The 72,089-nt window shown below is 37.1% G+C and overlaps 3 protein-coding genes and 1 long non-coding RNA gene across 4 annotated transcripts; 2 read left to right on the top strand and 2 right to left on the bottom strand.

Moving 5' to 3' along the window:
- On the top strand, positions 4,277-13,082 carry LOC109229234 (coatomer subunit beta-1). Its single transcript, XM_019394607.1, has 6 exons — positions 4,277-4,446; positions 5,346-7,413; positions 8,707-9,216; positions 9,550-9,635; positions 11,178-11,421; positions 12,720-13,082. Exons 2-5 carry the CDS (start codon positions 5,365-5,367, stop codon positions 11,380-11,382), a joined length of 2,850 nt encoding a protein of 949 aa, XP_019250152.1. The 5' UTR covers positions 4,277-4,446; positions 5,346-5,364; the 3' UTR covers positions 11,383-11,421; positions 12,720-13,082.
- Positions 16,117-16,610, top strand: LOC109230114. Its single transcript, XM_019395643.1, has 2 exons — positions 16,117-16,391; positions 16,490-16,610. The coding sequence occupies exons 1-2, from the start codon at positions 16,117-16,119 to the stop codon at positions 16,608-16,610; spliced, it is 396 nt and encodes a 131-aa protein (XP_019251188.1).
- Positions 18,616-22,093, bottom strand: LOC109229233. Its single transcript, XR_002068525.1, has 2 exons — positions 21,684-22,093; positions 18,616-18,877 (listed from the first exon to the last, which is right to left on the bottom strand). It is a non-coding gene; the product is annotated as an uncharacterized LOC109229233 (long non-coding RNA).
- LOC109229232 (testis-expressed sequence 10 protein-like) lies at positions 22,481-61,033 on the bottom strand. The gene is made up of 21 exons (XM_019394606.1): positions 60,871-61,033; positions 60,720-60,792; positions 60,315-60,437; positions 59,409-59,578; positions 55,700-55,849; positions 54,106-54,255; positions 53,021-53,078; positions 49,192-49,511; positions 44,508-44,639; positions 40,654-40,800; positions 40,258-40,344; positions 33,696-33,818; positions 33,445-33,562; positions 33,217-33,342; positions 28,102-28,236; positions 25,667-25,815; positions 25,421-25,561; positions 24,741-25,064; positions 23,817-23,935; positions 23,248-23,345; positions 22,481-23,011 (listed from the first exon to the last, which is right to left on the bottom strand). The coding sequence occupies exons 1-19, from the start codon at positions 60,922-60,924 to the stop codon at positions 23,837-23,839; spliced, it is 2,679 nt and encodes an 892-aa protein (XP_019250151.1). The 5' UTR covers positions 60,925-61,033; the 3' UTR covers positions 22,481-23,011; positions 23,248-23,345; positions 23,817-23,836.

Here is a 72,089-nt window from a genome sequence, read left to right as displayed (position 1 = left end):
TCAAACAAAGCTTGGAGGATTCATTCGAAGTCACCCGATAGATGATCGAGGTAGGCCAATCCAACAATCCCAAGAGGAGGTCACGGACATGTGGATTAAGGCATATGGTAGTGTGCGTAATGGAAGAGTCTACGGACTTGGATCAGAGTTTAGTCTCGGTCGTCGTACTTCTGGATTGTCTAGTTCTTATTCATCCTCACATTGCTCGGTGGATCTGGATGAGTTTGAGCAATTGAATAGGAAGGTAGCGAAGATTACTGAGTTGTATCTTTAAGAAAGGGCTGCTAGGGAAGAAAAGGCAAAGCGGAGGGTGGAAGAAGACAAACGAAGAGTGGTAAAGGAAAGGCGAAGGGAGGAACAAATAAGGCAAAAGGATGATGCATTAAGACTTGTCACTAGTGATGTTAAAAGTCTCAAGTATCGGATAAACTCCCTCTTAACATCTGGTGTATTTGCTCTACCCCGTTCTCCAGTACCATCTATAACCAAGGAGTAGTTTCTTTTATTAGTTTGTCTTATATGGTACTTGGATGTTGAATATTGAGTGCTGGATTTTTTGAGTGTTTGTTCTACTCTCTATTTAGTTGGATCTGGTTTTTGAAATGGATTGAATTAGATGTTGTTCATAAAAAGAATTGAAATTGATGTTTAACTTGGTATTTGAATGCGCTTAACTGTATTTAGTCATGTATTGTTGGTTGTACTTTCTGTTTGGCAGATGGTGTAGTTCTAAAAACAAATTTGGCCAAGAAAATATTTTCCAGATTTCCCATGGATTTCCCACCGACTCCGTGGAAATTTTGTCTCACTAATTTTCGTGGCATGTTTCCCACTGCTTCCATGGGTAAAATCAAAATTATTTTTAATACTTCCCACAGATTCGGTGGGAAACTTAAAAAAATTAAATTATTATATTTTCTTATTTTTTTCACGACGGTCATGGGAAAATACACTATGTGACCCCACCAAGTTCACGTGAAACCCTTCCTGGAAAACTCCCTGGGAATTATCCACGAATATCCTGAGAAGCTATTTTTCTACCAGCCCTTCTCCCACTGAGCGCTCCTCTGGGAATGTTGTGGTAATATCTAAATTTCACATAGATTTCCCACTAATTCTTCTGTTGAAAAAGACTGTATTTCTAGTAGTGTCTTATTATATAAAATAAAAATATCCGGTTCTAGTTACATCCCCTAGAAAAGAACTGATGCCTAAAGAAAACCCAAGGAAGATTATTTTCTATCTACAACTAACTAAAAATAAAGAATATATTTTTGAATATTTTTTATTGGACCTTAATCCCTCAAGAAAGTTGTCCAAAAGATCCATAATCGGAAAAAGTCCATCATTTTTCTACTGTTTTAAAAAAATTTCCCTTTCAATTAGACTAACAAAACTATATAGAATATCGCTTAGTCGTCTCCTCACCCCACACTTAAAATTGTACATTATCCCCAATGCACATTTTAAATAACAAGAGGGTGAAAGAAATTCTCCGATAGGCCAAAGACCGAAGCATTAGCAACTCAGGGACACACAGACTTCTCCCGAGCATAGTCCTATGTGCGGATAACCCACACTTAGTTCCAACTATCTAGCTTGTTGTTACATCCTTCCAATGAATTTGCTTCCCATGTTCCTACACAATAAAAAAATAACACTACAAAAATAATACAATAAAAATTAATAAAACACAAATAAAATAAAATAAGCAGTAAAGTTGGGTTGCTAGTGCGTTAGTTAACGTCGTGGCACGATGTGAATCACTTTTAATTTGCCTCCACCTCGAGCTTATAAATTGGATCCCCAATTTAGACTCAAGCTTATGATTATGCTCTTGGGGTGGTGGAACAAATCCTTGCGAGCGAAAAACTAAATATCGCATTTCGCACATCTTGGACTTCAAACGAGGAATGTTATTTTGCCTAAATGGCATAAACAAATTTCAGAATGTATGGCTCGTCTACCTCTTCCATTGACTTCTCTTTTATACTAGTAAGGATACACTCTCATTTTATCGTCCAAACACAATTTGGATAAGTGTTTGGAATGAGGTCATACGTGCTCAAATACATTAATTTCAAGCTTATCAACATCCTCCAAACCAATGACACTACGGTCAACTGAATTTGTATCCTCAATGCACATGGTTGACTCTACTACCACTTCTTTAATATCAGCATCCTCAAATTCTTGTTGTCTAGGTTGTTGTTGCTCTACTCTTAATTCCTCCATTAGAGTATCAACTGCCGACTCTAATTCACACTGCTTTTGGCTACTATCCAGAATATTAGCTTGTTGAACATTCAAAAGCTTCCACCACTTGGCTCATTTGAGCCTTCAAATTGTGAATAGTTGTCTTTTACCTTTGTATCTGTAATTTTGTCTCATTATTTTGTTCCACAATGCATATTAACTTCATCTCCTTTAGGTCAGTATCCCCTGGTTCTTTGTTCCTATTAACTTCACAAGAAAAAATAGAACTATCAGAATAAGGGGTTGGGGGAGGATAAGAAATATAAGCGCTACCATAAAAGTGACCATTTTGACTACCACACATATCACACACATTCCACACAGAAGATTGAGTTGGTGCACAGAACTCGCTCTCGGGAATATTTTGATAATTTTTCCACGAGTAATTTCCTTCACATATGCATGAAGAAGATCAAAAGCAGAATTACCAACATCAAAACTCTCATAATTCCAAGATGCCATGTCTCTCAAATAACCTGTTAAAATTTTAAAAAAATAAATAAAAGAAAACAAAGTAAAACAAGAGTTCAAACTTGAAACCTAATAATATTTACAGCTACAACTACACCACTAGTTCGCCGGCAGCAACGCCAAAACTTGGTCATGCCCAACTATACTTTGTAAAAAGGACTAAGCGGTCACTGCAAATATAATCCGGTCTAAGAGTTCGGAGTTGAATCCCACATAGAACTAAGGTTTAGCTGCAACTATTCAATATCACTACAAAGACAAGCTCGAACAATTCTTAAGGTATAAAGATTGTGTATATTTTAAACAAATTAACTAATAAACACTAGAAAGCTGTAAAATTATTAACGAGGATGGAGTTGGAGACAATCTTAAGGAGGCCTAGAGTTATGATTTCCCAATTGTCGGAATCTTTCTCGCTACGTCTCCTATAATTCCGCCAAAGCATTCTCTATTGAACGTGATAACTTCAAGTGTCGTAATTTTCTCCCAAACAACTATAATAATTTACTAGATATATTATCCTGAACTACGCTAGCTGGCACTATCTTATTGCTCACTATGACCACGTCAAGACTTTGTTATTCCTAAACCTACCTTTAAACCTGCCGTATTGATTCCTCACATATGTTAGGAGTGACGTTGTTTAATAACCACCTAAATATGTACTCTTTTCCAAGCAATACATAATAAATAGGCACGGTTAATTGAGAGCTCTTCAATTAACTAAAATAAGCACGCAATTGAACATATGAAGTAATCTAAAGACTCAATTATGACAAAACATATCAAGAATTCATCCTACAAAAAGGGTCCACCAAACCTCTAGAAAGAAATGTAGCTACTCATAGTCATGCTAATATAGATTCGAAAGCATTCAAATACATATTAAAGAAGAACATAGAGAAAACTCTTGTGATTCCTTGCTTCCAAGTGTTCCCGCAACACTTTTGCCTCTTCAATAATGTCTCTCCTCTAAAAAATAGGTGTAGAACCCCTTTTATACATAATGGGGGCGTGTAGGGTCGAAACTATTAAGTCCTAGCCGAAATAGGAAAAGTTTCCTACTTTGGCGTTTTTAATCGTGCCTGGCGCAAAGCTGGGCACCCAACTCTGTGTAGTGCTGTCTTTTGCGTTTTGAACTATGCCTGGCTCAAATCTGGACGCCAAAAAACCACACTCCTCTAAATTCTTCCACTTTGACTTTAATTTATGCACAATCCTTCCATATCGCGTGCGATTAACCCCTACATATATAAACATTATCATTAAGCTTGAGTCACAAATATTAGACACTAAATTTAACGAGGTTGAGGCATAATGCTGGACAATTTACATAAAAAACATGAATTTTTAGCCAAACATCATTCTACCACTAACGAGTTAAAAGTCCATTTAGCTAACTAACTTAATTACTGAGATTCCGGGGGAAAAATTGATTGATTTCCTCAAATTTTACTGTTTGTCAAATTGAAACATGTTTTTTCTCTTTCATTTATTTATTATTAGAAAATTATTATATTACTTGGTTAAGTGCAGGCTCGTTACAGTACAGCTTAAGATTAAGAAAGAAAAAAGACCTTACAACTTGAGGAACAACACACACTAACTACTCTTCTCTCTCTTTCTTCGGATCTTGCAGATCTGAGTATAATAGACCCCTAGTACTCGTCCCTCGTCCACACCGAATTTCTCCTATTGAAGATTCATCCTCTCTGGCGAGTACGTTTTTGATCAATTTCTCTTCTGTGTACAATTGATTTTCATCCTAGTTCTGTCCTTTGCTCTATTTCTCTATCTGGCCCCTCTTTTATCTATGCCTTGCTTATTGGGTTGATTTCAAACTTTACGAATTATATGGTTTAGGGTTAAATGTCCTGTTTTTCATTAATGCTATGTTTTGATCAATTTTATGGATCTGAATTAGGTGGTTGAATCAGAAGTGAAGTGTGTCTTTTCATTATCCTTTTCCACTTATATGTAGTAGTAATTCGTGGACCAATTTTATACTCCTATTTATTTAAGCTTAATGATTTGAGGTTTATTTTTTTCCTTCAGTATCACATTTTTGTCTGTGTTTTCTTATCCAATACTGTAATTTAGTATTGATCTGCTCTTAAAATAATTGGATTTGGTATTAGGTTGTCTGTTCCTTATATGACTTTTGAATCAAACGTGCATTGATAGGAGTTTACTAATTATCTTGCATTTCATTTAGTGCCTTTTCTTCCCTTGATAGTTTTGTATTTTTGATCTCCTTGTAAATAGATGTATTTACAGAACTGATGTAGGATCAGAGATGGATGTAGGTTAATAGATACGGTTTCATTTGAATCTAATAACTTCAACTTAGGTCCTCTATATGTTAATAAATTATACATATAATAAATTTCGAACCCAGTGAATCAAATGGACTATGCTAGAATTTCGAACTCGAATCTATAAAGACCAAATCCTGAATCAGCATTTGTGTAGCATTAGTTGATCATATAACATGAATTGTAGTAATTTAACTAGTTCAATAGAAGAATTCTTTTCTTTGATCCTTGTGACTTTATTCCTTATTTTGAAACTAAAGATATTGTCAGGTCGAGATTTATGCCAAGCTATACTAATTTCAGGTAAAGTGAGCGGAATAAAATGGAGAAGTCCTGCTCTCTGCTGATACATTTTGACAAGGGTACACCAGCTCTTGCCAATGAGATCAAAGAAGCACTTGAAGGAAATGATGTCCCCGCCAAGATTGATGCTATGAAGAAAGCTGTAATGCTTTTATTAAATGGAGAAACCCTACCTCAGCTCTTTATTACTATTATTAGATATGTCTTGCCTTCTGAGGATCACACAATTCAAAAACTATTGCTTTTGTATTTGGAGATTATTGAGAAGACGGATTCTAAGGGGCGTGTGCTGCCTGAGATGATCCTAATCTGCCAGAACTTGAGGAATAATTTGCAGCATCCAAATGAGTACCTTCGTGGAGTTACTTTGAGATTTCTTTGCAGGCTGAATGAGGTTGATATAATTGAACCTCTAATTCCATCTATTATGAGCAACTTAGAGCATCGTCATCCATTTGTGCGGAGGAATGCAATTCTTGCTGTGATGTCTATTTACAAGCTCTCACAGGGTGAGCAGCTCCTGGTAGACGCACCAGAAAAGATCGAGAATGTTCTGACCACTGAGCAGGATCCATCGGCTAAGAGAAATGCATTTCTGATGCTCTTCCAATGTGCTCAGGAGCGTGCTATCAATTACCTCTTGACTCATGTTGATAGAGTCTCTGATTGGGGCGAGTTACTTCAGATGGTTGTATTGGATTTGATTCGAAAAGTTTGCAGGACAAACAAAGCGGAGAAAGGGAGGTATATCAAGATTATTATATCATTACTGACTGCCCCTTCTGCTGCTGTTACCTATGAATGTGCTGGGACTCTTGTTTCCTTGTCTTCTGCTCCAACTGCTATAAGAGCTGCAGCCAACACCTACTGTCAACTTCTTCAATCTCAGAGTGACAACAACGTTAAGCTTATTGTGCTCGATCGACTGAATGAATTGAAATCTTCCCATAAAGATATCATGGTTGATATGATAATGGATGTCCTTAGAGTACTTTCCAGCCCGAACCTTGACATCAGAAGAAAAACACTCGACATTGTTCTTGAATTGATCACTCCCAGGAATATCAATGAGGTTGTTCTCACACTGAAGAAAGAAGTTGTGAAAACTCAAAGCGGTGAGCTTGAGAAAAATGGCGAGTACCGCCAAATGCTCATCCAAGCCATTCATTCATGTGCCATAAAGTTTCCGGAAGTGGCAAGCACTGTAGTCCATCTTTTGATGGACTTCTTGGGAGATAACAATGTTGCTTCTGCAATTGATGTGGTTGTGTTTGTCCGGGAGATTATCGAAACAAACCCAAAATTAAGGGTTTCCATTGTGACAAGACTACTAGACACTTTCTACCAAATTCGAGCAGCACGAGTTTGTTCCTGTGCCCTTTGGATCATTGGAGAGTATTGTCTATCTCTCTCTGAAGTTGAGAGTGGCATTGCAACTATCAAGCAGTGTCTTGGAGACCTACCATTTTACTCAGTTTCTGAGGAAAGTGAAGCTACTGATTCTTCAAAAAAGACTCCGCAAGCAAACTCCATTACTACTGTGTCGTCTAGAAGACCAGCTATCCTTGCTGATGGAACATATGCTACTCAAAGTGCTGCCTCTGAAACTGTTTTCTCTCCTTCAACAGTTGTTCAAGGATCTTTAACCACTGGAAACCTGAGATCCCTTCTTCTCACTGGTGATTTCTTCCTGGGAGCAGTTGTTGCTTGTACACTGACTAAGCTCATTCTGAGGCTGGAAGAAGTTCAACCATCAAAAATTGAAGTGAACAAAGCAACGACAAATGCATTACTGATAATGGTCTCAATGCTACAGCTAGGGCAGTCTTCAGTTCTTCCTCACCCAATTGACAATGATTCTTATGACAGAATAGTTCTTTGCATAAGATTGCTCTGTAATACAGGTGACGAGGTTAGGCAGATCTGGTTGAGCTCTTGCCGAGAGAGTTTTGTTAAAATGCTTTCTGATAAACAGCTAAGAGAGACAGAGGAGATCAAAGCAAAGGCACAAACTTCTTTCTCCCAACCAGATGACCTCATTGATTTCTACCATTTGAAGAGTAGGAGGGTAAGACACTTCTACCTGAAACATTTTGTGGTTGGAGGTCTCAGGAGATTCTCTTTTCTAGTTCCGTGCTTATTGAAAATGTTAGTTATCAATTATCTAAGTTGCTTCGACATAGTAGTTTAGGTGCCGCACCCGTGTGCCGTGTCGACACGACACTAGTATGGGTGTGGGTATGGGATCCGTACCGGATCTGATCAAACAATTTTGGGTACTTTGACCACGATGGATGGAAAAATTCGAGACAAGATACAATTTGATTCCCGAAATCAGAATCAAAACTAGGGTAAATTTGAAGAAAATAGCATACCTTATCTAGAAGAATTCATTATGTTGGTGCTGGGACTGTAAATTTTTTGGTCCTAATCATGAGTGAAAATGATTGCAAAGTTATTTTGTTTGATGCTTTGTTGCTTAGGTGGGATGTGTCTTAATGTGATATTTCAATTTTACAATAGTGCAAATTGCAACCTGTACCTAATTTGCAAGGGTTTTGTGTTTTTTCTGTACCTTTTTCTTTTTGGAATTGTGAACATTATATCATAACTTAAAAAACATGGTGCAAAACCTGGACATTCTATAAGTGCCGTTACTTTTTGTAGAATAATGTAACTTGCCTTGCACATTACCTATCGGTATAAAGTAAGAAAATTTGAGCATTCACGTTAAATCTAATTTTTGAGTTCTCTGTTTTAGTTTATGTTAATTGACTGAATTTCACTTTTAATGCTTATGTAAGATCTCATTAGCAATTGATACCATATCATTTTTTCCTTTCTAGCTAATTGTGATACCATTATATAGAGAAAAGGTTACAAAGAACCGGATTTCTTTTTGCTGTTTCTTAAGTTTCTAATATCCAATTTTGAAAAATAACTACTTTTCCTTTAAGTTATAATTTCATTCTATATAACAAATAGAATAGAAAATGAATGTCATAAATATGGTTCTATAGACAAATAACTGTTATTACTATATTAAGAAGTCTTAAATTTGTATGCATATTAGAGGTTTGGGGTGCTTTTGTGTGCTAATTTTTGGGCTTCTTTCTCCAAAAATGATGAATGAATGAGAGTGGACTTCGCGCCTCAAAAAGGCTGATAATAAGGTCATGTGTAAACCACACGCCATTCCTTCCACTGTTGTCTTCAACATTCTCCTTAAAACACTAATTTTGTGCAGTAGTTTCTAAAACATGCAAGGGTTGTCTAGATAGTTCAATTTTTCCCCTTCTTGGTGCTCAGAATCAATGCAATAGTTCTTTCTCCATGTCCTAACTAAATATATGTACTCCAGGGCATGAGCCAGCTGGAGTTGGAAGATGCTGTCCAGGATGATTTGAAGCGTGCCACTGGAGAATTTGTCAAGGACGAAAATGATGCTAATAAGCTAAACCGGGTTCTGCAGCTCACGGGATTTAGTGATCCTGTTTACGCTGAAGCATTTGTGACAGTTCATCATTATGATATTGTCCTGGATGTCACTGTTATAAACCGAACCAAAGAGACACTTCAGAATTTATGTTTGGAATTGGCAACAATGGGTGATCTTAAGCTCGTTGAGCGTCCACAGAATTATACTCTAGCTCCTGAGTCAAGCAAGCAGATAAAAGCTAATATCAAGGTGTCTTCTACTGAGACTGGAGTAATTTTTGGTAACATTGTCTATGAGACTTCAAATGTGCTTGAGCGGACTGTTGTCGTGCTCAATGATATCCACATTGACATCATGGATTACATATCTCCTGCCGTTTGTAGTGATGCTGCTTTTAGAACTATGTGGGCTGAATTCGAGTGGGAAAACAAGGTAGAATGCCATTCTTTGATTGTTTAACAATCATTTGATTGTTATTTTTTTTGTTGTTGCTGCTTCTAACTTTCTTAACCTTTTGATATCATAAATAATCTGTTGCGTTATAGAAATAGAGACAAAGTCATTCTCTTTCGTTTTGATGAATTAAGTCCTGTGATTCCTGGTTTTTTTTTGGGTTACTTCAAAATGTGTGTACGACTGGGTTTACCAATTTTTTAAAGGAAATTATTACATGAATTATATTTAATTATATGCGCTGATGAATACCCCAGGCTGAAGTGATCTGATTAAAACCACGAGCACGTCAGCTAATATTGTACATTGCAGGTTGCTGTCAACACTGTAATTCAGGATGAAAAAGAATTTCTTGACCATATTATCAAATCAACCAACATGAAGTGCCTGACTGCACCGTAAGTTCTCTGGTCACACTGAATTAATTATGGAAGTTGATGCTTGATTATTTTATTTGCATTTTCTGATTTACGATTTTGTTATTATTGATATTAATACAATCTAGATTCTAGAGTATGGTGTTTCCTCTACAACAACTCAATGAAATCCCACAAGTGGGGTCTGGGGAGAGTAATGTGTATGCAGACTTTACTCCTACCCTGAGGAGGTAGAGAGGTTGTATTCGAAAGACCCTCGGCTCGAGAGGAAGAATAGAAACAAGTAAATATCAACAACAAGGCCAGGAAAATGATACCAACAATGAATGAACCGGAAAAACAGATGGAAGAAAGCAATAGTAATAGCAACAAGTAGTAACAACGACAAGGTACTAGAAAATCGAAGCGGCAGATAGTACTAAAAATAACCCTAACACTAGCACTCTGATAATCAATAACAAGGTACTAGCAAGCTAGCCCTAATAAACCCAGAACGGATTAGAAAAACACGCTACTTCTTCGGTAAGCTGAAGTCGCTCCATATCCTGCCTATCACCTCTCCCAATACATCTTAGGACGCCCTCTATCTACCTCTTCTCCTACTTGACAGCGCCAACCGTTCACACCTAGTTGTAGCCCAAAAAAAGAAGATCCAGAGTGATTCCTCACCTACCCTATTAGGGGTCCTCGCTGGGCATCTAGGCTTCTCCGTCTCACATGCCCGAACCATCTAAGCCTTGCTTCTCGCATCTTATCCTCCATGGGGGCCACGCCCATTTTCTCCCGAATATCTTTATTCCTAATCTTATCCATCCTAGTGTGCCGCACATCCATCGCAACATCCTCATTTCAGCTACGTTCATCTTCTGGATATGAGAGTTCTTGATTGGCTAGCATTCTGCCCCATAATTTATGATTTTGTTATTATCGATGTTAATACAATCTAGATTCTAGAGTATGGTGTTTCCTGTCATATATATAATTCTTCAGAGACAAGATTTTTGAACGCTATGGCAATGTTGCAAATTGTTGGAATAAGACTCAGGTATTTACTATCAGAAAATATAGAACTTTATTATCCGTGAGAATCAAATTTGTCTTAACTAAGAAATGAGAATCTTTTCCAAATTGGATTTGCACTAGTACTTCTAGTTGAGGGGAAATAGGTAGTTTCTTTTTCTATCATCTCGAGATCAGTTTCTTCTCTGTAACATTTTTTCATTTACTCTTGTTGGACGTACTTGAATTGCACAAAATTACGAAGATAGTCAAATTGATGTTTCCGGTTCACAATCACTAAGGTCATTTTTTGTTTTTCCACTCGCTGGATATGTTAGGCAGAGTATTAAATATATATCGCTCTGCACGTGTACGTGTGCGCATGTGTAATTCTATCAATATATACTGATAAATTCCTTTTAGGAGTTACCTGTCACTTGATTTGTCAAGAGAAAAGGAGTTACTTGTTCGTTGCTTAAGTCATTTGAGTCTTGTTTCTTTTGATGCATGGCTGCTGATGACAGTATAAAATTTTCATGTATCTGCTTTCTTACATAATTCCAGATCTGCTTTGGAAGATGAATGTGGGTTCCTTGCTGCTAATCTGTATGCGAAAAGTGCGTTTGGAGAGGATGCTTTGGTGAATCTGAGCATTGAAAAGCAATCAGATGGTAAGCTCAGCGGTTATATTCGCATAAGAAGCAAAACACAAGGAATTGCTCTTAGCTTGGGAGACAAGATAACACTCAAGCAGAAGGGAGGCAGTTGATCTTGCCAAGTTGATATTAGTCTCTCCTAGATAACGCCGGTATCCTACTCCCTGTCTTTAAAGAGATTCTACAGCTTAATTGTTTTTGCCTTGTATGTTTCCAGGGGATGATTAGTTTAGGTGGCTTTTCTTTTCTGCAGTTTCTGGACACACACAGAGACAGTCATTAGAATTGTGTTTTAGATATTACTCCCGGGGCGCCATTTTATGTGACAGCCTCAACTTTGGGGTAATCAGTATTGTTTATTCTATCAGTCTCAGTCCATCAGTCGAAGTAATTGGTTAACAATCTGTTGAACAAGTTAGGTTGGCTTGGAAAACATCACATTATTGTTAACTATTCAAGGAATTGGAGATCTTGTAAAATCTGTCTAGAATATATTACTTCCTCCGGTCCAAAATAAGTGTTTTAAGGTTTTGGCATGCTATTAAGAAAACCATTTAATAGCAATTTGGCTAATTACCCCAGCATTAATCATAAGGGTTATTTGGCTAATTACCTCTGTCTCCTCAGACTTTTTAGATCATTTATTGGAGTAAGGTAGATTTTAAGAAAAACAATTAATGCCTTCTTGGTTTTCTAAAGCGACTCCTATTTTGGGCCAACTTTACAGTTATTTTGTATGGGTGGGACTATTATTTACTGAATTTTTTCAAACAGCTCGAGACATTAAAAATGACGAGCACACTGGCACCAGAATACCGGAATATCAGATTAATTATATGTAAAATAATTATATACATGCATATAAATAAGTCTATATATGCATGTGTGTGTACGTATGTATGCAGTGGCATCGGCGATAGTTTTAAGCATTAATTACTAAACTACCTGTGAATGTGTGTCATCTTTTGTAGAAAACTTTGGGAGTTGGTGGGTGATCATGCGTATCATGATCATTTCACTAGGCACAAGTGCATGACATCTTGCTCTCTTAGCTGTTATGGGTTCTCTGCGTCAATTTTCCAGAGTGAAGAGTTTCCTAGTTCAACTTCTGCCCATCCTTTTGACATTCTAAATTGTTCAACTTGGAATGCCTGGATTATATCCTTTATTTATGGGTATAGCCATCAGTATTAGTCATCAATCAACATGGCAAAGCTTCTGAGAGTAGCCTTCAAAACCTTTGAGACCCATGTAGAGTTACCCTGAAGTAAAGTTGACTCCACTTCATTATGACATCCCCTTCATTTTTTGCAACTTAAATATGTGACAAGCAACTTTTTGTTTCCCTCTTTTCTTCATCTTCCAACTCCATCATAGGCTTCGGATCAGCTTTTGTCTTTTTATCTGGATGGCTTCTTTGAGTACAACTCATCAGTTTTCCCCGTTGCAGGTTGTTAGACATGAATCTGAGACTCCTTCACATGTCCGATTTGCAGCTTGGAGGAGTGCTGGGGTTATTGAGAAAATCTGTAGAAATTGTGGTGCTGCACTTATTTTTTAGGTTCAGACATGAGAAATTCGGGCATTTTACTCTTCTTTGAGGACATTTTTTGTAGAGAAATTGGAAGGGAGTACTGCTTTATCTTTCTGCTGTAAGTTAAATGAATTCATACCCCAGTCAGAATTTGGTCTAAGTCACTCTTTGCTTGTTACTTTCTTTACCCCTTATTCTTGATTTCCCTTGTTTGTAAAAGCAAAGGTCACCTCAATTTCAGGTGCCATATTATATTGGAATTTAGTTATTTCCCCAGCAGACTCCCCCTTCATCCTTTCTCCTTTCTCTTGTTTTGTTCCAATTTGTGCAAGTTGTGCTCAAATTCCACGCAGGACCTTATTTTTTATGTTTTGAGTGAGTCGATCACCGAGGGACTTGCTAATTCTATTGTTAAGGATAGTATAAAAACACGAAATCCAGGCGTTTGTTCAGCAAAGCGACCAGGGACAGTTGCTATAAAATGACTCGTTACTTGAGTTAATCTTGCTACTTGAATAGTCCTAGGAAAAATAAAATTCAGAACTTGCAAAAGCATAGAGAAACAGAGCGATGACGAGCGATGAACTTAGGCATTTTTGTGAAAACTGAAGTAGATTGGGCAATATTTATATAACTCATTGACAAATTAAGTATTGTAAAATTGTAGTGGCGCCCTATTTGGCCGCCCCCATTTAACCTGTACCCACTTTTTCATTTTTTTAAACTTGTATCCACTTTTTAAACATCTTTAGGCATTTTTCTCATCTTTCTTCTTCTTCTTCTTCTTCTTCTTCGGGTGATAGTGATTTTATATGGTGTTTGTGAACATATTTTAAGGTAGTTTATGATATTTTACAGTGGTGAGTTGTTGTGGCGCTTTATTTTATACTATTGCTTAGAGTTTCTTTTTCTTTTTTTTTTTTCTTAATTGCAAAATGAGTTCGTTAGATTTATTGTTGTTTTGACAAATTGATGATCTTGATGATATTTGGAGGTTATGTTTCAAATTTGATTAAATCATATATTGGATTGTTAAAATTCGAAGAGCAAATTTGCGTTTCTGGGTAATTTGCACTTCAGGCCTATTTGGTCTTAAGTGCATGAAAGCGTTGGTTGCACTTCAGACCTTCGGCATTAAGTGTATCTGAAGTGCAAGTTTTCACTTCAGACTTATTGGCCTTAAGTGTAGGAAAACGTTTGTTGCACTTTTGACTTTTTGGCCTTAAGTGCATCTGAAGTGCAATTTTTCACTTCAGACTTATTGGCCTTAAGTGCATGAAACCATTGGTTACACTTCAGATCTGTATGACCTTAAGTGCATCCTAAATGCAATTTTTCACTTCTGACTTATTGGCCTTAAGTTTAGGAAAACGTTTGTTGCACTTCAAACATCTAATGTGCAATTTTTCACTTCAGACTTATTGGCCTTAAGTTTAGGAAAACGTTTGTTGCACTTCAAACCTTTGGGCCTTAAATGCATCTAATGTGCAATTTAAGTGCATAAAATTGGTTACACTTCAGACCTATTTGGCCTTAAGTGCATCTGAAGTGCAATTTGTTTTATTTCAGACTTATTAGCCTTAAGTGTAGTAAAATATTTGTTGCACTACAGACCTTTTGGCATTAAGTGCATCTGAAGTGCAATTTTTCACTTCAGAACTATTAGCATGAAACCATTGGTTACACTTCAGACTTATTTGGCCTTAAGTGCATCTGAATTGCAATTTTTCACTCAGACTAATTTCATTTTAACTTCAGACCCGATAAGTCTGAAGTTGATCGTAAAGTAAGTATGCTTGCAATTTTTTTTGCGAAGTGGGTATGAGTTCAATTGTGACCCCAAAATCGGGTATAGATGCAAAAGCCCCTTAAGTATTGCACTTAGAGCCTGTTTGACCAAGCTTCTGGAAAGACAAAAGTACTTTTTTTTTTGTCAAAAGCCCCTTATATACAGTTTTTCTGCTTTTGGAGAGAAGCTACAAATTCTAGCTTCTTCGAAGAAATAGATGCAGAAGCAGAAGTAGAAAATTAATTTATTCAAAACAAAAATAACCTTACAAAATTTTTATATTTTTCAAATTATCCCTTATTAATTTAATTTTCTTTTTTCCTTTTCCTTTTGTTTTTTATTTACTATACCTTTTTTTTCCCTTTATATTTTAATTCTCTTTCACCTATTCGTAAGAGTGAATTTTAAATTTATATTGAATGATATATTTGATATATTCAAATTATCATATAAATAATAAGTAATACCAAATACTCAGTGTTGTTGCTTTGAAATAACTATATTTTATATTGATCGAAATTTTTAATTTATCTTTTTACTTTATGTTTGATATTTAAATTGAATTCTTTTATAATAAATATTTTTTTTAAAATAATATTAATTGCAAACTGAACCTTTACTGTCATTTTCGTAATTTTATACTTAAAAGTATTTTTTGAAAATATTGGCCAAACACGTTGAGCTTGCAAAAAGCACTATTAATTAGCCAAACACAAAATTACTGTTTTGCAAAAATACCTTTGCAAAAGCAATTTTGAATAAAAGTACTTTTCAAAATAAGCAGTTTTTGGTAGCTTCGTCAAACGGGCTCTTAGCCGCTCTTTACTCGATTGTTCTATTTTTTAATCACTAGTCTTAGGATACGCGCTTTGCGCATCTTCCCTAAGTTAATGAATAAATAATTTTAGAAAAAAAAAGGTAAAACATCAATTAAACGTTTAATGACAGAAGTATATTTTACAAGTAAAATAATTATACAAAATTGACTGATATACAATAGTTTATATATATAACTTGGGAGAAAAATATTTCTTGAATGGATCTGTGAAGTTGCTGTATTAAATCCAAATATGCATGTTCAATAAAGGGAATCTTACGGAAATATCAAAAATAAGTCCTAACTTACCAACCTCCAGCCATTAATCATAGACTTATCAAAACTAGCCAATCACATACAAAAATTAAAAACCCAAATAAATAAGGATTTTTTTTCTCCAAGAATGATACGCAAAGATCTCCCTTCGTATTTTTAAGCGTATCAACAACATTAGATGCAAGACGGAAAGAAAATTTCATGGATGAGTTAGCAAACAAGGTGTGAAATACAATTATATATATATATATACACACACATATAAGATTCCAAAAATCTAAGCAAAAAGAGCCTATTTCAATGTGTATGGTTGGAGGTGATTTGGACTGAATTGATATCAAAATTCGTAGTTAAAATCGAGTTTAAAAAATTCTTCCGGGACACATATATCACGCATGTATGTCACACACAGGTATACATGTGATACAAATATGATACTAATATCCACCACCGGCAAGCGACCGAGGAATGCGGATGGGTATAAATTATGGTACTCTGGAGGCTCGAAGGATAAGAACAGAGTAGATATTTTGGTGGACAAGGAACTTAGAGAGACGGTGGTAGAGGTTAGGCGAGTGAGCGATAGATTAATGGCTATTAAGTTAGTGGTTGGAGGGCTCACTCTGAATGTCATTAGCGCTTATGCTCCCCCAGCGGGCTTGGATGAGGAGGTTACGAGGCGTTTTAGGAGGGTTTGGATGAGGTGGTGCGTGGTACTCCGCCCATGGAGAGGTTATTTATAGGAGGGTATTTCAACGTGCATATCGGGATGTCTGCTAGTGGCTATGGCGAGGTTCATGGCAGCTTTGGCTTTGGGGATAAGAACGGATGTGTCACTTCTCTGTTGGATTTCGCTAAGGCTTTTGAGTTGGTGATTAAGGACTCTAGTATTTTGAAGAGGGAGGAGCATTTGGTTACTTTTTGAAGTACGGTGACTAAGACTCAGATTGATTATCTCCTCCTTAGGAGGTATGATAGAGGGTTGTGCAAGAATTGCAAAGTTATCCCGAGCGAGGCACTCGCGACTCAACATAGGCTCTTAGTGATGGACGTCGGCATCATGATAAAGAGGAAGAATAGCGTGGTTCGGGGTCGTACGAGGATTAGGTGGGGTGCCTTGATGAAGGATAAAGCTCAGGAGCTGGAGGGGAGGTTGTTGGCTATGGGGGCTTGGAGGACTAGTGGGGACACAAACAGTATGTGGACAATGACGGCAAACTGTATAATGGAGGTTGTGAGAGAGGTGTTAGGGGTCTCGAAGGGTTACTTGGGCGGTCACAGGGACGACTGGTGGTGGATTGCCGAGGTCCAGGGAAATGTGGAAGGAAAGAAAGCGGCGTACATGGAGGTTAGTGGAGAGTACAAACGAGGAGGAGAGGAGGATGAACAGATAAAGATATAAGACAGTTAGGAAGGTAGCGGAGTTAGCGGTCACGGAGGCTAAGACTGCAACGTTTAGTCGCTTGTACAAAGAACTGGGGACAAAGGCAGGGACAAGAAGTTATTCCGGCCGGCCAAGGCGAGAGAGAGGATGGCTCGTGATCTAAACCAAGTGAGGTGCTTCAAGGACGAGGAAGGAAGAGTGTTAATGGAAGACGCTCAAATTAAGTTGAGATGGCAAACTTACTTTCATAAACTGCTGAATGATGAAGGGGATAGGGACATTGTGCTAGGTGAATTGGAGCACTCTGAGACTCCCCGTGATTTTATTGCTTATTGTGTCTGTAGTATTGTGTCATTGTTATTGCTTTTCTTTCTATTTTCTGGTTGTTACGTTGCTGGTGTTATCTTTTTGGCTTCCTTTGTTGTTACTGCTCCACTGTCTCTTTCCATCTTCGTGAGCCGAGGTTCTATCGGAAACAACCTCTCTACTCCTCTGGAATAGGTGTAAGGTCTGCGTAAATACTACCCTCCCCATACCGCACTTGTGGGATTCCACTGGGTTGTTGTTGTTGTCATTGTTGTTGTTGATGTGATACACGGTGTGATACACATAATCTTTTTCCTTGTTCATGTTCTACTTCGAATTTACAATTCAAATCACCTCAAAACTCTAACAAATCTTCCCAAAACTGAGATTTAAACTCCTTAAGAAGTATCCAATTAATTCCAACAACACTCACTCAAAAGAAAGCAAAAATTTGACATTCTTTTGGATACAAATAACTAATTGGCTAATATTTTTGAATTGACTAATTTTTTTACTAACTTATTTATGAGATGACATAACTGGTAATTTTCCTTCAATAAAAAGAAAAATATTATAAGTAAATTTTCTAATTCATATAGTTTAAATTTTAATATCCTAAATATTAGGCCTTACTGTATAATATTTCATATAAGCAAGTTTTAATAAGCAAAGTTTTAGTTGAACTTAAAGTCCTAAATCTTAAAAAAAAATAAAAAAATTAATGACTATTTTGTCTAATATGAAATCTACTTTTAATAGTATTAGGGTGCGTGCTTTCCCTAACGCGCAAAGCAATTGTTGGTCTATATAGTATGCGCGTGTACTATTTTCGATAAAAATATATGTTTAAGAATAATACAACTAATATTCAAAACATATACTTGAGATAATTGACAGAACTTTTTTAACTATGGATTGAGAAATTACAATGTGATGCTTGATATATCTATAAATTCTCTTTCGCTAGTGCATGAAATTACTCGAACAATAAAAGGTTTAATTAGATTAAGACAACGACTTCAAAGAATATTTTTAATTACAGACAATCCAACTAATTATATATGTAGTATACTTCATTTATTTGCATTAAATTGATTGCTATTTGATTAGTCTAAAAGTGATGTAATTTATTTTCACGATTCCAATTTTCCTCCGTAAGATATCGTGATGACACCTAGTCTCTACAACTAGGTAAACCTAACAAACAATAATAACTAAACAGATATAATCAACAAGTTACTGAAAACAACTGAATAATAGATAAAAACCTTCCAAAAGCAGAATCTCACAATACGCACCCCAAAACTGGTGAAACTGAGTCATAAGCTCTATAGAATAATTCTAGAATATCTAATACATCACTCTCTGAAAGAAATACAACATGAAGTAAAATAGGGAAGGTGACTCCGCGGCTTGCGGATGTGGAGTAGGTGTACCTTAAAATCTCCCTACCAGCAGCTACAATAACCTCTGATGACCGGCACGAGCAGACGTACATGGATCTACACAAAAAAATATGCAGAAGCGTAGAATGAGTACACCACAACAGTACCCAATAAGTATCAGACCTAACCTCAGTAGAGTAGTACCGCGGCCAGGTCAAGACACCTACTAGTATATAAAATAGACAGTATAAAAATGTAATACGGATATGTAATGAAAAGTGAAGAAACAATTGATACGGAACATGATAGTAGCAAGAACTAGTACCGAAAATAAACAATAGAAATGGCATAAAAGAAGCAACTAAAGTGCTACAATGATCATGTACGAACAACAACTGCTAGAATAATAAGGAATGACACAACAAGATATATTTTCCACCAAAAACACCTTCAACATGAAACGAATAGCAAGAATCACAACGAGGTACCCCCTCGTATAATGAAACCAAAACTGAGGTACCGCCTCGTATAATCAAGAATCACAACCGAGGTACTGCCGTATTCACATTTCTCAATTGCAATTGCAATCTTTCTTTATACCGCCGCGTGAGCCTTACATTTGAAAATAGGGTTTGAAAACAGTTTTTCCGAAATATCTACACGCACTTTAGCCCACCTTATGATGCCGCGTGGCTTCACGTAGTTCCCCTTCAAGCAACACCCACATAAGTCCCACCTTATACTGCCGCATGCACATCAACCCCAAGCATTATACCGCTGCATGCGCGTCAATATCGTATCACAATAACAAATACATCTGGGAAGTCTCTCACTACCGGAACTGACTCAACGGTAGGAATATCAGCATTAACATCCCTCACAAAGGATACATAAACATCACACCCCTTCTCAACCATCCGCTGAGCGTTTAGAAATGAGATAACCCTGCTAGGAACATAATCTAATGCACCCCTCCACTCTAGCCGTGGTAATCCTGGCATAGCCAGCATCACAGTCTTGGCATGACAATCTAGAATAGCATGATAGGGCGACAACTAGTCCATGCACAAGATAATATCAAAGTCTACCATACTAATTAACAATATATCAACTCTGGTCTCAAAACCATCAATAACAACTAAATATGATCGATACACGCGGTTCACGACAATAGAATCCCCCACAGGTGTGGCCACATGAACAGGAGAACTCAAAGAATCACGAGATACATCCAAATATATAGCAAAGTAAGGTGACACATATGAATAAGTGGATCCCGGATCAAATAAGACTGGTTCATCTCTTTGGCAAACGGAACCATACCTGTAATGACTAAGAGGGTGTTTGGCTAAGCTTATAAGCTGGTCAAACTGGCTTATAAGCACTTTTTGGCTTATCTACGCGTTTGGTAAAATTAAAAGTGCTTATAAGTTAAGTGCTTATAAGCCAAAAATAAGCCAAAAGCCATAAGTTGGTCTCCCCCAACTTATCAAATTTCAGCTTATAAGCAGTTTAAGTTTGACCAAAATATTTACTATTCTATCCCTAAATACTTCTTTTTAAAACAAAACTCTTCGTATACCCAGTTCTTTAGCTGCATATTATTAATTTCAGCACTTTTATCCAAACACGTAACTGCTTATTTTTTAAATCAGCTTCAGCACTTAAAAGTGCTTTTCAGCACCTAATACTTATCAGCTACTCTAAATCAGCTAAGCCAAACGGGCTCTAAGTCTGAAGCAACTGCCTCTGTCCTACGCGGAGAAGCATAGAATTTGGCCTGGCCTCCCCTCTAGGGCGACCTCTACCTGCCTGTCCCCCACCCCTAGCTGGCTGTGCGGGTGGAGCGGCAACTGGGGCAGCAATCATGGCTTGAGAAGTCTGCGGACCTGACTGAATCCGTGGAGCTTGAGTAGTCTGGGAAGGTGCAACCTTCCTGAGTCCGGGGCAGTCTGTGATCATGTGGCGGGTATCGCCACACTCAAAGCAAGCTAATTCTGAGAATTGATAATCCACCAGAAGGAGCCCAAATTTACTCTTTTACCATTGGCAGGCAGTTAAAGACTCCAAAATTTGATTGAGTTGGTTTCAAATTTGAAGCATAAACATACATTAGAAGATTCAGCAAAAAGTCCATATAAACTGGGCAAGGCAAGACAAGCTAGAAATGTGCAATGATAGCTCTTATGCATGAGTAGAAACTCCTAAATTGAAATACTTGACAAAATCTTGAGATAAATCCACCTATAGCATAAACTCAGAAAACAATATAGGAATCTTATTACTACAATGTTTGATCATCTTCTGGAAACATTTGTTCATGGAAGGACTGAAGCAGATCGATATAATGTTTTACTGCCAACTCAAACTTTAAGCCTAAATGCCTATAGAGATGAGTGTTGGGAAATGCTATAAAAGAAGTTTGAGAGTAAAAATATGTGAAGAGTACAGTGGGATCAAGCAATCAAATAAACGATAAACAAGTAGGATATGTTTAAGATTAGACACTGTAACTGATGCAAAGAAGAGTGTGGACATACTAAAACTAAGAATAGAAATTTAGCAATCACTTGAAACCATAATTTCTCTATTTTATAGCACAAAAAAGGGGGACAAAAGAAATTTCAGATCCACATGACATGGTTGTGTAATAATGCTAAGGGATTTATGTAAAACATAAATCATTGTCGAAAGAATGAAGCATGTAAAAAATAATGTACAGCCCTCTTGTTTAAGTTACCTGTGCTTTTAAGAGAAAGATAAAATGAAAAAGGGAACTAATTTGAATGTAAGACATGCATTTACATCCACTGCATAATCACTTATTATTTCAAGTTGGCAAAACTTGTCACCTTTCCAAATGAATAAGAATGTAAATATACCATAAAGCAAAGTATTAATTTAATTATTTCTGAGAATTCACCTCTAAAGTAGCTTTTGGTGTCCACGAATGTATTAAAAAGGAGATCCAGGGGGAGGGCTACAACATAACAAGTTGGAGAGAAAATTGCACAGATATCTTCAACTCCACTGTTGTTAATAGTTTGGAAGAAGAGGAAAAAGTTGTCAAATATATGTATATATATGGGGAAAATTAAGTTTCAAAAGAAAGTTAAAGGCATTTCGAAATCATGACTCAAAAGTCCAAACCTATCTATATATTTTTGCAACAGTACATCTTAGGGTATGAGAAAATTTTCAGAAGCCGTGTTAACATGGCTGGGGGATTTCTGTGAAACATTAACCATATTTCCAAAAATCATGATCATGGCGCAAGGTTTCACACTACTAGTGTCAGTTGCGTGAGGCACATAGTAAAAAAAATCGGTTAGTGACAAATAATATAAAGGTGCAGAGAAGGCCTCTCCCCTTTAAAGGGACTTTAGCTCTGGTCGTTCTCCAGAGTTTGAGGCAGGTAGTTGCCTAGTTTTCATTAATTACATGTAAAGTACACTCACTAAAAAAGGTTTGTCAAATTGTTGCTTTATAATTATAAATATAGTAGAGCTCATTATAGTAGTACAGCTTGAAGAAATATGTTCCAGAGCAATTAGGTATTTTGTAGGATCAATTACCTTTGTGGCTTCATATCGCTGTCTTTTATGCCCTTTCCATAACTAAAAATGTACAAAACCACAGAAGTGGAGATAAAACGTAGGGTAGAGAACCTAATGAAAACCCTGTGAAGTTAAGGTGAGGTAAATGAAGTGAGAAAGAAAATGGAAAAACAACTAACGAACATAATACAAATACTACTCCTTAAATCAGTCTTCGAGTTGCTTTACATTCGAAAATAACTTGTTATTAGAATTCATTGCAAAACTCAGCTTGAAGGAAATGTTAGAGCCCTGACATATGCTGTTGGATCCTATACCTATATGCCTTCATTCTCTCTCTGCCTTTTCTCGTTATGGCAAGAACACAAAATTACAAATGTGACTATAAAATGTAGGGTGCTGACTGACTATTATGGAATACCCTACGAAATGAGACTCGATTGTAATTGTAACTTATCCAAAACCTGCAGATGGAAAAATCAAATTGCCAAATAGCATCCTAATCATTACTTGAGTTGACATCAGATTGAGTCACCGACAACACAGCTTACACTGTTGACTTAACAAGGCTTATGATGTTCACCGTTGACAGAGATGTCTCTTGAGTTCTTGCAACAGAACAGACTTGACACTTACGTTTCTCACAACTTACTGAATGCTGTTTATCTTCTGCCAAATGTGTCCCATAATTTCTCTGCATTCTCAAATCCACGATATATCAGAACGGAATAAAACTCAAGCGACAAATGCATATAATACTGCTTAATCAGCAGACAAAATAGTCTCAATATGACATGAAAATGCATGACGTAGTGTACAGCATACCATTGCCTAGGCAAATTTAGGCATTTGTATGAAAATTGATATGGATTACATATGATTCACGATCCATTGTTAGATTGAGAAATGTCTTAAAAATATCCAACTTACCCACTCTATTGGCAGACGTTAGCTTTTAGATGTCATCAAAGAAAATTGAATGACTATTGTGTTGCTGAACTCTTTCTTTACCATGAACTCCATTGAGTCTGCAGAAAGTAAAGATATCAATCGATGATCATCGAGGAAGTGAAAACATTCTGTCCTGTACTGCAGATTGTATTACTTTATTTAAAAAGAGACTTTTGACTGGTTTTTAGTAAATGCCCATGGAGGGTAAATAAACTATCTGTAAAATAGAACCACGCTATGCTGCATCCATATTCCCCATCCAATTGCAGAATATTGAAACTTTTGTCATCTTCAACATCTATCCTCTAACAAGTGCATGTAACAGCGAGGTTGGTACTGATCAATAATTCATAAAGCAGAAAAGCATACCTTAAACTATGAGCCTCATTTGTGGAAAAACATCACAAAGGTTTTAATAAACATGCTTAAGACTCTTGATTCGTGCAAGTCAAATTTTCTACTCTCATAATTGATGCTCTTAAGGGCCTTCTCAAGAACAAAATGGGTTGTACAAGCACACATTCTAGGTAGCAGAAAAGCAGACTTACCTCGAACTTGTTATTCCAGGTTAGTCGTATTCCAATGTGCTAATGGCTGCAACCAGTCTATCATAAGCACTTCGAATTTTATGTCTTTCTTCAATTGATATGGTAATATCCCCAGAAGACTGCAAACATAAAATTGATTACATGCAACGAACATCAAAATGAAGCCTAATGCTGGTCGAATTAACATAGAAACAGATTGCCTCTCTTTTTTCCTTGCCAAAACCAATACACAAAGTTCTGTTCATCAATCTTTTGGAATTAGTTCTTAGCATAACATATAGTAAGCACCATCGCACAAATACATAAAGTAAATGATCCTTTCTTCCCCCCCCCCCCCCCCCCCCGGGGCAACCTGAAAGAGAAATTTTTACTCTTTTGTTGAAGACATAATTAAGCAGATAAATATGCACTCCCTCTAACAGCTTAAGCATTTAGATGAGATGGTCACACAGTATTCATTGAATAGAGCAGGCAGATGTCCTGGATACGAGTCTTACCGTCACATATTATCAAAAAGAATTTCCATGTGCTTGGCCAATGAATAAGAATCAGGCTCGCATGTGAAGGGGCATGCTGATACATAATTATGCAGATAAAACTGTACTCTCTGAAATAGTTTAAGTTTTTAGATGAGATGGTCACGCACTATTTAACACTCATGAAAGCTTGAAGCAGCAGCACTAAAGGAACTCTCTTTTTAAAAGTTTCGGTTTATCAATTTATACGGTTTAACAGGGACAAGAGCTAGCAACACTTGCAGCTTTTGAAATTATTATGCATCCAAAAAAATTAATATAACCACGACTCTGGCAAAGTAAAACATAGGGACCAGTAACCTTCATAGTATAAATTACAAATGAGTTGTACTATATGCTAGCTTGGTTGAGAATTAGAAAGCTTTCACCTCAGAGTTTGAAGTCATACCTTTAGCGTAAGCATGCTTTGTAATATATTCGTAATCTCTGTCTTGCATGCCAGAAGAAGTTTCTGCATCTTAACATCCCCATGCATAAGCAAGAGAAGAGAGGCTATAGAAAGAATTCTGCTTGAATGATCCTTCACCAAAGCACCATCCTGATGAGGCAAAAGCGTTGAAACATTGGCACTGATGAATGATTCCATCACTTTCAATATCTGATTTAACAGTATGTTACTCCTATCAAGTAAGAAAAAACCAGGAAGGAGGTAATAATGCCTCGTCTGTCGAATCAATATCTTAGAAGACTCATTATCTTCCTCTGGAATGTGCTACATCAAAGTTAAAAATCAAACAAAAAGCCATGAGTTGAAGGTACTACAAGCAAATGAAATTAAGAGCGAAATCCCAGCAAGAATGCAAATTAAGAACAAGTTCCTACCAACAACACAAATCACAGCTCTGACAGCATGGGTTTTCCTTTCATTTTTGTGTTTTTTTTGGTTTGGGGGGGGGGGGGGGTAGGGAATCTCAATAAAGTCGAGTTAGAAGTTTTCATTCTTGTAAGCCACAATTCAATGGTAGAGAATTATCTAAGCACCATGAAAGATGAAGCAACAAGTAATCAGCTGATCTATAACAAACAGTTTATAAAGTTGCAGGAAACTAACCAGCAAAAAATACTTACAGTCATAACATCTAAGAAGTACTCCGGAAGGACATCGCTTAATCTATTTATTGTCTGCTCGGAAAGTCTTGTAGGTTTTGAATCCAGTGTGATAAGCAATCTTATAAAACCATATATGTTATCTACTGGTCGTTTGTGAGACTGCAGAACAAATAAAACCAAGAGCTCAGTGGCTGGAGAAATATTACGTTCAATTATCACAAAATGAAGCACTATCAATACAGTAACTCTTGCTGTTTAACTCACTATCTCATCAAGAACAACTTTTTCCAGCAACTGCAGAACGAGCACATCATCTCCAATCTGCGACAAACAAGAACAAACAACCCTAACAACTGATTTGAAGGTTCCACGATTTGACTTCCCTTCATGCTTCTTAGTAGGATAGATTTTCTCTGCAGAAAAGCATCCAGGTTCCTGATTTAATTTTTATAAACTATCGGTCATAGCAAAAGAACAAGTAATGTGATGTCTGAAAGAGAAAGTACTTTCGCATAAAAAAAGTGAAAGGGCTTCTTAGTTATACTCATATCTCAATACCTGCCAATTTCTTTGCAGTAATCCTTCTATCAGTTTCTCTTCTTATTGACTGTTAAATTGCTAATCAATAAACTAGGGAATCATTCTGTCTTTTAGTCCAATATAATTATCATTATATGCAATGTAACATACTGACCATAACATTTGCTCTATTTCTCTAAAAAGGGCCTAATTTGCCCCTCTACTTTCATTTATTGTTCAATCTTGTCCCCCGTTAAAACTTTCCGTTCAAATATACCCAGGCCATCCATCAAAGTTCTATATTTGCCCCTATTTTAACGGCAAGACACATGGCGCCTTCTGAGAGATTGGACCAACCCAACATTAAATTTAAAAAAAAACAATCCGACTCGTTACCCAAAACCCACCCAACCCTATTCCCCTGTTTCTATTAAACGCTGCACAATCATAAGCCCTAGCAGCATCCACGTCAGCATCAAAAGTTCCTAACCAAATCCTCGACCCTTTCTTATTAGGATCTCTTATCTCTGCTGCAAATTTACCCCATGGCCTTCTGCTTACTCCTTTGTAATTCTTCTTATTTTTGTAATTATTACTACTAGTGGGAATATACTGGGTTTGTTGTTGTTGTTCGTAATTATTACTACTTGTTGTATCTGTTGAAATAGTTGAGTGGAACTAACAGAGCTGTCGGAAGTTGGGCTGAGATTAGTGTCTGAGTTTGTTTTGAATCTGGGAATCACTGAAGTAATGGGAAATTGGTTTGTACGACGTGGGAGAATCTGAGAGTCAATGATTGGAAATAGAAAGCTCTGTTTTTGCTGAGGTGAAAACAGGGGAGATATGATTGGAAAAGCACTATATGGTTATCATTTATGCAAATTTGAATCTCTCCTCTGAGAGCTGTTGACATTGTTCTTGAATTATATGTAGAATTTTCACGTGCTAATTAATTGGTTTTGCTAGATTTTGAGGAGTTCCACTTCAATTTAAGATGGAGAATTTGGGGTTGTTTTCTGGGAACAAGCCTTTGAAGTCTAAGGAAGGTGAGTTTTGAATCCCATATTATACACAGTGGGGGCAACACCTTCTGATATGCGGTTCAGATGCGTTGCTTGGTTCATGGAATGTGAAAAAGGGTCCATTATTGAAGCCTTCTCACCAAGGGGAAAAACTGATATGGTCTGGAAGCATTGGGGTATGCCATAGGGGTTTAAGAAGAGTAAGAGGGGAATAGGGTCGCACAGACTATGGGTAACAAGTCGAGTTGGTTTTTTTTTTTAAATGTTGGGTTGGTTCAATTTCTCAGAAGGCGCCACGTGTCTTTGCCGTTAAAATAGGGCCAAATATAGAACAAGGGTATATCTGAACCGAAAGTATAATGGGGGTAGGATTGAACAATAAATGAAAGTAGAGGGGCAATCAGACCCTTTTCCGATAAATTTTGTTTATATATGATTCAGTTGTCAATAATTTAAATTAACCATTAGCTATAAACACCATAAGCGTCAACTACAAATCGCAAAATAATGTGGAGGAATATACCCCTTTTCATTCTTACAATCATCTTCAATAGCAAATTCAAAGATACTGTGTTAAAGATACATTTTATAATATCAAAGAAGGAATAGTTAATTTAGCAATTTTTGTCAAAACCTTAGTTATTATGCAGATCACATATAATGTCAAACATTAGGGGGAAATATAACATGGTACTTATAGAAACATTATTTACTGTAAAACTATTTAACAAAGGAAGCTAGGCTTGTCACTTCTATTGTTATATTAAACTAGAGGAGATGTATTGAAACAGGAAAGGCCTCTACACTTTAGTTTGGTTGCAAGCAAGAAAGAGAATGCTTCTTTTCCTACAACAGAGAAATCACATGTTCAATTGGTCCAACAGAATAAATCATTCCGGAAAAACTTGATTCCTTTAAGAACTTTGTGCTTCCATGCATAGTAAGGAGCACCAGTTAGATCAAACAGCACATCGGACTTTATTTTTGGCTCCACCAGATTTACACTAATAGAAACAACACAAAGACAAACACACACACACACACACACACACACATAAAACAATCAGAGATACACCTAACATGATTCCGAATTTGAAACAGCGGGGGGGCTGGTATATGTATGTACTTAAGTCTTAAAGTACTAGAATAGAGAAAAACCAGGATAAACTTGAAAGCGTGAAAGCAAAGTGATGAAGAAGCTAATATAATCTGCAATCTGGATATGGCCAGCTTTGTAGGATGAGTGCAGAACTTCTATGATTCGGAAAAGGATAAATGGTTCCAACTCGTGACCTGCATTAAAAGCACATAGACGAAATAATATCATGAGGATGACTGCTAGTACTCATACAAGAGAGAAAAAGCAAAATGATATCTATTTGTGCTTCCTCAATTATATCTTGACACAACATCTTTAGTAACTATGCTTTTAGATAAGTACTAAAGAGAAACTCCATTTATTTATTAAAGTTATATCATTTTCTCCTGATACAAGAGAACGTTTATTTAAGATTTGTTTGAACCAAATCAAACCATAAGGTCTTTCATTAGAAGTAGTTTAGAACCACCACGGCCTGAAAGAACATGGACCAAACTCTTATAAACTCAGGTCCAAATTTACAGTATACTGACACACTAACGCATTGGTAACACTCATGAAAATCCATTATAAGATTACGAGGAGATCAACGAAAACCTTTAAAAAAAAATCTTCTGGTTATATGCACTAACATACTCCATAAAAAAGGCTACAAATCGATGGCCATATTCTGGGGGAAGAAGATGAAACACACGATGACATAATACAATATTATCAACACTTGTGATGAGAACGTGGATTGGAGACAACGGTCGGTAGGAAATAGACAGATTAGGTTGACTGAAAAGGAATGCTTGAGCTTCCACTTGAAGATAAGAGATGGAAATAGTCGTGAAGAATTTATATTTTAATTTTTTTTAATTATGTTTAGCCGGTTCCCCGCACCCGTATCCATACTAGGATTCGTATCCCTGAATCTTCGAATTTACATCTCGAAGGATCCGACCTCTAGATCCGCACCCGTGTCCAAGCAACTTAGATCAAAATATTCAAGTGGAATCACACATATTTTTTGGCCAAATACACAGACGGCTCTTCATATTTTGCCCTTTTGACACCTCAACTGAGACTATCTCCTATTGCATACTTGATCTAAACTTAATTGTACCTATTAGACACAAACTATTGAGATGGCACAATGAATGTAACACACCTTTGAGAGCGTGAAAAGCCAAAAAAAATTATCTTTTTAATTTTCTTTCTTTCTTCTGCCTCTTTCTCTCTCCCGGCCACCACCTCCACCTTCCCCTTCCTCCTACTTTCTCCCGCCACCGCCAACTTGCCACCCATTAAACCTCTTTTGCTCCACCCATTTAAGTTAGTGAAAAATTCCATTTGTGCCGTTTCTCTCCACACAGCAACCCATTTCTTCTTCATCTACGAATCATCTACAAAGTACCACAAAATTTCAAACACCATAGCTAACTGCCATTGAAAAATCAGGCGCAGAGCTGACACCCTCATCACCAGCCACTAAACGAGTGTCATCTTCATATTTAGATCTAAATCCAACCCAGTGAGCAACTAATTCATTCTCAGATCCTTCAATTATATCTTTTCCATATCTCAAGTTCTTCGTTTCAGCTGTCGTAGGAGCCTAATTCAAAGTGGAAATTAATAAACTTGACAAAAATGATAAGAAAGAAATCAACACTCCTAGATTTGACAGTGAAAAGAAATAATGTTAAAGGAGTTTATGTATGCATACTGTGCAGTGGTAGTAATTAAGATGCCAACAATGGAGGCATGGAGTGATCCAGTTGCGCATTTTTTATTGAGAAGCAAGTTGCAGCTCTCTGTTTTCCGGTGTGAATGGACTTTGGCTGAGCAGAATTTTTCTTTTGGAGCTTGTGGGAGATAAAAATGGAGGGGTAAATCATCAATGGTAACCAACACGCAATCGGTGCAAGGTGGCGGTAGAGGCCTCTGTAGGGAAGATAGAAGAAAAAGAAAAAAAAGGAAAACAGAAAGAAAGAAAAAAAATATGAAGGGCCAACAAATAGAAGGGAGGGGTAAATCATCAATGGTAACCAACACGCAATCGGTGCAAGGTGGCGGTAGAGGCCTCTGTAGGGAAGATAGAAGAAAAAGAAAAAAAAGGAAAACAGAAAGAAAGAAAAAAGAATATGAAGGGCCGACAAATAGAAGGGAGGGGGAAAGGATGACAGACGGAGGGAAGGTCGGAAGGGACTATCAGATAATAATGTTCTTTTTTAGCTTAAAAGCCTTTTCTTTGTCTTTCTTTGTTTTTCTTCCCATTTGTCTCTCCGTTAAAAAAAATTTGTTGTGTTAATTTACACGTATCACCCATCGATTTGGGCATTTCCATGTCAGTGCGCTTGGAATCACGAGCTTCATTTTGAAGAGAGATTGAGACTAACTGTTCAATAGGCACAATCTGATCGAGTGTTGGATTGTCTAATAGGTACAAGGGTCAGTTGAGGTGTCAAAATGAAAATTGGCGCCAACTTTAAGGGGTTGTCTATGCATTAGCCAACACTTTAACTTCATCTCAACCAACTATCCATCCCTTCCTCTATCACCATTTCATCTACGTGTGCTGCTTCAAGCATTCGCCTTTAATGGGCCTTTTTTCTATTTTCTAGTTTCTAGTTCCCACCTCCATGCTCTTTTTTTTTAATCAGGTAAAGTAATATTTCGTTAATAGAAGCATCTAGAGGATGTAGAAACTGATCACAAAAGAGATAAATCTCCCTGCAGAACATACAATCATATCCACCTAACTACTCAGGGAGCTTACAAAATCAAGAAATAAAATAGGATAATCTACATCAAAATGGTTCCACCCAGCAAAAAGATTAAGCAAACATCTAAATTTCGGGATTTTTAGGGGAGTTGTTTTTCCATCAAAACATCTCTGAGTCCAATCCTTCCAAATACTCCAAATGATACATTGGTGGATCATTTTCCAGAACTTCTTGATAGATTCCCAACTCTTGCACTGTTCCAAATGACAAAATGTTTCTTTCAAGGTCCTTGGCATAACCCAAATTATACCAACAAGATTGTAGAACATATCCCATATATCTTTAACCACTGTAAAATGCAAAAATAGATGATCTGTACTCTCACATTCATTTTTACATAGATAACATCTATTGCACAAACGTACTCCTCATTAAATTTTCTTGTGTCAAGCAAGCTCTTAAAGCTGCCAGCCAACTGAAACAAGCTACATTAGTAGGTACATTAGTTCTCCAAATAAGTTTCCAGGGCCACTGTTTAACTAAGCAAAACAATGCAATATTTTTGTTTAGGACATATTTAAGTATATTAAAGTATGCTTTTGTTAACAACTTAAACTTTTAGATGAGATGCTCACATACTTCAAACAATTCAATATGCCATTGAAGCCTCTATCATCTTGGTAGAGACTCAAGTAGCTTCCACGACCGGCGGGCAGTACCTGCCAATGTGTGCCGCCCGCAAGCCCAATGTGTTCTTTTTTTATTCTTCTTTTTGGTGACTGCCTCCCACCATAGCTGGCTACCCCCTTTCCGTTCATCCTTCTTTGTCCAAAAACTAATGTAATTCTTATTTCATCATTGTCCTCTCACTATATATATTTGGATGTGGACATACACAAGGAATGTGTTTGTGTAGCGCGTATGATAAAGTTCCTTTTTCCTTGATACCCTCCTTGTTTCTCCCACCCCCAACCCACTTGCCATTTTTCTATACCCCTGATAATCAACTTAAATTCCCCATACTTTGATTGCTCTTTTGCATTCTTGATTTTCTTATTCTATAATTCCATCATTTTGTGTTGCCCATTTGGACATACTTTAGTGGATATTTGAGATGTTTGACCTTAATCTTAGTTTTCAAGATGTTCCAGTAAAATTCATCTCCCTTACAGGGAAAATGGCGTCAAAGAAGCTCAACGAACAATCACTCATCCAAATGGAGAATTCTAGGACCTCCAATTCCTCCATTATTAACATTGAAACGACCAGTACAGCTGGTGACGATGAATAATCATGCCTGGATCATTGTTGTGATGGCTATGCATTTGATATACTGAAAGCCGATAGGCAAGGGAGTGAAGGGACTGGGAATCGTGGTGGTTTGTTACAAAGGAGTTGTTTCCATTGGTGGGTGGAGAGACTGAGTTTCTGCAGCAGCAGTGGTTGGATCTCTCAGCTAATTACGATGCTTCCTACGAGCAGTGAGCACTATATCTCCGCAGCAGAGATTACAGGTGAAAGAAGTTCTCAATATCATGGAGTTTTTCATTCTATCGAAGGACTGGAACATAGAAATTCCACATCTAAGATTGTGGAAAACAAGTTTACTTGGAGGATTTAACATTGCATATGCTGCAGCTAGCGCATCTGACCGTGCTGCAATTAAATTCCAAGACTTGATGTAGATATCAATTTTACATCAGTGATTATGAAGATCTGCAGCAGATAAAGAACTTCACCAAAAAAAAGTTTGTGCACAGACTTCGTCGATAGAGCATTGATTTCTCCAGAGGAAGTTCGAATACAGGGGGAGTCACACTGCATAAATGTGGATGATGGGACGCATCGATGGGGCAGCTTCTTGGGAAGAAGTAATCTATCTTGGACTACTTGAGACTTGAGAATGAGATAGAAGCTGCAAGGCATATGACAAGGCTGCTATAAAATGCAAGGGGAGGGAGGCAGTCACCAGTGTTGAGCTAAGAACATAGGAAGGGATATTAAGTTGTGTTGCTGATATGGGAGCACGGGTCATAATCTTGATCTGAAATTGGGTTGACAATCAACATGGAAACACTAGCCAAATGGGAAAATCCCAGTGCCAGCATGGCTCAAATGGTATACCTAACCATACAAAGTCAATGAGAAGTTATTTTTTTTCTATTTAACATGGTACCAGAGTAGGCAAAATTCATGGATTCAAGTCTCACCGCCACCCATTATCAAAAAGATTTTCCGCGTGCTTGACCCACGAAAAAGAATCAGGCTCGCAAGTGAGGGGGCGTGTTGAAGAGATAATTATGTATAGTGTGCTCTCTCTAAGAGCTTAAACATATACTTTTAGATTAGATGGTCACACACTTCAAACAATTCACAATTTGAGCGCCAGTTAGTTCTGTAAAAGACCTTGGCATTTTCATCTAGTTATAAAGATAAAAATCAGTGATGTCGAGGAGTTAAACTTACATATGCAACATGAGACTAAAGGTTGAAGTAGCACAGTGTCCAAGAAAGAAAAGTAATATAGGCAGCATATTGAGAGCTCCTGAATATCTCTAGGAAGCCTCATGAACGGACCATAGCTTACAGTTCCTACAGTGCAAGAAAAAGGGTTAGCATGTGAGGAATTAATAATGTGAGATTAAGAAATATGAAAGAAATAAAATATGGAATATCAGAATGAATCTTAAGTACCATTGAGGCAGGTGCAGTAAAAATCTCGTATTATGTGCTGCATATTGTCATATTCTTTTGCCAGTGGACCATTCAAACTAGCAGCTTGTCCAAGACGAAGTTGAAGACGTAACACAGCCTACAAGAGGCAATTATGGGGGAGACAAAGATGATGGTTCAGCTAAATATGAAAACTTGTAGAGCAAATGGATATGCATATGCCATAAATTTCATCTAGAGTAAGACCAGTATGGTGGTAGCTAAGTAGGTACCTTTGCATGTAATGGGTGTTTATCACCTAAGAGGACTAACAGCTTTGGAAGCTCCCTTATCCATGCAGTTTGATGATTAAATATTTCAAGATCCTTAGGATCCAGATAAAGCCAATCCTGCTCCTACAATCACACGAAATTTGACATTAGATTCAACGAAGAAAGCATACAGGCACATCAACATTGTGCTAATTGCCTAGCAACAAAAGCTAATCCAGTTACTCATTCTGATGACTGCTAATACAGGGCTTTTCCTTCAATTAAACAAATAATAGCAACCAGACAAAAGGAGTTCGCCCTTCAATTAAAAACAAGGAGTCAGGGGCGTATCCACATTAAGAATTTTGGGGCCTGTGAACCCATCCTACTTACAAATAAAAATATATTTTAGAGTAAAATTTTCCATATTTTGCTATATAGGGCAGAAGGCACCCATGGTCAAATTTGACATTTGGTGCCTCAGTTTAACACCTATGGTCACATGTGCTATTAAGTTTTTTGCTCGGTTTTTCTTCTATTTTCCATTCTTTTTTTTTTCTTTTGCCTTTTCTTATTATTTTTACTGATTCTCTCCTTGATTGCATCCAAGCTGATTAATTCTTCAAGGCTTTATGGTATACAATAGCTTAAGAATTTAGAGATTAGCTATTGATTACTTCTAATTAAGATTTATTTTTATTTTAAACTACTTTTTTTTTTTAATAAGGTAAATTGTATTAATCAAAAGGGAGAGAACTCCCGTATACAAGAAGTATACCAAAAAGTAGAGAATTTACATCAGAACATGATTCTCTACAAAAGACGCCCAATCTTCTATACAAATAGGGGCTATATGAGTACACCAAAAAGCGATCAAAGATAAAAGACTATTCTTAAGATGTGAAAAAGGAGACTCAATCCCCTCAAAAGCTCTCTTATTTCTCTCCCCCCAAACTATCCACATGAGAGCTAAGGGGGCGAACTTCCACGCCTTTTGCTTTCTTCTTCTACGGAAACCGGCCCAGCTATATAGCATTTCCTTTACAGTGCTTGGCATCACCCATTGAACACCAAAAAGGTTCAGGGTCGCCCTCCACAAAGCCGAGGACACAGGGCAATGCAACAAAAGATGATCAACTTCTTCCCCTGAGCTTTTACACATATACCACCAACTAACAAGTGTAATTCCCCTCTTTTGCAGATTCTAAGCAGTCAAAATCACTCCCCTAGCCGCTAGCCATGCAAAAAAGCACACCTTCGTGGGCGCCTTAGGAATCCAGATCGAGGAGTATGGAAAAGAGGCATCCTCTCTCACCAATATACTCTGGTAAAAGGACTTTACGCCTATTGACAAGTATCGTTTCTGCCAGCCTGCTAATCTTTTTTCAACCCTTTTGATCACTGGATTCCAAACCGTAGTATCCTTATGCGAAGCGACCCAGGTAATTAGTGGGAAGGGAGCCCACCTTACATATGAGAACATAAGACAAAGCATCGATGTTAGCAACCTCACCCACCGGAAAAATCTCACACCTGCCGAGGTTGATTTTGAGACCTGATACTATCTGAAACCACTGCAAGACCTGCTTCAGGTAGGTCAACTGATCCATATCGGCAACACAGAAAACCAGGGTGTCATCCGCAAAAAGCAAATGAGAGACTCTTCGGGCACTGGGCACCCCGATTGGAGCTGAGAATCCTCTCGAGAAGCCTCCGCCCGCCGCTCGATCCATCATTTTACTCAAAGCATCCATCACTAGAATGAATAGCATGGGGGATAGGGGGTCTCCTTGCCTGAGACCGCTGGAGCTGCTAAAGAAACCACACGGGCTACCATTAACCAGGACAGAGAATCTGACTGAGGAAATGCAGAACTTGATCCATCCCCTCCATCTTGCCCCAAACCCCATCCGCATCATAATGAAATCCAGGAACTCCCAATTGACATGGTCGAAAGCCTTCTCAAGGTCCAACTTGCATAGTAAGCCGGGATCTCTATTTTTCCTTCTGGAGTCTACAAGTTCATTTGCCACCAAAGCGGCATCCAGGATCTGCCTACCTTCCACAAACGCATTTTGGGAGGACGAAACAGACACGTCAAAAACCTTCTTGAGTCTATTGGAAAGCACTTTACAAATAATCTTGTAAATGCTCCACACGAGACTTATAGGCCTGTAGTCACTGATAGAAAATGCACCTTTCTTAGGCACAATAGTAATAAAAGAAGCATTGATACTTCTCTCAAAAACACCATTCACATGGGAAGTATTCAATGGCTTCCATCAACTTCCCTTTGATGGTGTCCCAACAGAGCTGGAAGAAGGCCAAGGAGAAACCATCAGGGCCGGGGGCCTTATCACCAGCACAACTCGACACAGCCTCGTGCACCTCCTCCTCCTCGAAAGCCCTTTCTAGCCACTCACTGTCTCCCTCCCCTATGTGGTTGAACTCTATTCCCCCCAAAGTCAGCCTCCAACTAACTTCCTCTTTGTATAAGTTCTCATAAAACCCCACTATCGCCCCTTTTACCTCCTCCTCTCCCTCAATCCTCACCCCATCCACAACTAAGGACTCTATGAAGTTCCTCCTTCGATTTGCAACCGCCACCCTATGAAAAAATTTGGTATTCGAATCCCCTCCCTTTAACCATAGCGGCCTCGATTTTTGCCGCCAACTAGTCTCCGTAGCTATAGCTAACTCGACTATTTCCCTCTTAACCTCCCTCAATCTCTCTTTCTCAGATTCATCTAACTCCCTCGCCCCTTCCCCTCTCTCTAGGTCCCCTAATTCATGCATAAGCTCCCTCATTTTAACCTCTACCCTCCCAAAAACCTCCTTATTCCACCTAATAATATCTCCCTTGAGCAATTTAAGTTTCTTCGAAAGACGGAATGAAGGTGTCCCTGATACCCCATAGCTTGTCCACCATTCTTTCACATTGTCACCAAATCCTGGCACCTTCAACCACATGTTCTCGAATCGGAAGGGAGCACGAACCCCCCTCCCTCTGCATCCATCTAGCAAGACAGGCAAATGATCCGAAGTCAGCCTAGGTAAAGGAATCTGCAGCACATTCGGCACCAACTCATCCAAGGAGGGCGATATTAGAAATCTACCGAGTCTAGATCTTGAGTTGGAATCCTCCGTCCTGGCCCAAGTAAACCTTTCCCCGGACAGAGGAAGATCAATGAGAAAGTGATCATTGATGAAGTTAGAAAACTCCTCCATGGCCCTCGAAAACATACTACATCCTAATCTCTCCTCCGGGAATCTAATAGTGTTAAAGTCTCCCCCCAGAACCCATGGAATGTCCCATTCCCCCATCATATTGGCCAGTTCCTCCAAGAAAATCACCTTGGACCCTTCTCCTAACGGTCTGTACACCCCCCAAATCCCCACTCCACCCCACTCACTCTATCTTTGACAAGAGCTGCTAAAGAAAAAACTCCCTTCTTAATATCCTTTACCTCCAAGCTTCTATCATCCCAAATTAGAAGAATGCCACCGGCACTTCCCACTGCTGGAACCCGGTCATATTTTACCCAACTAACTCCCCAGACACTCCTCACAATCACATCCGACAAAACATCCATTTTTGTCTCCTGAAAGCAGACTAGGTTAGCACCCCACTCTCTAACTCCCACTTTGATGATGGCCCTTTTGTTTGAATCATTCATCCCCTCACATTCCATGAAAGAATCTTAACTTCCATAAGAAACAATATCCCCCTTCTCCCCACCCCCTCTAACCGAGCTCCCTTCCTCCTGTCACACACCCGGCCCCTTCTCTGGTACACCACTACAAACCCTAAATTATTTTGCTTAACACCTTGACCCAACTCCTTCCCTGCACCATCATAACAAGATTGTTGCTCAATCTCCCTCAACAGTTCTAACACCCTATCTTCCTTCCCTTCAAAAGAAACACCAAGAAACTTCCCAAAGTTTAATAGTTTATCCTCCATCCAGAAAGGCATATCCTTTTTTGTCAAAATCATAGGTGCACCCATGAGGAGTTCTTGATAATTTCTACCATGCATCTTCTATATGTATCCTTTCCTTGCCCCTACCGGAGGAATACAAGACCATAGCATTGCTAGCAATAGGAACATTAGGTGCCGAAAGGATCTCGCCATTTCCTTGAGGGGTATCAATCTCTGAAATTAGCACCCCGCTGCTACATGAATGACCAGGAACACCAGTAAAGTAGCAGGAAGGAGGAGAGCATGGAGCCCTTGGCGGCATCTTAACTGGAAATACTGGTCTGACACTAACATCAGATGGGGCATGCTCAACGATCTTCCCAGAAGAAGAAAAAGCTTGAAGTGTAGCCTCAACCCAACTAAGCCCAGGAGCAGATGAGGGGGCGATGGAGCTGGGTCCATCAGAGGCGGGAGGCCGTGGAATAACAGCACTATCTATAGCCGGTGCCGCCCCTGAAGCAGCGGCCATCGAAGAAGGGCGAAGGTCACTAGAGCTCGATGCAGAAATGCCACTGTGTGTAGCACCATTGGCAGAAGAAGGAAGAACGACTGTTTCCATATGCTTAGGAGCCTTAACAGACGCAACTTGAAATAATCTAGGCCCCATAGGATCAATTCTAATAGAATTGGGAAAAGTAACTGGGCCCATGTGAGAAGGCCTAAGCCTATACTTGCTGAAAACTTGCCTGGCCCTAGGATAATTAGAAGATGACCGGCCCATTCTAGCTTTTCAGCCCGCATCACTAACCCATTCACGTCTTTCCCTCCTGTTGAAATTTTGTCTTCTTCTCCCAAATTCAAACCTCTCGTCTCTTCTCGATCTAACATCTGATTCTGGCTTAGACCACTGATCCGGTGAGCCCTCCCCTCCCCTCAGAGACTTATTTCCCCTCCCCTCCCTTCTATTTGACCTTCCCTTTTCTTCTGCCACTATCACGGGCATAAAGATAGGGTAAAATTCAGGGCTCAGCCACACCCTATAACTCAGGTAGCCATCTTCCACCACAATGGAGACAGAGATTCTGCCCCCTTTCCTCACCACAATCCTCACTCGCGATAGATCATGTAGGCTGCAAGTGACATCAATAAAGCCCCCATTTTCCCCAAACTTCTTGAAGAGGTCAAGGCACCAAAGATGCACCGGGAGACCCACCATGTTGACTACCAATGTTTCGCCGGTGAAACGACGGTCGAGACACCCATCGTGCTCCACCCATCTGTCTAGATGTAAAAAGTTCTCATCAAACCATCTGTTTCCTCTAACAAGAATTTCTGAAGCTTGAGACTCGTCAAGAAATCGAAAGAGATATTTCGTATCCCCCAGTTGCGTTATTTTCAGCCCGTCATTGATATTCCATGCATCTGCAGCCCAATTCCTAACAGCCTCTGGAGAACCAACCCATTTGGAGAAATATCCAATCAGACAAGATTTCAAGAAACCCTTGCGCCTGAGAGTGTGCTCCTCAGACAGCAAGAAGTGGGGCTCCTGCCCTACGTCGAGCTTTCGATGACATCTTCCCTCAAGTTCTAGGGTTGACCAAGAGGCAGCTTTGATATAAGACATTTTTTTCAGTTTTCTAGATTCTAGAGAGAAGTATGAGTTTCTCTCTGAAGAGTCCACCATTTCTAAAAGTGGTCATCCCGAAGAGCTCGCGTTGAGGCTGACTGAAGAAGAAAATTTGAAATCAGGTCAGAAAAAACCTCCCCGTCGTCGGAAAATAGAGAAAGTCGTCGGATTTGGAGAAAGTTTGATGGGTAGGCTCGAAATAGCCTCTTGAACAGGCTGTCTAAAGGCGGCCGGTCGGGATCTGGCCGGAATATTCCTCACGCATCGGCGCATGGCGGAGTGGTCGCTGGAAGTGGGCTGCGCGTGAGGGCGCGTGGGTGGCCCTTGGTCGGAGGTTTTTGCTGGGTTTTGGTTGCGATGGGGGTGGCTATCTGCGGGTGGTGGTAGAACCCTAAGATTCATGGTACAGAGATGCCTCGGGAGTTGTGTCTGGGAGCATCTCTGTCAAAGCTGTCAAGATCGATATGAACTTTAAACTACTACATAAATTTTGTTAAACTATTAATTAATTAAAAAAATAAATAATTTATGCGAGTGTAAGATCTATTATAAGTTATACAAAGAAACTTGCTTAATTATTTTTATTCCAATTTCTCTTAGAACGAAATGCAGTTTTCTTTTTTGGTAAGCAATTCACTTAAAAGACGTAATCATATGCTCCAAAGCGTTTTGATCTTTTCGTGCTTCTTTTTATCCTAAAACTTGCATAGGTTTCTAATTTTAACGGCATTAATATTTGTACAAATTATAATTGATAATATTAATGAAAAATAAATTTAGTTTACTAAGATTATGGTTAATTATCTCTTTGAATAATGTTTTCTAAAAATAAAAATAAGTCATAAAATATCAAAAAAAAATTTACGTCACTCGCATTATGACAAGTATTAATTTTATGTCAAAATCATAGGTGCACCCATGATCTTAAAATACTGGATATGCCTCTGCAAGGAGTTATCATGAATAAAAATGTGAACACTCCAATGGCATGCTAGGAATATGAAAAATGTGCATTCATTTGATAGGAATCTTACAGGAAGTAGCATTTCCTCAATAGCAGAAAGGCAAACCAATTTCATTGAGGACTCTGGACTGCATTTCTGCAAAACTGTCGTGAAAGCCTGCAATCAAGTGAAAATTTTAATACTACTACAAAAACTGGCAGCATTTAACACATGAAAAACAAATCAAAAGGGGATCATAATTCTAGGGTCTAAATACAGATAATAATAGAGGACATGCCTACAGAATATAGAGATATCCCACATCATAATATTTTTTTCAATATCTCTAATATGTGATACTAAAACTGAAAATTACAGTTGTTTGAAATTTGACAAGACTGAACCATAAATCAAGAAAAACAAATTGAAGAAGTTACTACAGAGACACGTGAGTTGAAATATAGGTTTTCAGTTTATTGTGCAAACCTGAAGGATACGAGACTTCCAAGCACCATCATTGATCAAAGACTTCCAAGTACCAGACACTTGCATAATAAGTTTTGGGGTAAAAGCAACCAGTGGAACTAAATGCTTCTCATGATGAACTTTACCGGCCTCTCTGCCATTGCAAATCTGCAGCGTGGTAGGCATTCTATTACAGCACACCATCAGGATTTAGGGCTAAGACACACATACTCATCTAAAGAGACAACTTGAATAAACAGGAGAGAGAAAACTGGAAAAAAGTAAAGCATAAATTTTCAAAGATTCGAAGCTTTTTGGGGTAAAACCACTTAACTCCTAAAATCTAGCTTTGAGCTTTCTAAGAATTTATCTTTGAGCTTAATAAGTAGAGAAATGGCATAAGTTGCCCCTTAAACTTGTCCGGCAAAGTCATTTACACACTTTAGCTTTACGGGCGACCCATCACCCCACTATTCTTGTCTGAAGCGAATTTATTTACCGCCTAAAAGGTGACTAGGCAAAGAATGTGTCTTCACATTCCCATAGGCGCGTGAAAGAAAGAAACTGTGAAAAACTAACTAATCTGTACACGTGTCATACTTCAATTGAGTGTTGTTAGCTAATTATACTTAATTACTGATCCTTAATAATTTTGCATATTTTATTTTTTCTTATTCTTTACTCTCTTTTTTCTTTTGTCCTTTTCTTCTTTTTCTGTTCTCCTTAATCTTAAGGTCTCTGGTCCTCAATGGCGAAACCACCATAACTGTCCGACCAAGATTTGGCCGGTGTTTGGCCGGAAAATCATTGTCACCACCCGACCTCTTTCGCTCCCATTTTCATCATCTCCATCACCTCACATAAACCTCTCCATCAACTAAAATTCCAAACTCCACCAACAACCTACATTCTCATTTCCATCGTTGGCCCTTTCGCTGCCAGTCTCCCTCATTTCTCTCCATACCCAAATTCCAAAAATTACTGCAACATTCAACCTAAAAAGATTTAGCTAAAATATGCCATTCAAATCTGACATTTAATTCCAAAGACAATCTCCAAAGATTAATCATGGCATAGAACATGAGAAGCTATAAAGAACAATAACATGGCATTTTCCATTCTAATCACCAGCATATGAACTTTTTTTATAAAATCCAATAGGCTTGACAAATAGTTTACGGGTTCTTAATTAGATGTAGCTAATTTCCAAATTCTTCCATTATTTTTTATATTATTTCGAGTAGTCTACTCAAGGGGGGAACAAAAGCCGGGAGGAAGAAAAGAGGAAAAAAATGGGGTGGAGCGAGGGGAAGGGTTCATTCTAGTGAAAAAAAAATTAAAAAGGAAAAAATATGGTAACGACACGTGTAAGCGTGTGTAAAATACAGTTTTGATCGGATATGGTTGTGACATATTAGGGGGTAAATAAATTCGCTTCAAACAAGAATAGTGGGGTGATGGGTCGCCCGTAAAGTTAAAGTGAGTAAATTATTATGCCGGACAAGTTTAAGGGGCAACTTATGCCTTTTCTCTAATAAGTAAGCAATAATGATTAAAGTTCAGATTTTTATCTCAAGCTCTACCCATTGTGCATTAATTTTATGGCCAAAGCTAGTTTATTTATTCTTTCCTGTTGTGAAGGGCTATTGTCAGTGGATTTACCTGCATTACATTACTAAAGTGTTAGAAAAATGTGACTTAAGTATCATTAATTCATGTAAACATTTTATTCTTTCTTTTTGATAGACAGGGGCAAGTAAAACAAGCTCACTGAGTTCAGCAACGAAGGAGAACAGAGTGCAGACAACTTTTCACCACAGTCAGGAGGTAAGCTGCAAACCTAGCAAACATTGAAGAGACACTGACAATGATTGAACAATGTCGGGAACAATTTTTCTTAATTAGTTCCATCTAACATGCTCTTACAAAAATTGCTTCTGTAAAGGAAATGTTATATAGCTGGGCCGGTTTTCGTAGAAGAAGAAAGCAAAAGGCATGAAAGTTCGCCCCGTTAGCTCTCATCTGGATAGTTTTGGGGGGGAGAAATAGGAGAGCTTTTAAGGTGATTGAGTCTCCTTTTTCACATCTTAAGAATAGTCTTTTATCTTTGATCGTTTTTCGGTGCACTCATATAGCCCCTATTTGTATAGAAGAATAGAGAATCATGTTCTGATATAAATTCTCTACTTTTTGGTATACTTCCTGTATACGGGAGTTCTCTCCCTTTTGATTAATACAATTTACCTTATCAAAAAAAAAACAGAAATTGCTTCTAAGCTTGTTGAGTTTTTCCTGAAAGACCTAAAATTACACCTGTTAACCTTGAAGCAAGATATCTATCTATGGTTCTCTGCATACAGAGTAAAGGGCTTACTTATACGTATGTAAACACTCCTATTAGTCTCTAGAAACCAAACCACCCAGATCTTGATTGAGCATTAAAGGGAGCCACCACACTCAGCAAGATAAAAAGCTCCTACAATTTTTCTTACTCAAATGTGCATGTGTTCAAAAGTAAGAAGATTATTTAATATAATCTGAGCATATAAAAGAAGATCTTCTTCTACCATCTTCTTAATAATATAAAATTGAAAATGCCCTTTCTGATAGAAGGAAATATTTGTAATTTTAGGAAGTGAAAAACCGTTCTTGTACTCTGCTCTCAGCCAAGTTAAAGACATAGGGTGGGATGGATTTAAATACAGCTACTGGCAAACTGACATCTGGTCATATTAGTACATAACTTTGTTTACATATTGCAAAGAGCTGTTTCTGACTGCAAATAAATCGCTGTGAAGCCATAAAGTACTCCAACACGGAAATATTATGATTTTACAGGTTCGATTGGTTAAGTGATGCTTCACGATTTTATTTTATGAACTGCACTCAGTATCTCATCATTAAACATTCTGTTTATTTTACTCAATTACAATTATGGACGAGTCTTTATTCCTCGAGATGATATAGTTATGAAGTAACTTCAGTAAACGCACTCCCATTCCTCTGTTACTTTTGCACCTTTCACTGTCCAAATTCTTAATCTTTTACAGGTTCACAGCTTTTAATTACCAAGCTATCAATCAATCAGTGAGTCAATCCACTAGGCCTCAATTCCAAACTAATTGAGGTAGGCAATACGAATCCTTTATATATTCCACTCTACTCAGGCCCACTAATTCCAATATTGATAAAGTAATTGTCTTTAAAGCAATTTATAAATCATCTAAAAACTTTAAATCCCACACTTATACCCACCTGAACCTAATTTCAACGCAACAACAACTAAACCATAATCCCTACTAGTTCATGACATTCTTATGGATTCTTTGCTTCCCTTTTTTTTCCGGATATTTCTTTCTTTTTTTAAGCTAAGATTGTAGGTCTTTTATTATAGGTCCTTTGAAATAACCCCCTTCCATGTGAGTTTAGATCTACCTCATTCCCTTTTAATTTCCAAGCTATTATTCCCTCAATTTTCCTTTATGAAGCATATAATGCTTTGTTTTTCAGTTGACCTGAGCCAAAAAAATATTTCAGAAATATTACGTGATCTGTTTCCTGTATTTTTCTTCTGCTTCTTCTCATGTGTTTTGTCGGTCTTGATTCTCTTATCCCCTGCTGATCTGCCCTCTGTATCTGGGTTCTACGAGCTGTCCAAACTCTAACAGAACCTGGAACATCATTATCATTCAAATTATATCCTATATTAACCCCACATCAACACTATTGTCCTTTAGTTCTCTAATGTAACACCCAAGTTTTCTATTTCTTTAAACTAAATAACGGGCTTGCTTCTCAGTGATAGGCACAAAATATTACAACCAGCTGAACTTAATGTTTTTGTGCTGAATTTTTATAAATTCTACATCACAAACCTTTTCAGATAGAGAACTCTCGATGAACTCCAGAAATCTTTCCAACAATGCAGGAGATAATTTGGACCCATAACTTAGTTGCAAAAATATTTCTGTAATCGCAATATTCAGTGTGAAATATCGGTCACCGTCCTGCAATGTGCAAAAGGAAAAAGATAGAGCAATCAGAGAAAAATTACTTTCAATGAACAAAAGGACGAAAAGCAAAAGGAAATAAAGAAAGAAGAAAAGTTATTGCATCCATTACACAATGATGATGATTGCCGAGGATGCAGATGTATGAAAATTTAAGCAATAAATAAGGCTTTCAACAAGGTAACTCGTAATCTCCTTTACCTTTACTCTTGAAAAGATGTTTTGTTTAGAATAAGTTCAAGCATTCAAGACCTGTTTATAAAGACATAGATATTACCTATCAGGAGGAAATCCTCAATCACACAGCTCTATCTTACTACAATGCGGACAGTGGGAGAGAAGAAGGCAAGAAGCTCATATTTCAAGTTTGAAAATATGCGCCTCAAGGCAGATAGCTTTATGGAGATGGTAAAGCAACCATGGATTCTTACCTGTTCGATGGGAGACCTGATTTCATATTTGCTAATAAACCAGCATCTCTAAAGAGAGATATGAAAGAATGAAATATGGGAATCTGAAAATTGAAAGGGTAAGATACTCCGGAAGATCTTAGAAGTCAACAGAGAAGCAGAGGAAAGAGAAATGACTGAAGAAGAACTCATGCAAAGACTTGCTTAGAACTGGAATTACAAGAGATTGCTAGATGTGAAGAAATCTCCTGGAGACAAAAGTCAAGGTGCATGTGACTCAAGCAAGGGACAGAAACGCTAATACCCAAAGGAGATATAACATTGACAAGATTAAAAAAACCAAAGAAACAGGAGTCACAGAGGAGCAGCATGAGATAAAGTCATGTATCCTGGAATTCTATACAAATTTGCACAAAGAAATCGAGATACGGAGACTTTCTCGGGATCATAGCATCCAACAAATCATAGCATAGCAGAGCAATTGGATGCAAAGCCCTTGCGGAGAAAGAAGTAGCAGAGACAATAAAAGAATGTGCTGGCGACAAGGCCCTAAGCCATAATGATTTCTTTCTAACATTCTACCAAAGTGCTAGACAGTAATCAATGAAGATCTCATGAGTGCCATAAACAACTTTCATCAACATGAATCTTTTCAGAGGAGCCTAAAAGCCCCACACGTTGCTTGCTAAGGGACTAAAATATTTCAGACCAAACAGCATATTGGAGAGATTCTTTGAAAAAGGTGATAAAGGAGCTGGTGGCAGAGCCATAAATGGCATTCATCAACGGCAGACAAAAACGGGCACAATCCTAATTACAAATCACCTACTGGATACTAAGATAAAAAAGAGAATCAACGTACTCCTGCGCAAAATAGACCTGGAAAAAGCTTTTGACTCTGCAAATTGGGTTTTCTCCTCAACATGTTGAAACTGATAATACAGGATAAATGGATAAGTCGGATTGGGTTTCATACAACAACAGTCGGGTTCTCAGTCATCACTAAAGGGTCCCCAGAAGGTTTTTTCTCCTATGCATGGAGGATTGGAGCAAGGGGACCCTTGATCGCCTTTCTTATCATTATTGTTTAAGGAAGGATAAGGCGCAATGCTAAAGGCAAAACACTTGAACTGGATTAGTGGATTTTAAACAGCCATCAGGCCTCAGGCAACTCCCTCAATCATTGACATCAAGAAAACGAGACCATTTGAGGAACTTGAACCGATGTAACAGAAGGCAAAAAAGAGAAGTTACATTTACGCAATTTTCAGGTATATTCTGTTTAGCTTTCCAATTTTCTGTTGGGGGTTTATATGCCTATGAGTGTTTGTGTGCCTTTCTATCTTTATCAGTCCCTATTTTTGGAGTATTTTACAAGAGAACTTCTTTCGAAGATAACTTGTTATTCACCTAAGTGAATCAGAAAGATTATAAGGATCGAGTACATTCAGTTGTCCATTTCTTTGTCCATATGGAAGTGCCGAGCCAAATGAATACGGCTTTTGGAAAAGCAAATCAGTTGTTACCACCTTAGTCATAATTTTGCATATATAGTAATAGTAAGTGTCTCTGAACTTAGGGAAGGCAGAAAGTGTAGTTTTGGTTCAAACAGTAACATAGTTAATGCTTCATTACTTTTCTGTAAAAGCAAATCAGTTGTCACCACCTTAGTCATAATTTTGGATATACGGTTATCTAGCAACATGGCTTCAGAAAATTGTCTGTGAACTTATGGAAGGCAGGTGTAGTTAATGCTTTCATTAGTACCTTTTGAAGCTTTTACACATAAACCTAGGGAAACGTAACATACTGGAGCAAATTCTATTCATTCTGTTGCAATATTAGCAGACACTCTTGGTTGCAAGATAGGAACTCTACCGATCATGTATCTTAGATGCCCTATTGAAACCAGATTCGAAGCTACAGAGACATGGCAAGGCATTTTGGACACACATGAAAGAAGTTGTCAAATGGGAAGAAACAGTTCATATCTCTCGGGAAATAATGGTGTCAATCAACAGTATTCGAGATGTCCTTCGAACATACACCGTGACTCTTCACAGTTCCATCACCAGTGATGTAGAAGCTAGACAAAATCAAAAGGGACTCTCTTTGAGGGAAGGAGGCAACAGGAAAGGAAAGCTTTTCATTTCGAAAAATGGGAAACAGTTATTAAAAGCAAGGTAAATAGACCCATGGGAGTAATATATATAAAGCTACACAACAAGAGTTTGCTCCTCAATTTTGCATTGGAGATACAACCTCCCCAGAGATGCTCTTTGGAAGACACTGTTACTGAAAAGTATGGACAGCAACAGAACTAGTGTACTAAGGAAGTGAGCAGACCACACGGCAATGGATCCAGGAGGCATATCAGAGGTCTATAGAGTCTTTTTGCCAACAACATCATGATAACAGTTGGAGATGGCAGGAACACTTCTTTCTGGCACTGACAGGATACATGGATAGGACAATCACCTTTGGAGGAAGAACTCTATGATCTGTATAGCTCTGCTCAAGACCCACTAACCACAGTGGCTCGGTGCATGAGTTCTGTTTTAGATGAAACGAAATAGAGAGACTAACTCAACTCCTACAAGCACTGAACAGCTATCAAATGCAATACATCATGATGGATCTTTTGCACTGAACACATCAGAAGGATGGCATCTTCACAGCAAGTACCTGCTACAAGACTTTATCCCAGCTCAATAGAAAATTTCAGAGGTGGTGAATGAAGAAAATATGGAAGTAAAGCACCTTACAAGGTCTCTTACGTCGGTTGCACGATGGCACATGAAGCTGTATTCACTCAATCTAACCTCTAGCACAGAGGTTTAACCCTGAGCAATAGATGCTTCGGGTGTGAAAGAGACATAGAAGATGCGAATCACCTATTTCTACACTGTTGCAGTTGCAACAAAGCTATGGCAGATGCACCTCACTATTTTTGGAGTCAAATTGGTTATGCCAAGAACAACTAAAGAACTCCTTTTTGCTGGACTGGGAAAGGAACTAGGGAAGGAAAGAAGAAGTTTTGGAGAACTATTCCTATATGTATATGGTGGTCAATTTGGAAGGAAGATATCATAGAAGTTTGAGGGCAGAAAGGAAAACATCGACAAGCTAAAGTACAGTAGTCTTTCTTTTCTGGCCTTTTCGTGTAAGTTTCAAAATGAACATGATGTAGATAGTTTATTGGAATTCCTCCGTCAGCTCACTGATAAGACCAGCAAGGGGCTTGGTCGTTGTAAGGCTCCTGACTTACCCTGTTATGCAGCATCTTAGTGCAACTAACCAATACAAATCTTATTTACTTAACAAAAAATGTGATTTCTTTATATACAGTGTGTGCCACTGTAGCTTGCTGCTCTATAACAAACAGCAATACCACTAGCGACTAACGCTGAACAATGAGATGCATAGACATTGTTTTGCAAATAATAACCATCCCTTCAATTTATGTGTTGAGTAAGATCATTAGCATTCTGCTCTGTTTTTAATTTCCAAATAGACTTGTGATTTTTCTCATTTTGTGTTGAAGAAAAGAGTATAGAAGGAGTAACCATTCTGGCTAACCTAACAAAGCATTATAACATTTGAAAATTTCTAACGGAGTCAGATAGTGTTTTTCTATGAAGTACGGAGTCAGATAATGTTTTCAATCAGAAAAGAAGCATTCACAATGCTTCGCCTTTCTACCTGAATGTTCAGGCTAGAGCCACTATTACACTCTTTATTTTCCGTCAGCCACTATTACCTGGACACTTGTAATATTAGCCTAGCTAAAAGCAGTAGGAAAAGAAATACAAACACAGCCCAGCCAATGCCTGTGACAATTCAAGGGTAAAATTGAACCCTACGATTGGCAGCTAGAGAAGGTAAGGGAAAAGTACAAGGAAGGAAAATAGAAGAAAAAAAAATTGGTGGGTCCCACAAGAAGATTGGTACTCTCCACTTCCTTTCTTCTTTCTCTCGAAAACTTACAAGGGAAGGAAAGTGTACATTTCCCTTCCATTTCTTTCTTTCCCTTATTTCCAGGGGGGGGGGGGGGGGGAGGAAAGCTAGCGAGAAAAAAAAACAGAAAAAATAAACAGAGAGCGGCATGGATGAAGAAAAATAATTGAAGGAAACTGTACCTTCTCTGACAAGCAATGAACCGGACTCAAGGGGAACTCATCCCATAACTTTTTTAAATTCACTACTGAAATACTTTGGTCACATATGCTAAGGTTGTTTTTATGGTGAGGTGGCAGATTTTGGGAGTCTTGTTGATATTTGCCAGACGCATGAACAAAGAACCTCACCACAAGATCAATGCTTTGAAGTAAAGACAACATACAATCGAAGGATTGTGCATCTATCTGGGCTGTGGAGTGTATCAGTGGACTAAAGTCCTGGAAGCAGCTAACTAGAATGGGTAAGAGATCTGTCAACTTGTTGACAACACCAGAAAGACCTACAAAACAAATGACATCAGGATTCAGATTTAGCAATTCTCGACAAAAACAAAGCCAAATAAAGTCATAATGAATGCAGATGTTAACAGCCCCTCCTTCATCCTCACAGAACAATTTGATGAAATAGGCGGTCATCTTTTATCTTTTCTAAGAAAAAGAGTAACTTCACCAAAAAGAAGCGAAAAGGGAACAGAAAGTGAGCCCTTAACAGAAGAGAAAGGGAAATGAAAGCAAGAGATAACCAAAATTATCATTCATGAAGAATCCAATTCTCAACCAAGGTCTTCTATAATCTATACGTTCTGGACCTCCAATGCTCAGGGATCAGATCAGTGTGTTTAATAGCGATATACACAAAAAAGGGACAAGGCCCTTGGGGCATGAAATGAAGGACTAGATGTGAAGCACACTATTTACAGAAAATCAAAAAATACCAAACATATGTGAATTTATTACTATGATAATCAAATTGCAATTAAAGTAACTCATTGCGACATCCAATATACAATAATGCCAATGTCAATCCAACTCTTCGAAGTTAAGATTCAAAGAGCTGATCACTTTTTGTTTGGATCACTTTACAGCCATTGTTTGAAGTGCACACTTCTCTATAGTGCATGACTTCATATATGAAGCAATAACCCTCGCTGTGCAAGCGACGAAACGATGGCTTTTAATAACACCGGTTTAGATATACTGAATCTTTTCCCTAACTGCATTTCTTGTCTCAAGCTGTTTATCAAAGGTGAAAGGCATTGCTAAATTTGGAACTCACAAGTCAATCTCTTTAATCTCTTACCATTGCTTTTAAAAGGACAAACATGCTTAACCAGACTGCCGAGTCATGTGACTACTATACCCAATCATATAAAGCATAGAGTTAACTCCATATTCTTTTGCCTCCTACCTCCCAAAAGAATAGCCCTGGTAATTGATTCACAAAGTACATGATGTAGCTAAAAAAGGCAGTTCAGACAAGATAAGCAATGTGTGTTGGTTTAGTTGTGTTAAAATATTCTTAGTTATACAATGTGTAGCATCTAGTCAAGTAAGGGGCCGTTTGGTTCAAAATAAGGTTATCCCAGGATTATAATCCTGGGATTATAACCAGGATTATAATCCCACCTTCTATATAGGATAGATAATACCAAGATTTTGATATAAAATTTATACCAGTATTAACTAATACCAATAACCAAACAGTGGGTAGACGCAATCTGAAATTCAATACCGGGACCTAATCCCGTAACTAAACGACCCTTAAGAGTTTCAAACTGTTCCTGACCTAGCATCAGAGCTCCCAACAATTGTCCTTTTAAGTTGGTAGTAGGCCGATGCCAGCTTATGCTCAAGGTTTTATCACTTTGCTCTCCCTATACAAGTCAGGCACTGAAAAAGAGCTTATGACTTCGTAGTTGCAATTAGTTCAACTAGCACAGGAGTATGGAAGGCAGTTAGAAGGTAAGCAGTATTTCAACATTGACTTGGGTGATGGGAAAACGCTGAGATTTTGGGAGAAGTCATGGTTGGGACATGGCCTTTAATATAATAGTTCTAAACTTAAACAGAATTGCTACTCAACAGGATGTTACTGTTGCACAGTATAGGAAGAGGGTTGATTTGAATCTCAAATTTGGCCAATGTCGGGACTGGGAGATAGATGATGTGGCAAACTGCTAGGAATGCTGGAATTGAGTGGAGTGGAAAGAAGCAAAGGAAGATTAACTAATCTGGAGGGGCAACTGTACAGGAAGTTGTCCATCAAGTGGATACAATCTCTTCAGAACAAGGAGCCAGCAAGAAACTGAAAGCAGAAAAGCCTTGCTTATCTGTTTGCACAGGTTACTAACCAATAAAAGTGTCTTGTAGATAACCAATAAAAGTATGTTGTTTTGGCTGCATAGCCCTACATGATAGTCAAGCCTGATGCAAGATCAGAAAAGGAACTACTATATGTCGCATATGCTATGTGTACTATGCAGATATGGAAGACTCATGAGTTTGTAAAAAGAAATCCCTTATGGGGGTCTAGCGGATCGTACCAGGCAATATGAAGGAAGCAGTAATGAGGTGGAAAGCAGTGAAGATAAAGAAGTTCAAGAAAGTTTGGATCACTGGTGCATTTGCTGGAGCATCGGGAGAGAAAGATCAGAGACGCTTTGAAGGAAGGGCCACTCCATTACATTTTCTGAGAGCCAATTGTTTGAAATATTTTAGCTTTTCCGCATAAATGGGATCTATTGAATGATGAAGAGGATACTAAAGAACTTATCAGCTCCTTTACCTGCAGACTCGTAAAAGGGAGACTGGAATTTATGCAGTAAATAGAGCAACTGGTTGATTCAAGTACAAATGAAACCTTTTGCTTACCTTTAAAAGAAAAAGAAAAAAAGAAAAAATCTACAGAACCAGATCAATTTATTTATGCTGCAAAAATCTGTGCCGCAAAAAAAGCTTAAACGACTCTTGTCCAGAAGCAAAGTATCTTAATAGCAACCACAGTTACCTACGGTCCAGCTGACACTACTAGTTTTTACCGTATTCATTACATCCAAAAACATAGCATATGTTGAGTGCTTTGATCACACATTGCTACTATACCAATAAGATCGTTCTAATATAAGAGTCTATGGGCCTAGAAAATCATTAAACTAGAACGCTAGAACTCAGGACTCAGGAACAACATCCAAGCATTACTAAAACGATAACAATTGCCTTACAATAATATTTAGAACTTCTTTAAATGACTGTCTATCATCAATTCCTTAGGATTGCTAAATCATGGGACCCCTAACAAAAACTAGTTCCCTTTTTAATGTTTCTCCTAAGAAGGATTTCCAGCTTTTCAGAAAAAATTTGTACATGTAGTTGCCAAGTCCATTAATCTTGGGGAAGTTAAGCTTTTCAACATCTCCATGGTGGGTTATTTTTCGCTTATACCATAGGGAGGAGAGTTAATATTTTTATTTTTATTCTTTTGATACTGAGAAATCTTCGAGTACCAGGTGGCACAAAGTTTGAAACTCAGTGGATATGGATCTACTACTCTACCCTTCTCGACTTAAATATCAAGCGTTTGTCTATTGCGGGATTCAAACTCATGACGTGTGTCTAATTCAGAAAACCCGCATTGCGCTCTTACAACTAGACCAAAGCCCTTGGGTCTAGGGAATGGAGTTAATATTTGGAGCATGCTTTGCTTGTTTAGGTAAATGTGGGGAACAATAACCCCCACAATTGATACCATGTTTATTAGATGTTTAACACGATTGAGGAGATCATCAAAGCTTTCTTGGACCAGGTATTATGTGATTGTGCATCTAGAAGATAAAGTTGTTACCAATAGCCTAATGGTTGGTAGAAATACTTAAAGGTTCATCAAAGTATAAGTTGCAATTAAGTACACAAGAAGTATATTTATATCCAATGCAAGGATTTATCATAAGCAGCCCTGATCTTTGAAATGAAAGCAGCAGATCTGGAAGTTCAATTCAAGGCAAATTCTTACCAGTAGATTTATTGGAGACATCAAGGTCAAAAGCATGCAAGCTAGCCCGAGCTGCATCCTATACAAATGAAAGAGTAAGCGCCGAATGGAAGAAGCTTACAAGGAAAGTAACTGGAAGCACAGTACAGAAACAAGTTTAGCAGTAATTCAGGGCAAATTGCAGTATATCAACTACAAGTTAACAGAACAATCTAACCATCCCACCCCTAAGAAAGAAGGAAATACCGACAAAAAATGTAACATGCACGCCAAAGGAAGGTAACTACAAGGGTCCACTTTTGCATGATATTTGGAACGGGAAAACTTACTCCATAGGCAGAGGGTTTTTTCTGAATCTGCAGGAGTACAAATACAAGGATAGGCCACTCATCAATCTTATATTTTATACCATGATGGCAAGTAAGAACATCCATTCCAAATGTTACAGTATTCTTTCCAATTTATTAGGGTCATTGCACAGCTGTATTCCAATTTATTCTACATCAGGTCCCCCATTTTAGCATAATTTAATTTGGAGGCTAAACAAGAAGTCATGTTGTAGCATCTTATACTGGCTAAGCTTTTCAATGAGATTATGGCGGTTAGGAGCTCTACTGTACACAAAGTGTTCGGACATTACTGTACAAGGAGGCAACACCTTGGTGCCCACTACATATTTTCACCTATAAAACAGAACAAAGACGGTAAGTTCTCCCCTCTTCTCTGTTTTCAAGCATCATCCCAGTGATTATTTAAAGGAAGGTCAAGTTACTGACTTGGACAATTAGCTAAATCCTCCATAGAACTTACTCATGGGTTCTTAGAAAAGTACAAAACATGCATTTGTTTGTCAAGGAAAATAAAATCTAACAGAAACTGAATAGGATATAAGACATAAGTATGTATTATAGCGCCATTAGAGACAGAGACGTCAATTCTGCTAAGTTATTGCAAATTTATATATTGCAGACATTCTTGAGTACCAAAACAAATTATTTCCTATGATTAACATACAAAAAAAAAATTCCTGCAATTAACATAGAACCATAAAACTTCAGAAAAGTATGCACTCGAGCATGCTGATGGCATAATTAACAAGATAGTACATTGTCGCTTAAGGAGTTGCCTTCTTTCTGATTACTGCATGGTAACAGTGACAAGCAGCGAACCAACCCAGCAAGAGCATTCTTTAGCCTGCCCTTGTCTTGCAAGTAAAATTTGTTCTTCTGCAGAATGTCCTCATAGTTCTGGAGAATCTGTACAAAACAAGAGGCTTTTTTAGAAAAAACTCCATCACGACATTGAAGACAATAAACCATAACAGAATAAACAGAAATGAAATAGAATACACTGACACATAAAAATCTTACATCAGATAAAATGGTGCATGAAGAAAATAAAATCAGCACTACACAGCAATAGCAATTTCATCATTTTGAAGGCAATGGGTTGAGAAAAACACAAGGAAAACTCTTCTTCTCTGATAAGTAACCTAAATATAATTCATTTATTATCAATCTAATAAGTGACCTAACTATAATTTATTTATTTTTTGATAACCCAGGAATCGCCGAGTGCCAGTGGTGCACGGTCTAAACTCAGTGGATAATGGGCCCATGACCGAGCCCTAGTAAGAGCGCAGCTTATAATATGTGGGTTAAAACACAGTACCAAGGTTCGTAATAGCGCAGCTTGTGATGTAAATACATTCTAACAATATTTTCCTTGACTGATACATTCTAAGTATAATTCTATTGCGCACATTCTCAAAGTTTACATTCCAAACTATATTGTCCGGACTCTTCATTTTAGTTGCCGCACCCTTGTCGACACGACACTGGTACGGGTAAGTGTATGGGATTCGTACAGGGTGTGGTCAATCGAGAGCGAGCACTTTAACCACTATCCATGGAAAATTTGACGAAAAATGAAAAAATGAAAGATTGAATTTTAGTTGCTGCCTACTAGAGCCTATAGCTTGAGAAATTCTCAAAAAAGATTGAATTATTGGTTGCACTTCATTACCTATAAGTTTACCACATAATATCTCTCATAACTTTGGATATTTGTATATATCTATTTTTAGAATTTTGAATTACTTTTAGCTGAATCCCCACCCGTACACTGGATCCATACCCCAGAATCTTAAAATTTAGATTATGAACGATCTGACCTCTAGATTCCCATCCGGAGCGGATACCAGCACCCAAATCCGAGCAATATACTGGACTTGCATTTTCTAGAATGTATCGGTCAATGAATATAGATAAAGTTACTTTTTGTTTGTTTGTTGAAGACATAATTAAGTAAATAAAAGTGTGTTCTCTCTAATAGCTTAAGCTTTTAGATGAAATGGTCGCACAATTAAACATGGTATCCGAGCAAGCAGAGGTCCTGGGTTCGAGTCTCACCGCCACCCAATATCAAAAAGAATTTCCACATGCTTGGCTCATCAAAAAGAATCAAGCCCGTACGTGAGGGGGCGTGTTGAAGACATAATTAAGTAAATAAAAGTATGCTCTCTCTAACGGCTTAAGCTTTTAGATGAGATAGTCACACAATTCAACATTGTTCTTTCTGATAAATCAAAATATAGTTAGAGAATTACCGTCAACAACTTAAAACAATGCCAAATTAAAAATCAAGTTAAAACCTGGAGCAATGTAAAAACTTTCCACATGTAAAAATCTATTTATTTACCTTTTCAGCGTAAAATAAAAAGGATGATGGAAAATACTGGATCAAGAGGTCAAAAAATTTGAAAGCCATCAGCCGCACTTCAATAGCCATGTTTGTCATTGCATTAAATATATATGTCATCATCAAGGAATTAATTGGTCCCTTATTATCCTGCAACACAAACGAATAGCGTTAGCCCCCTCTTTTATAGGTGAAACATAGTACAAAGTCCTGCAGAATTTGAACAACCAACATTATAATCACAGACAGAAGAATAGAAAAATAAAGCCATCAGCTCCCCAAATATTAAGAGAATATAAGACGATATAGCAAAATCACAAGCAGGAACAAGGCATGCAAAGGGAGGTTTAACTTGATCTGAAAACGCAAGACTAACAAGCAGGAACGGAACTAACAGTAAAAACCGAAAGCAATTGAAACAAACTCTATCTTTTCTTAGGAATGAATATATTAGGGACAAAGTGGGTGTGGCTAAAAGTTGAGGGAATCAAGGCTGAGATGGTTTGGTCATGTAAAGAGGATAGACGCTAATGCCGCGGTTAGGAGGTGCGAGATATTGCCCATGGCGAGTCAAAGGAGGGGTAGAGGGAGGCCTAAGAAGAATTGGGGTGAGGTGATTAGGCAGGACATGGCTCTGCTCCAACTTATCGAGCACATGACCCTCAATACGAAGGTGTGGAGGTCGAAAATTAGGGTGGTGGATTGATAGACAGTCTAAGAGTTTTGCCTTGTCTTACCCGTAGTAGTACTAGTCGAGTACCTTCCTATTCCTAGTCCCTTGTTTCTATACGGTATGTTAGTATTAACAGTAGGATTGGCACTATTCTTGTAGTTTCATATCCTTGGATCTCTGTCATTATTTGTTGTATTATTTGCTTACACTATCTTATTACATTGTTGTTGCTATTGTTTCTCTATTGCTCCATCTTTTTACGTTCTTGAGTCGAGGGTCTTTCGGAAACAGCCTCTCTACCTTCATAGATAGGAGTAAGGTCTGCGTACACACTACCCTCCCCAGACCCCACTTCTAGGATTCCACTGGGTTGTTGTTGTTGTTGTTGTTCACTCGTGGATACCAAATCACGAGCAGAGGAAATATACATTTTGTATTGCTTCATTGAAAGGAACCTAGTGACCAAACAACAAGCAAGATGGTAACCTCGCCTTATCAGACTTTGTAAGAGTCTGACTAACCAAACAACCAAATAGAACGTAACCATTATTCTTCCAACTAGTTTTAGTGTGTAGTGTCTATCGATTAAATATATATATATATATATATATATATATATATATATTGACGTTAAAATAAAAATAATATTTGTTTAAACGATAAAAATATTTTTTATCACACTAAAATAGTAATTGTATTCAATATCTCCTGAATATGCATAGATGATGAATTTAGTTAAATTAGTTATACATTATTTCGTAGTTATACATATCTTATAATATGATATACAAATATGTTAAATTGTGTCTCACTTGAAATCTCTTTATGAATACATTTTGTCTTCTATTATTTTGTCCTTATTTCTTAAAGTTTGCATTTCAACATTTTGTTTTATATTCTTATTTCTTTTTATCACCGATGGTCTTTTTATGGAAAAAAAATATGTACTCTAAGATTTGTGTAAACTTGAAAAGTAATTTTACCTATTCGACAAATTTGGAAAGGAATAAAATTGAATTATTTCGCTAGTTAGTTAATTCAACTCCGGGAAAAAATAATTCAAATACTTAATTATCTTTTTAATCACTAAAGAAAATAATCTATTTTTTAATGATTCAAATTATTAATATTAACTCATATCATATTAAATATTTAATTATAACTATATTTTTATCCACAAAAACTCTTTTATCAAATGATAAAATTGAACTTTTGCATTTTATGTTTGTCGTACTGTTAGTAAATTACTTTTGTAAATTACTTTTTTTCTCTCTTTATCTTGCTATTATTAAATATTTTCATAATTATTTTTTCTAATTATATTTTAAAATCTATATTAATATTCATATCTAAGCAAATTATTGATCAGAGAATAAAATTAATACTCAGTGGACCAATCACACATAGACTACTCACAACATTTATAGGTTAATTACTGACTTGCATAAAGAACAAAGCAAAATGCTTCTAGTTTCTTCAATCTTTTCTTTATTTTATTTTGTTTACATTATAATTGTTCACCTAAAATTTAGCACAATTATATAATCTCTTTTGAGCTTAAAAAGGTTCAACTGTAAAAATTCATACGCATAAAGATTTGGTATTATTTAATCATACTTCAATTGTAAAATTTATATAAGGAAAAATTTAATAATTTTAAAGTCCTAAATATAAGGACTTCTTACTTAATTCAAATAAGGAAAGATTTAATAAGTATTAAATCTAATTTAATTTCAGACTCCTAAATATTATCTAGGAGAATAATCAAATGACTATTTTGTCTAGTGTGAACTTTATTTCAAAAGGGTAAAAAAGACGAACGACATTTTGCTAAGGTCTTCGTACATAGATGACCAAATTCCTGTAGGGACTTCTCACATATTGAATCTTTATGTGGTAAGCCTCAACCCCCCTTCTCCTTTTTCCATTTGAGATAAAAAGAAAACTGTCTAGGAAGTTATACGTGAAGGCCAGGTAGTATGAAAAAAGCATCATACACTCGTTGCCCAACTCCAGTCGGAGATTTTCCCTGAGAGTTCTGATATAGATCTCTCCGATTATAGTCTATGGTACGACGACTCTGGAAGCTAGTTTTCTGAGAAATCGAACGCAGATGCTACTCCTTCACATAGATCACAAATTCTCTTTCAGCTAAACCATTGTTTATCAATACTTTGGGGTACAGGGTGCTGTTGAGTACAAGAATGACTCTAAGCCCTAACTACTTGCTTGTTTCCTGGTAAGGACAGCAGACATAAAGTGTACTTTTGGTATTTTTACTAGGACAACATGAAGTAAGCATCACTTGATCAAACTTCAAAAGAATATCCTGATGTTATTACCCACGACTTTGAGAAGAGACTAAGAAAAAGTTTCAGCAAAAGAATGAGAAGATATACTGATTTACACCAAAATATGTGACTGAGATGCTGGTCCATCTTCGTATCATATGTACCTCACCAACCATTCCAAGCTCTTTATGCATTCAGGTAAATCGTCGTCTTTCATTTTGGCCATTGACGAAATTATAGAGAACTACAGTAAAGGACAGCTCTTGAAACAAGCAAAAATTGTGTTACGAAATGCTAAGCACTACAAGCCTGCCTATGATTTATAAGAGGAACAAAATAGTTAGAGGAAACTCGATGTATATGAGAACCTGAGTCTTGAGAAATGGGGTACATGAGTTCTCGATAGATGACCATTTGACGTACACCAGCTATGATTTGTCAATTTGACGATCTGACCAGATCATTGAAGCATGTTTCTTCCACTTAAGAGTTAAAAAGGTGCGGGGTTGGGGGAACTAGTTGTTAAGTGTCACCAAAAAAACCACTTAAAATAAGTAAAATAAGTGCAGCAAGAAAAACAGCAGTCACTTAAGTGGATTATAGCGCACGGCAAGTTGGCAACTACTTCAGGTAATGAATACGTGCTCTGGGAAGTATTGTAGTATAGATAGCAAATGCACTTTTACTCATAGAAACCATGTCAGGTGCTAAAGAGAGGACTGGAAGAAAATGGTTTAGAAACTACCTCTTTACAGCCAGGAAAAATAACTGACTTGAGAAGCTGATAGAGTGTTTCACGGACCAATTTATCATCGTCACTGATACGTTCACGTAGTTTCTCAATAACAGCAAGCTTATGCAGTTTCAATTCAGCAGGGAATTTAAGAAGAACATCTCTAATTCCAATTAAAGCATCTGGAAGTCAAAAGAAATTGAGCATGGTTAACTACCACATTATGCCATTGACTATAAAGATGAGAAATAAGGCCGAAACGCAATAGAATAGGATAGCAAATGCTTTGCAATCTCAAAACACTTGCCCTACTATATATAGGATGTTTTGTAAGAAACCTAATCTTTTTTTAAATCAAAGGAACAAAATGAATTAAAGAAGAAACACAAAGTAAACTTAAACTAGTGAAACACTAGCTCTAACAAATGACAAAATTTCATCTTCTATAATCATAACACTGTCACTTGTGTTCTTTTGCTTCATTTTTGGTGAAACATGGCTGATGTAAATACTTCTTACCCTAGCGCCTTGTTGGATGTTATTAGCTCGTTACATGACCTGTAAATTCCCGGCATCTTCTTATTTTATTATTTTGATAACAATGGTATCTAGGCCAGCTTATATGCACCTTGACTTTCCCACCATCATCCAGTTGCTGGTTTCTTATATAAATGTTACTCTTTTATCAATTAAAAAAAAAACACTGCCACTTGAATTTCTAATAGAAACCCCAAAAAAACGAAAAGAGAAAAAGCAAAAAGAAGAAAATATAGAGAATGCAAGTGCCAAATGTATACAAAACATATATGTAGCAAATAGATATAACATTACATGATGCAGTTTATGTTTTATTTTTATTTTTTTTAAACTTTTTGCCCTTTACCTTAACAGACTGCCCAAAAATGTACAAGTTAGTACCTTTACGAACTTTAGCATTGTGATGACTTGTCTGCTGAAGAAGCTCTTTCAACGTTAAACCTTTCTTGCTCACAGCTAAACCAGCCTTCTCTGAAGCTACACTTTGCTCAGGTAGAATAATTGCTGCAATTAATTAAGTCATTAATATAAAAACATACTTTAATCCGTCAATCTTCCTCAACAGCATAGACACCTTTATATTACACCATTTTGATCAAAATTTACATCACTAAATGGAAACCAAAATGGTTCAAGGCATTAACTTAATACAAAAAAAAATGGCTGTTACTGTCCCAAAAAAAAAGGAGTCATCTATTTACCACTTTTTACCCTGTTACAAGAATAGAAATCGTATATACACACATAGGCAAAATATAACTAACCAAGTTCACCATTTTTCTTTACCTTTGGATTTGATTTCAGTGTTAGTAGCATTCTGGGCCGGAGGCAATTTTCTTCCAATTTTCCTTTTTATTTTCTGCAGACAAATTCTTAAGCATGTTAAAAGGAAAAAGAAACAGAAATTCATCGAAAAATTATTGAATGAAATTTTTACTTTGAAATCAACACCACGCTTTTGCTTCTTCTGAGCTTTAGACTTGTTGACCATTGTTTGGAAGCACGATGAAGGTGGTGGGTGTGTTTGAAGTAGGTAGGGTTTTTGAGCTTAAGGTTTTGCGCGAAGGAGGAAGAAAAGAGAGCATATTAATTAATTGCATACAAAGCCCGTTTTATAATTTTAAAACATCACTCAACAACTACACATTGCTTTTGTCATTTCAACTAATTTTACACACACTCCCGTTTGGACATATAATTTTTCCTTTTTTCCAAATATTGCTTTGAACCAATTTTTTCAATTTCACTTGAAAATGTTCAAATTTAAAAAACTGGGTCTTACCTTCAATTGAAAATGCATTTTCACTAGTTTTTAATTTTTTAAATTTATCATATACTTTTAAAATTTATAAAATAACCTCATTAATTATTAACCTACAACTATCCACATGTTTCCCCTCGACGATCAGATGAAGCTATTGCAACATATAATGAACCATTTTCTTGTGACGACTACCATGTTGGTACTGGGCCTGTGAATATGAATACAAGTACTGGTAATAGCAGTGGGAAGCGGACTATGTTAGAAAATGTGATATTGATTTTGCATATTCTGTATATTGAATTAAAGTAGGATATGAGAACAGTTAAACAGTAGCATGTTTGATTGTTTATTTCAAGTAGGATAATTAAATTGGGGCGATTTTGATGTTTTTTACATGGGGTATAAATCATATTTCATTCTTTTACAAAAAAAGACATCCAAATATGTTGCAAAAATTATAATCAAACACAACTTCATCTTCAATTCAAATTTTAGTGAAATTCCAAATTTAAAAATTTATTTTGGAATTCATGTCCAAACGCCTACTAAATTTTAAATCACATTGCGAGATTTAGGAAAAAAGCATTAAAGATATTCGACCTTCAAGTCAATAAAGCAATATGAAAGTTGAAAGTAACCTTCAACAATGAATATTACGATAAAAGATGGACTTCCTAAGTGCCATTTTCATTCCTAAAAAAATGTAGTATTTCACTTTAATTTATTTTGATAAATTTAATTCATGGTAAAATTACGCTGTTGACATAATTTTATATTATATATCCAAAATAATATAGTGAATCTTTTATTTTTATGCATTGCCTTGATGCTGGGGATGGAAAATTGAAGAAGGTGGTGTGTTAATGAGAATAGTTAAAATGTTGGGGCTCCTAGAATTATTAAAAATAAAGAAGAAAAACCAAAATTTAAAGGATTTTATGCGTTAACATTTATATATATCTATATCTATCTATATCTATATCTATATATATCTATACTATATTAAAAGTACGAAGGTCCTTAGCCAAATGTCGGTCACCTTTTCTACCCTTTAAAAATAGAGTTCACTTTGGGCAAAATAGTCCTTCTAACTAATTTTCAAATATTTAGAAATAGTCATTTAATTAATTTCCTTATATCTAGGAATAGTCATTTAATTATTTTCCTAATATTTAGGAATAGTCATTCAATTTTACTAGAAATCTTTCCTTATTTAAAATATATATGAACTCTTAATATTTAAGACTTTAAAAGTAATAAAAGTTTTACCTTATTTAAATTATTTCCTCATTTAAATTAACTTACTTTTCTATATTGAGATAATNATACAAACGCCATTAGTTATGTATTTTATTTTGAATTTAGTTTTGAAATAATTAATTTTCAAATTTTAGAAAAGAATTCTTTGATTTTAATTGTTGTTGTCTTTTATACTTCGTGTGTATTCTGACTCATGATTACCTTTAATTATTAATATAACTATGAAACTCGTGACAAATATCAATAATAATAGTAAGATTCTCATGACAAAACCATCCAAATAATAAAAGAACTCATATTTCAGCGATATTATTCGTGAATTAAGAGAGATAATATCCAATTAATTGAATTCAAATACCATCACTAAATATTATGAATGAAAGTTGAAGTCAAATACCGTCACTTAATATTATCAATGAATAGCTTTTAATTAGTTAACTATTATTCACTTTTATAATTAAAAATATTAAAATTGTATATGCAGATAAAAATAAATATTGCAAACACTATTATAATGATTTATCTTAACGCACATTACATGAAATGTTAATGGACATTTATACCTTTTCAGAATTATACCTTTTGATAATTATATTACACATGATACCTTCATGTTGGTTAAGATAATAATAATAATAATTTTTTACCTTAATTTTTATGATAATTATTTTTATTTTTTTGAAACACGTGTAGTTGGGTTTAAATTGTTCGTATGATAGTTAAACCTTATAATAAGATGGAACTTATATTATGTACTTGAGCAAATAGAATTTATGTTTTTTAAGGCCATGAAGAATATAATACTATTACAGGATATATTTGAATGCGAGTTAACATATTATTCTATCATGTCGAGCAACTAAAGCAAACGCACAATTCATATACCAAAATCATGATAAGACATTAGAATAACTTTATGTGATTTAAGTAATTTTTTCTTTATTAAGTTGGCTATATATTATCAATAGCTATTGTTTTTGTTTTTTTTTTGAAATTATTTTATAACTCAATTACATAGGTTAATAATATTTGCGTAATCTTAAAAAACTTATACTCACTGATATGAAGTACACGCGCAACGCGCGTACACTAAAACTAGTCATTATAAAAGCACGAATGTTCTATGCTAAATGTCGAACGACAAAAATATCCCTAAAATATTGATTGACTTTTATACCCTTAATTATTTACATTAGTGTTTACAGAAAATCGTATGAAAATGACAAAACTAGAAATACTACACACTAGGATAGGTACTTGTAATAGAATCGATCGCAAATCAAGATCTCTTCAGCGGCGGTGATTTATTACAACACTAAGTGCACAAAATTTGGTGGATTTGAATGTTCTATTGTATGCAAAATATTAATTAATATTTGAAGAGATTTAACTTCCGCTTTTTATACATAGTATCTTTATTTTCCATGCAGAATCCCAAATTAATATATATTTATATTATAAATTTCCTACCTAATTCAATAAGAAAAGATTAATAATCAAAATTTTAGTTGATTATAAAATTGTAAATATTAAAAAATAACTTAAATGGCTAATTTATTCTATTATATGCAAAATATTAATTGATTTTTGAAGAGATTTGACTTCCGTTTTCTATACATTGTATTTTTATTTTCCATACATAATCCCAAACTAATATATATATAAAAAAAAACTAATATATATTTATATTATAAACTTCCTACCTAATTCAATAAGAAAACTAGAAAATATTAGTAATCAAAATTTTAGTTGATTATAAAACTTTAAATATTAAAACAATAAATTAAATGATAATTTTATTCGATGCAAAATTTATTTTTAAAAGGCAAAAAAGATAAACAATATTATATTTCATTAAAGGCCTTCATGCTTTTAATATACTGTATCTATCTATATTTATCTATCTATCTATCTATCTATCTATATCTATCTATCTATATTATTATAAAAGCACGAATGTTTCATGCTAAATGTTGAACGACAAAAGTAACCTTAAAATATTAATCAACTTTTATACTCTTATATTTTGTTAAAAAGATAGTTCCATATTGAATAAATAATAATATCTAATTAATTTGCCTAATATTTAGGAATCTAATACCAACTAATGATAGAATTTCTCAATGTACGTTACCTCCTGCCATCATCCACATTAGAGGCGCACTCGGGATTTAAATCTTATGGGTTCAACTTTTAAGGTTTTTAGCATTGAACCCATTATATTTTTAAAGTTATTGGTTCATATCCGCTACTTTTGTAATTTTAATGAATTTTTACATATAAATTTTTACTCCGCATCGAAAGTTATGGGTTCAGTTGAACCCGTTAGTTGTTCACTACATCCGCCTCTGATCCACATCTCCTACACAATTATACCAACAATCTCCTATATTATTCTTTTATTAAATGACCAAATATTAAAACTTTGAGTTGGACAATATCAATCAAACCATGCTCACTATGATTATTTTTTAAAATTTAATTTGAAACTCTTTCATAAATAATTGACTGAAAAATCTCGTGCAACGCACGAACGTAGAAACTAGTTGAAGTGAAAAACACACATTTGGCCAGTCAATGTAAGGTATTCACGAGACAATTTTGGCAAGAAAAATCATTAGCCAAAATTAAAGTGTCTATTTAACATTTGGTATCAACTTTAATAGATGTAGCCCAATGAACAAGGGTGTTTAAATTTTTATCCCACATTTCATATAACATACTCCTTTCCCAAAGTTTGGCATGTTGGAGTTTATATTTTAATTAAAATTTAAATAAATTCTTTTTGTCTTTGCCTCGATGCATAGTAGTTACAATGAAAAGCTCTCTTTATCACAAGTATTTTATGATACAGAGAACAAAATCGCGTACAGAGAATGTCACGATCCAATTCCCATATCCGGTCGTGATGGCGCCTCTCGTGAAGACAAGGCCATCCAACTAACCCAAATCCTTTCACTAACAATTATTAAACATAAATTAATAGAAGATACAACTTAAGGACATTAGAAACTGTTAATTACTACCCGACCGGGGTGTCACAAGTCACGAGCATCTAAGGAAACCTTAACACAACCACAGGCCAATAAATATATAAAAGTAAAATTTCTGGAAAACAAAAGACAACATCCGGTGCCGCGAACGCTGGCGGTCACCTTGCTCAGCTACAATAACAATACCTTCAATCCGCTAATAACCGGCTACCGGGCGAAAGTGAGTACTTCCAACTCAGTGAGTAATAAACATATATAATGTCTGAAAGTAAGAAATTCCGAAATATTACAATATAAAGCTATAATCAGCGATTCAGCACATAAAACGGTGGAACAACAACAATACCAGGACAAGTAAGACAAATAGGTATAAATGCATGAAGGCAATGCAATGCGCATGACCGCAGCGGCGCGCAACCCGATCCATTTGGGTACCCGCGCTCACTGTGGGGGTTCAGACTCCGTAGGGGCTCCTACAGCCCAAGCGCAATATCATCGTAGCATTCGCTGCGGCGTGCAGCCCGATCCACACTCAGTCCAAATATATATATGCATGCAAGCCACTCGGGCACAGTCAAATTGTTCATTTTTAGTTTCAATTATTAGGAATTATAGAGCTAAGTGTTTAAACCTTTATTTATTTACTAAACATTTCAAGGCAGTGTCTAACTCAGGACTGATATCATGAAATATGCTAAGCATCATGGAAGCAGTGATAAGGGATCCCTGAAGGATGCAAATGATAGGCACAAAGCCCCAAACATATTCATAAAATCCAAGTAGGATGATTACCAAACAATTTCTAGTCAAGAACACAGTACGAACATCAATCGGAACGGACTAGGTCACAATCCCCGGTCACAATCGACCCCGCACTCGTCATAGAGTACGTGTCTCGCCTCAATATAGCGTCACAATGTGATATACCGGGGTTTCAAACCCTCAGGTCATCATCTACATCTATTACTCACCTCAAGCCGGCCACAAGTCTAGCTCCTATGCCTTTGCCTTTTGAATCAACCTCTTCGTACGCCGAATCTGATTAAAACCACAACGAATACATTATAATAGGCTAAAGAAACATAACCCAATCGAAAAGACTCGAAAAATACCAAAATTTACTAAGTTGGCAAAACCCGAGCCCCGGGCTCACTTCTCGAAAAATTACGAAATTCACATCACCGGATTCCTCGTCTCGCCACGAGTCCATACATATAAAATTCACCAAAATCGGAGTCCATTTGACCACTCAAATCCCTAGTTTAACTTTCTTAAGTTTCAAGCCCTAACCTCCATTTTTACCCTTTAATTCCTTGGGTTTTCAGTGTTAATCCATGTTTATACACAATAATATCATAATCTAAGTCCAAGAATCCATACCTGATGATAGCCCTCGAAACCCTCTTCAAAAATCGCCCAAAATCTCCTTAGTCCGAAGTCCAAAATGTTTCTTCTCTTTCAAAATTGTGAAAACACTGTTCACTTAAAACCAGCCAGGTCTCCGCTTCTGCGGTTAGGATACCGCACCTGCGGTTCCCGCTTCTGCGTCAAAATAACCGCTTCTGCGGTCTAACTTAAAATCCCCAGGACCGCTTCTGCGGTCGCAAACCGCTCCTGCGATGTCCGCTTTTGCGGACTGCCTCTCGTTTCTGTGGAAATTTCCAAGCCCTCAAGGACCGCTTGTGCGATCGCTCACCCGCTTCTGCGGTCCGTTTCCGCAGAAGCGGAAATATCAGATGACAGCAGCAACAGACCTGAAGCGAACTTTAAAAACTCTCGTTTAATCACTTGAATTCACCCCGAGGCCCCCGGGACCTCAACCAAAAACACCAACAAATCCTAATACCTTATTCAAACTTGTTCCAATCCTCAAAACACTTCAAACAACGCTAAAACCATCAAATCACATCGGATTCAAGCCTAAGTTTCTTAAAAACTTCCGAATTACGCATTATCAAAAACCCAACCAAACGACGTCCGAATGACCTGAAATTTTGCACACACGTCGCAAATCACATATCGAAGCTACATCAACTCTCGGAATTCCATTCCGATCCTCGGATCAAATTCTCACCCATCCACCGGAATTCGCCAAAATACTAACCTCTCCAATTCAAGCCTAATTCTACACCAGGCCTCCAAAATCAATTCCGATCGCACTCCCAAGTCACAAATCATCCCCCGAAGCTAACCGAATCACCGGAAATCACATCCGAGCCTTCTAACTCATAAGTCAACGTCCGGTTGACCTTCCAACTTAAGCCTTCCTTAAAGAGACTAAGTGTCTCATTTCCTATCCAAACCAATTCAATTCAACTATAACTCACTCGTTGTTGATAATGAAACTTGAAGAAGCAGTAAATGGGGGAAACGGGGCTGTAATACATAAGACGACGGGTCGGGTCGCCACAGAGAACAAAATCGCGTAGCAGATCAACTAGCAAAGGCAGGCAAATATTTTGCAACCACATCTGAGCCATGTGTTTACACAGCAGTTCTAGTTTTTGTGAAGGAACTTTTTGAAGATAATAGGAAGCACCTTTTGGAATTAGTACTAAGGCAGGAACCTGTTTCATGTAATACTAACTACAATGCAAACAATGATATGTACGTTAATAGTAGTAGCAGTAGTACTGTATCATGCTCTAGTAATAGCCTAGTACCATATTATACTAGTTTAACCTGTAATAGTAGACTATAATTACGTATTTTAGTCGCTTATTACACTCAAATTTACTTCACTTTAATTGAGTTTGAGCTTTAATCGCTAGTGTCTTGCACTAATTGTGTGTTTTATGCCTTGTAGGAGTGATTCCAAGCTATGTAGAAGTTATGGAATGAATTCAAGTGATTTGGAGCTTTGAAGTCTGAGTAAAAGCCCAAGGAATTAAGCCGGGATCGTATTCGGGGATCAACGGATGATAGAGCAACAAAACGAAGAATCGAGTAGGCATATTGTGCAATGTCCAGTAAAATGCACATAACTTTTCGCTTAGAGCCCCATTTGGGCTCCACAATATATGGCTGGAAAGACAACTCAAAGGACTACAACTTTTATGTTTTATATTTTTTCAAATTCCAAACGAAACAGGGTGGAAAACGCGGTCGAAATCGCGACCGCGGACCTGACGCGGACTGAGGCAGTACACTGGGAAAGTACCGCGCCCAGACCGTGGCCGCGGACGTCCAGGCCTGGAAACTTGTCCTTTTTCGCGTAGGAGAAGGTATAATTGTTTGGTTCCGACCCTACTTGGTATATATACATGAAAAAACGGTATTTTGAGGGGAGGAGACCAATTTTTGATACAGATTCAACCTAAGGAGGCAGAGACACAATAGGAGCAAGGCGGGGAATTCTTCTACGAGTTTTTCCTTCCTCTTCCTATTTTTCATTGTTGGTTATGACTTTTAGTATTGTAGTTTTACATACTATTATGAATAGCTAATTGTTATCTAGGGTTTTGATAGAACCTTTTGTAGAATAAATTCTTGTTATATTTTTATATAATTGAGCCGTAGTATTTTCTCTATTTGTTCAACTATATTATTCTTGTGGTTGATTGAAAGGCCCTCAATTATCTGTGCCTATTTAGTATGTATTACTCGGGAGAGAGTTCATATTTAGGTAGTTGTTGAACAACATCACTCCCGACATATATGAGGAATCAATAACCAAGGGTTTAAAGGTGGGATTAGGGATAACGAAACCTTGGGCGATCTAAGTGAGTTGTAATTAAAGCCAGCTAGCGTAACTCGGGAAAGTATGTCTAATAAATTGTCGTAATTACTCGGGAGAGAATTATAACACGCAGAGCGCTCATGATCGGTAGAGAATACTTAGGCGAAATTATAGAAGACATAGCGGGAAGGATTCCGACAATTGGGAAAATCATAACTCTAGACCTCCTTAATCTTTTCTCCAACCTGTAGTATCTTTAGTGTTAATTTACTATTTTAATTTGTTAGTTAATTAGTTAAACACAAGAATCTTAATATCTATAAGTTAGGAACTGTTCAAGCTTGTCTTCTTGGTGATAGTGAACATCTGTAGCTAGGGCTTAGTTCTTTGTGGGATTCGACTCCGGACTTGTAAACCGGATTATATTTGCAACGATCGCTTAGTCCTTTTTATAAGGCATAGTTGGGCGTGATCAGAAACCAAGGGGCAAGGGGCATACACCTTCCCCATGTGATGAGGTGGATAGAACGGTAGAAGATGGAAATTCTGGTTCCAGACTGGACTCATTGGACTCACTGGGTATTGGCATGGAGATTGTGTTGAGGAGGATGCCTAGTGCTCTAACAGGAGTGGACTTTGTGTCGTGTACCATTGATTTTGAGTGTAGGATTTCGTTCCTAACCTCATTCCCTCTATCACTATTTCCGCTAGGTGTGTAGGGTTCTGGACTAGTAACACAACCTCCTGGTTGTTCAACTCTGTGGTGAAGACTAGTGGATAACCCTGCAGTCCCATCTCTAACCAAGATTGGAGAGGTTGATCCATGGACATCTGATGAGATGTGTAGATCATTGGTGTTGAGATGTGAGGAAGTTATGGTCCCTGCATTGTTAACCTTGGTAGATGAAAGAAGTGATTGTTTGCCTGCATATTCTCTCTGAAGGATGAGGTTTGATTGCTGTTCGTGAAGAAAGTTCTCTTCATGTTGTGTGTTTTCAGAAGAGCTAGGTAGTTGAGTAGTGTTTGATGAAAGATCTGTGTTAGTGATTTTTAAGGAATCAAGTGGCGGATTTAACAAAGGAGACTCTAATGGAGTGAATTGGGTAGTGGTAACAGGAGATATTTCACGGAGTGTAATCATTTTGTTTGCATGGAGTTTGATGAGGGCTAGGTTCCTTATTATCACAAATTACTGTGCCATGCAATTGAGTAAAATTTTGGCTGAGTGGTAAAATAAACGTGTCTAAGAGTTGTGGAGCCATGGATGATGTGGTTGTATAGGTCCATGTGAATGACTGGACTATTACGTGGAGAAACCAGCTTAGGTGTGAATGGTTGCCGAGGAAACGTGTAGCAGTCGGTTGAGTATTTTAGGGGCTGAGATTGTGGATCAGGTAATGTAGAGTTAGGGTGCTCAATTTTGTGATTGGGCAAATAGGGTGGCTGTGATGATGTGTAGTCTAATTGGTCAAGAATGGATTGCTTCTTTGTTCTTTCTATGATATCAACTAGACATATCTTATTTGGGTCATTAGTTGTTGGGCTGGAGTTCATATGGTCTGCCCCTTGTATGTATAGCCCATTTAGGGGAGTAAATTTATTAAAATATCCCTTAGTGAGCTGAGGAAGCCCATCTATGTTAGTGGGAAACGACTGGCCGAAGTGTGATCCTTTAGGATTTGATGACTTACCTGGTAGTAGCTGCGCCGATGGTTGCTCCACTGGTTGAGTCGTCGTGGTTATGGCGGATTTTAGTGTTTTGTATGTAGAAGTCATCTTTTTTCGAAAAGTGACTGTTTTCCATTCATTTTCAGGCCTCGTAGAGGAAGTTGGAGTTTGGTTCGTATGAGCATGTTCTGAGGAAGCATATGTAGTAGAAGGACAGCTCTGCTGTGCATGACCAAAACGCTCACAACTTGTGCAGAGCATATTAAGGCCTTCATATAGGAGTGTTTGTCTGTGGCTGCCTATATGTATATGTGTTTTCAACGGTCGTTCTAAGGATACTTCAATGCAAATACGTGCATATCGTCCCATTGTAGTTGCTGAAGTACAAGTATCTATCTTTAAGAGTTGTCCTAATTTTGATCCAACACGTTGTAAGATTTCCAAATCATAGAACTCTGTCGGTAGTTCAGGGAGCCTTACCCAAATAGCTGAATATGTTAGTTGTGTGGACGGTGCTATGAATTTGGGCTCCCACTTGTGTACTGATAGGAAGTGATTTAGGATGAACCATGGACCTCCCAGTAGAGCCTTCAACATATTTTCTTCCTGTTGGAATTTGACAAGGAATAAGTCTGATCCCAGGTCGATGATAGGGAGTTCTTCTGTAGGTTTCCATAGATCTATCAGCTTGGCCTTTAGTATGTGATGGGCTATTCTTCGTCCAAATAGCTTAATTATTACCGAGTATTTCCAAGGTTCATATAGACGTGATTTGTCAGTTGAAGTAATGAGAATAAAAGTATCGTCTTCAGCAGTGTTGTGGTTGATTTCATCAGAAAGGTCAGGTGTAGGAACTGCGCGCTGGTGGGTGCTTAGGGATGGAGAAAAGTATTTATTAGATAGTAGTGTTTGAAGGAAGGTTGCTGGCTTGGGACTTACGTTTGTATCGTCTATTTGCATAGAAGCTAGATCGGGTGGTTCGTCAATTAATTTATGAGGTAGCAGTTGGCGATTTGGATCAGTCATAGCTAAGATTAGGCTGTAGATGTTTGTTGAAGTATGGTTGTCAATGGCGCGAGTAGAAACGTAAAGGGAGAGAGTGTTACATGAGAGCGTTGCATTATAAAGCTCAAAATTAGGTATACTTATTTATCGAAAAAAATTATTTATTAGTTATTCGAATACATTTCACGAATTCCTAGCTATGATACTATCCAACAGTATTTTGATGGCTACCTATTAAATATTTTTATTCTTTTTATAGAGTTGAGCTGCATCACAAGTTAAACAAT

This window comes from Nicotiana attenuata, chromosome 7 (assembly GCF_001879085.1).
Source record: "Nicotiana attenuata strain UT chromosome 7, NIATTr2, whole genome shotgun sequence".
Classification (NCBI taxonomy): Eukaryota; Viridiplantae; Streptophyta; class Magnoliopsida; order Solanales; family Solanaceae; genus Nicotiana; species Nicotiana attenuata.
This window is presented reverse-complemented; position numbering and strand designations above follow the sequence as displayed.

Excerpts from the sequence above, each read along its gene's own strand:
- LOC109229234 (XM_019394607.1), top strand. The coding sequence starts at position 5,365 with ATGGAGAAGTCCTGCTCTCTGCTGATACATTTTGACAAGGGTACACCA. Across the intron at positions 7,414-8,706 it reads ACCATTTGAAGAGTAGGAGG|GGCATGAGCCAGCTGGAGTT; the intron begins GTAAGACACTTC and ends TATGTACTCCAG. Across the intron at positions 9,636-11,177 it reads ATGAAGTGCCTGACTGCACC|ATCTGCTTTGGAAGATGAAT; the intron begins GTAAGTTCTCTG and ends ACATAATTCCAG.
- LOC109229232 (XM_019394606.1), bottom strand. The coding sequence starts at position 60,924 with ATGGTCAACAAGTCTAAAGCTCAGAAGAAGCAAAAGCGTGGTGTTGAT. Across the intron at positions 54,256-55,699 it reads TTTTATTTTACGCTGAAAAG|ATTCTCCAGAACTATGAGGA; the intron begins GTAAATAAATAG and ends TGTTTTGTACAG. Across the intron at positions 40,801-44,507 it reads AGAGTTCTCTATCTGAAAAG|ATTTGCAATGGCAGAGAGGC; the intron begins GTTTGTGATGTA and ends ACCACGCTGCAG.
- LOC109230114 (XM_019395643.1), top strand. The coding sequence starts at position 16,117 with ATGATACTAATATCCACCACCGGCAAGCGACCGAGGAATGCGGATGGG. Across the intron at positions 16,392-16,489 it reads AGGAGGGTTTGGATGAGGTG|CTTTGGCTTTGGGGATAAGA; the intron begins GTGCGTGGTACT and ends GGTTCATGGCAG.